Source organism: Oryctolagus cuniculus, chromosome 14 (genome assembly GCF_051225735.1).
Source record: "Oryctolagus cuniculus isolate XC-2025 breed Fujian yellow rabbit chromosome 14, ASM5122573v1, whole genome shotgun sequence".
In the NCBI taxonomy this organism is placed as follows: domain Eukaryota; kingdom Metazoa; phylum Chordata; class Mammalia; order Lagomorpha; family Leporidae; genus Oryctolagus; species Oryctolagus cuniculus.
In genome coordinates this window covers 25,787,874-25,859,962 of record NC_142880.1, presented here as the reverse complement: position 1 = coordinate 25,859,962, position 72,089 = coordinate 25,787,874, and the positions used below count along the sequence as shown (strand labels likewise).

The following is a 72,089-nucleotide window of genomic DNA, read 5'->3' as shown; positions in this document are numbered from 1 at the left end:
TCTGCTGTGGCCCGGGAGGGCAGTGGAGGATGGCCCAAGTGCTTGGGCTTCTGCACCTGCATGGGAGACCAGGAGAAGCACCTGGCTCCTGGCTTCGGATTGGCGCAGCGCTGGCCGTTGCAGCCATTGAGGAGGGAACCAATGGAAAAAAGGATGACCTTTCTCCCTGTCTCTCTCTTTCACTGTCCACTCTGCCTGTCCAAAAAAAAATTCACTTGACAGGCAGAGTGGGAGCTGGCATGGTGGTATAGCAGGTAAAGCTACTGCTGTGACACCAGCATCCCATATGGGCGCTGGTTTGTTTACTGGATATTCCACTGCTAATCCAGCCCCCTATCAATGGCCTGCAAAAAGCAGAGGAAGATGACCCAAGCATTTGCACTTCTGTCACCCAGGAGGGAGACCCAGATGAAGCTCCTGGCTCCTGACTTCAGCCTGGCCCAGTGAGGGCTGTGGCAGCCATTTGGTAAATGAACCAGTGAATGGTTCTCTCTCTCTCTCTCTCTCCCTCCCTCCTCCCTCCTTCCATCTCTCTCTCTCTCTCTCTGTGTGTGTGTGTGTCTATATGTAACTCTGACTTTCACACTAAATGAATAAATCGTTAAAGAAGAAGAAAGGCAGAGTGACAGAGAGAAAGATTGGTCTTTCATTCACTGGTTAATGCCTCTAATGTCCACCACCCACAGCCTGGGCTAGGCGAGGCCACAGCCAGGATCCAGGAACACCGTCTGGTTCCACAAGATAACCCCTAGCCCAGAGTAAGTTCACTATGATACAAGTCAGTATTCCCTCTCAGAGACTCCCAGAGCACCTCAGTGCTTCTGAGACGTCCTGAGAGAAAGAATCATGTTCAACTGTTCTAGGTCATTACTGTTGATGTTAATGGCGCCTATCTACTGCTCTGAGAATAAATGTTATAAAGATGTGTTTTATAAAACATCATCCAAGAAAATGAAAGGGAGGGAGAGACAGTAAACCTACCTGGAGACTGTGTTGGGGGTTCCAGAATTTAACCAAGAAATATTTGGCCCTATCCCAGTATCTGAATGGCATGCATTTGAGCAACTAAACTTTAGATATAAACATAAAATACTAATAATAATGTCTAAAAGCTTCTAACTCCATTAGTCATTATTTACAAATATCATACCCTCTTCTGATTCTATTAACTGAATTAGCATATTTCATTACTTACTTCTGCCTATTCCATGTTGGGTATTTAAACATTTTATTCAACTCCAAATCTTAGGAGCAAGGTTTATCCTATGAATTTTAAGCTAAATAACCAAAAGAAACAAGAAAATAAATGAAAAGATTTTGTAACCTTTCACCTCCCAGAGTCCAAAAATATGTTTAAACCCTGCCCTGTTCTCATTTTTCCTGCAGCTGGATCACAGCTCTGAAAATCTCTATCAAAAAATGGGTTCCTTTGCAGCAAGCTATTCAAGATTTCATGAATCGACCTCTGGAGGAGACCAGAATGTGAAAACAAATCCCCATCCTTTAGACGAAGGACGCCCAACATCATCACCAGCTTGCATGAAGAAGAAAAATGGTTGTCGCTATATGTCTTTTCAAAGGAATGCCCCTCCAATATCCTAAATTTTGTGATAAAATTGAATATGGTTTTGTTATAGAATCCTTTATTTATTTATTTATTTATTTATTTTTAACTTTTATTTAATGAATATAAATTTCCAAAGTACAGCTTATAGATTACAATGGCTTCCCCCCCCCATAACTTCCCTCCCACCCGCCACCCTCCCCTCTCCTACTCCCTCTCCCCTTCCATTCACATTAAGATTCTGAATATGGTTTTTTGACCAAAGCACTAATACCTAATGTGACTTTCTGGCGCTCAGTGTATATCACCATTAATACTCTACATTTTTCTCGCTTACAGCCTACATATGTTAGCATCAAAATACAATATACGCTAAACTTTCATCATTGGAGGCATAAATATAATAAAAGTTGATTTATTTTATCTTTTACATTCTTTGCTACTTGCTCCATTCTCTGTTCTGGCTCTAGGCTTCCTGGGATGCCTCTGGGTCATGATGCAGAAAGCTGATATTGGGAAAACTAAGCTCCTGGAAACAAAGTAGCTTAAATGATGAGTAAGTAATTCACCAAAGAAGGTCATCTTTCTTAAGGCATTTTACAATACATGGCCCAAGTGCTTCCTAGGACTTCCAAGATGAAAGAAAAGAATAACAACTATAGTCAGACATAAAATATAAAATAAAATTTCTTTAAAAATGACTGAATTTTGGAAAGAAAACTCAATGACATGAGTCTGAGCCACCACCAGGATTGCTGTAACACTGCAAACAAAAACCTATCAAGAATGCACGAGTCTTGTTCCTGAAAGTCAAATCCGGAGACTTCATTTCTCAGTGGGGCAATCTGTATGTGTATCCAAGATATTGGGATGCATTGGAAGTCTCAGGCCTTCACTAATGGAACACGGATCGCAGATTTCAAGTTCAGCTGTGAGATTCAAGTGTTCCTCAGCAACTTACCAAAAAAACCAAAAAGATGAAATCTCGACTTTCCATAAAATAATAGTATTGTAGAGCTCCCCAGAACCTTACAGCTCAAGCCCTGTGCTGTGCAGACAAGGCTGAGGGAGGCATTGCCTGTTGAGTGTGACATCAGTTTGTATGGCAGGGCTGGAGCTGAGGCCAGGTTTTCATCTCTGCGCCCAGCATTCTCTCAGTCCTCCTCCTCTCCCCATACTGTGCCCCAGAAAATGTGACCTGGTTTCCCAGAGATGATGAAACCATGCTCTATGCATAGTAGCGGAATTCTTCTACTGTTTTGTGAGAACTGACACACATCATGTGTCAGCTCCAGCAATACGTCCTGCTTACATTTCTACAATCTCATGGAAGGATTTCATGTCCATTCAAATCATGTCCATGTCCAGGGAATTTTAAACATGAAAAAAAAAAAACAAAATTAATGTCATATTCCTATGCTCTTCACCTCGGCCTCACCAAATAGCCTGTGAAGTTCTCCAAAAGATGGCTACAACCTGCAGCTGTCTCTCACCATAACTCAGATGAAGGAGCTGGTGAGTATGGGAAGCTGTGCTCCTCAATTTGTGGCTTAAGAAAAGCTGCCCAAGTGAACTCACACCAAAAAAGACATGCTGTCCTATTCTGACCAAGTTCATACCATCATCAGAACATATTCAATTAACAGTAACAGACAGCTCTCTGTTCTGAAAGGGTCCCTTTGTTCTCCCAGAACTTGCCATGATCATAATGAGGTCTTTCAGGAGGGGCATCATCAGTAATGTCATGAAGGAATCCTGGGGCTCGCACATCTGCTCCCCGTGGGGAGGCGCCCTGCCTCTCTGGAGCCTCGCCATCGAAAGCACAAGCTGTGCTGTTACCAGGCAGCCAGCTATGACCACAGCCACTGGGAACCTGGCACGGCGCTCTCCCTTGAAGGAGACAAACAAAAACAGCTACCTTGGGAAAATGTGAATGCGATTTTCCCTGAACCAAGCATTGACATAAATCTCTTGAAAGGAAAAGATATCAGCATTCAAGGCTCAGAGTCATTCCCCAAAAACTACTATTCTTATTTCTGGAAGATTCTAGAAATCGAAACAATCCTGGACAGGAAGCAGACATTTTTGTAGGGGGTGGGTATTTTTATGTGAAGAGGGTTCTTAACTTTTACATGATTTTCAAAGAGTCTTGACCCAAAAAGAAATATTTAGTTCTAAGATTATTTTCCAAGATCTACAAGGTTTCCATCTCCAGCAGATAAAATAAGGAGAGAGAACTGCCAGCCCAGCCTCTGACTATGCATTTTTGGGTTAACTTTTTGGCAAAGCAAAGAGAGCTCCCTAGTAGCCAATTAGCTGATAAAATGTTCTTTGAGCACCTACTTGGGGCCAGACTCACTGGTTACTACCAGCTTACTACCATTAAAGTAAAGGGAAAGAATTGTTCGGATCGTCTATTCCACAGCTAGAGGATCTGAGTTCAGATTCTAGCTCTGTCACTTCCTTGCTGTGGCACTGGGCAGACGACCTCTCTTTGCTTCAGTTTTGTCATCCATAAATGGGGGAAATTATAGCACTTACCTCATATGTGTATGACAATTAAATGAATGGGTTATGAAAAGCATCGACTACGCTGCACCCCCAGTGAACTCTCGATATAATTATCAATATCGTCAGCAAGGATTTGTCTCCTCTTACGCAGACTTCTCATCACTGAGGCTGGTTTGAAAGGAAAACATTTTGTCTCCTTCACCTCCCACACTGCAGGTGGGACGATGGGGGAAGATCTACTGAGGTTTCCATCTTGTGTGGGCCTAGTGTACTTCCAGGCTTTCTGAATCAGATACTGCATACTTTTGCCTATTTAAAATCCCAAAGACTAGCCTACTGTTGCCGAAATTCTTCTAGCCCAACTCCAGGGTAAACTTGGGTGATTTTCCACCAGCTTCCTTAGAAGCATCATCCTAAGCCCAAAATGTGCTCAGCAGGTCCCAGCAGGGCCTCAACAGTGCTGCTCTAACTCCAGTCTCTGTTCTGCTTCAGTCTGTTGATTTAATGTGCACGCTCCAAGGAAAATCCTCAGACTGTTCTGTACTTGGGTTTTCCAGCAGAATTATATTAGTGAAGATAAATTCAGAAATATGAAAGCGCACAATGATTCATCCCCCTAAGAAGAGAACACCAAAAGTAATCAATTTCCTTATTTGTCTCACCCACGGAGCCTGAGAAATTGTCTAGCTGATCCCTTGCCTCCAAATTACCACCCAGCCTTCCTCCTGGGTTTGGAACAGTCTTTTCCCCACAGCTTTTGGGGAAAAATCCTTTTCCACAGAAGCCTGGCTAACAGAATTGTCTTTCCCACCTGAGCTGTCTAGAACCATGCAAAATCCATTTGGTAACATGTCTGTGGTGGAATGCGAAAGCTAATGAAATAAAGCATTTTTTTTTTTTAAAGTAGCCACTCTAACCCAAAACTTTGCATGTTATATATGCCAAGTTTATGCACCCACATGTTGGGTTAATAAACATCCTTTCATATGTTTCCAAATCTGCCTTTTTAGAATGGACCCTAGACAGAGGCAGACAACTTTCACTTTAGTGATTCTTCACACCCTATTAGCTCCAAGCAGATGAATAGCCAGGATGCATAAAGAAGGTTTTGAATGTACTGGTGGGTTATTTTGGCAGCCTTTTGAAGCAGAATGGGGAGGGCTTCACATCTGTAATGAGCGTTTGATGTCTTCAGGGAGGTAGAACTGTGTCTATCTAGCTAACTGCATGCCCTGAAGCTAGCACAATGCCCAGCATACACTAGGCACTCCGCAGTCATTGAAGTAAAAGCATAAATAAATGAATTCCAGTTACTGATCAGATCACAGGTGAAATGGCAATCTGCCAATTTTAAGTTTAGATTCCAAATTATATGCAAACTTTGAAGATTGCAGATCATATAAAAGAAAAAAAAAGTCTGTGTGTATCTATTGCTGCAAATATTGTTTGTAAAAGTCTGTTTTATACCTTTGTCAAACCAATAATTAAGAATGTTATACTACCATAGTTTTAATGACCTGTGATTACTGTAAAATTTACTGTTTATGGGTGGAATGGTCACTTTTCCATTCAATTATTGTTTATAGCCATTGTCTGTTCACACTAGGGTCTTTTTTGCTATTACTTGTCAAACTTCTTATTCTGTGAAATGTTAAGTGTCTTTATTGTAATGTAATTTAATATGTTATCTCAAAAACTGAAAAAGAAGCAGAAAGAAACAGAGAAGGAAGGAGGGTCAAGGAAAAGAGGGGGAGGGAGGGGGAGGAAGGTAATATCATTATGTTCTTAGAATTGTGTCTACAAATCACATTGAATATGTTAAGAAGTAATTAAAAATTAAAATAAAAAACTTGTGGGGAGACAAGAATAAATGTGTTCTAACTATGAGGGAAAGGTAACATCATCTCGGGGGCAGCATGAGCAGGGATTGAAAAAGAAGAAACCCAAAGGATCTTCTCTCCGCTCTGCTACTCTGGGTACAGCTACTTCATTCTTTTGACTCCCTGAAACATAACTTTAGTTGACATGGAATGTGAGTGCCTGAATTGTGAGCCTTATAGCCTATATATATCATAGTCTCTTATCAGCACCCACACATGAAGATTGCTTAGCTTGCATGTTCATAAAATCTATGTCCAGAGATGGGTAGCAAAGCCTTTGCAGCAATGATGCTCTGGGACGAATATGAGGGTACTTATATTGGTATGGCTAACCTCTCTGCATACCATCCATAATAGCAAAGGCCTACATAGTCACACGGATAGGAGAATCAAGGGGAGTTCTCTTCTTACCAAAGAGGAGAGATACAGAGCTTCACAGTGCAGGGACACTTGCTCCCTCACAGAGGTAAATGCTGCTTCTGGTTCATTCTGAATGCTTAAAAAATGAAGTTTGTTGCCTTGGAGAGTGGGACCCAGCATGATATCTGGGCAGCTGCTGCTCAGGCTGAGCTGCTATTATTTGTCATCAAAGAGTCTTCAGTGATTTGGGTGACCATATAATTTAGCTTCTAAATTAAGAAATTTTTAGAGAATCTACTTTTAATAGTTACACTAAGTCAATTAATGTTAGTAAGGAATGTCCCTGGCAAAGTGGGCAGTATGTCACCTTATGAGTAACACACACACTGGTGTTCTCTGTTTCCTACTCCACAGGAAGGAACTTGGTTATAACTGACAGCTTAAGTTCATGTTTCTCAGGTCCATTTCCCTATGAGAGAATAAGTTCTCCCTTTCAATCCCATTTCCAACAGAGATACCAACTACTTGTGACCAAGGAGGTGAAGTACGTTAGCGGGAACAGAATCCAGGAACTCCGCAGCCCTAACTGCTTGGAATAGAGTGGAGGGGGAAACGTTTTATACCCAACAACTGGAGTCTTGAGGAAGCCCACTGACGGGACTTCATCCTACTTACATAAGCTTCATGGTGGCGAGCGGTCCTAGGAGCCAAAGAATCCCCATCAAAACAACTATAATTGAATGAGTTAGACCATCACAGTTCTGCCCACCGTTATTAAGCTGTAGCCCATGACGTAAGTTCCAGCTCTGACATTAAAGGCTGTGTTTAGAGTTTGCAACATTCCGTCTCCTCACCTCTATTTTTAATTTAATTTTTATTTTAGCTGATATGCAAAAATTATACATATTTATGGGGTACCTACAATGTGTTTCATTTGTAATACATATATTGTGTAATGTTCAAATCAGAGTAAACATATCTATCTCTTCAGGCCTTCACCATTTCTCTATGACTTTTAAGAGTCTTTCTTCTAGCTTTTCTAAATAGAAAAAATACACACTATTGTCACCCATAGCCAGTGTGCAAAAGAACACCAGCACCTCTTTCTCCTGACTATAACTTAGCACCTGTTCATTAACATTTCTCATCTCTACTCCCAGCTTTATTTTTATACTAAGTAGACCCAACCCCAAAGTAGATTTCAAAACTAAAACTGACTTAAGCAACAGTTATAAAAAACTAATATTTTTCCTGAGCTCATAAGAATAGCAGAATCAACTACCACACACTTTTAAAAGGTTCCTGTGTTCAACAATAAACCACAGGGTAGTTTAAGATTACGAGGAATGATAGTTTTTGGTGACTAAAATTACAAATATATACCAAGAGAAGGTGGATGTTGTTCAAATCATGCTGGATTCAGAGGCTGACTTTTTATAGAGCCCCTCTATCATGTTGATTTAGCAGCAATGCAATGAAATGTTGCATTGTGAACAAGTGTGAGACAGAAACTCTCCCGAGGAAATGCCATTGAAACATACTAAAATCTTGATTTTTGCTAAAATCACCCCCTAAGACATTCCAACTGATTATACATATTTGACTCATCTTCATCAGTTTCTCAACTTGTAGACATAAATAAAATGCTTTGCTTGGTGAATCTGTTTCAATTATAGTTATGTAATTACACTGTAATTATGAATTTTTAAAATGATCCATGTTGTATTTTTCTATATTATAAAATAAAAAAAATTGTTCTTGGGATCTTAATTTTTTAATATGAAGATTTATTTATTTAATTATTTGGAAGATTTACAGAGAGAGAGGAAGAGATCTTCCATCTACTGGTTCACTCCCCAGATGGCCACAGTGGCCAGGGCTGGGCCAGGCAAAGTCAGAGCCAGGAGCTTCATCTGGGTCTGCCACGTGAATGGCAGGGGCCCAAGCACTTGGGCCATCTGCTGCTGCTTTTCCCAGGCCTTTATCAGGGAGCTGGATCAAAGTGGAGTAGCTGGGACACGAACTGGCACTCATATGGGATACCAGGATCGCACAGCAGCTTTACCCGCTATATGACAACACCAGCCCTGGCTTTATTCTTTTCTTTGCAGTGACAAAAGAGAATCTGAACCTCTGATTTTGTTCTACTCTTACAGACCTTTTTATTCTAGCTTCTTTCACCTTCCTCTGGAGTGTTAATTGCACGTGAAACCTGACACTTAATGGACCAATGTATTTCCTTCAGTATTATTGTATCTATGAATTAGTATTGTATACTATGAATTAGTTAAATATAGAGTTAAAAATACACTGATATTGTTTCCATTCACTGCCTTCTTATTCTCATGAGAGCATCTTCTCTATCTCTTGAAAGAAATTTATGTATGTGTTTGTCATCTTTAATTTTTCAAAAATTTTTTTAGGAATTCCCAAGCCCTGAATTAATTCAGGCTTTTAAGGATTCCATGGCAGGATTTTCAGCGAACAAAAAAGTACCCCTGAAATGCAGTAGTAATAATGGAGATTTGCTTTCCACTAAAGTCCTGAAAAGAGAAGAATCATTAAAAATTAGAGGTTCCCATTTTTCCCTACAGCATCTTTTTGTTTGTTTGTTTGTGTGTTTGTTTATACATGTGGCATTTTTACTTTGGGAACTGTTTAGACCTGGTTCTGGAATCATGAGTTCATCAGTTCAGCTAAAGAAGATAACAGGTGCTAATCAGCGCACGGCAGAGAGGTAAAATCTTCAGCTTTTACTGGGAAAGAACAAATGTTTCATGTAAAATAAGATCACTGCTCCATCACACCCTGCTTCAAAGTATAAATGCTTCAGAACCCTAGTAAAGTTAATGCAGTCACCTGACAAAGCTGGGACTTTGTTTTTCATGCACATTGGTAAAAACAGCAATAGGCTATCACCTTATTGATAATTATCAAATTTGCCAGGAAAAACCTAGGAGCACAGCATCAACACAGTTAGTCAAAAGATCAAATATAGTTGATAAAATGTATTCAGGGGCAGACATTTAGCCTAGTGGTGAAGATCCCAGTTAAGACAACCTCATCCTGTATCAGAGCACCGTGATTTGCTACCCAGCTCCAGCTTCCTGCTCATGCAGACCCTGAGGGCGTGGTGATGGCTCCCTGCCACCCATGTGAGACCTGGATTGTAATCCTATCTCCTAACCTTGGCCTGGCCCAGTCCTGACCACTGTGGACATTTGGGGAATGAACCAGAGAATGGGAGCTTCCTGTCACTCTGTCTCTCTCCATCTCTCTCTTCCTGCCTCTGGAATATAAACTTATCAATTAATTGATTGATTCAAGTGTCTGGCCTCTCTGATCATTTCTTCATTCTCACCAAATGCTAGGAGCTGGAGGACAGTTACCTTGTACTAAAGGTCTCTGTCCCCACCGAGGAGCTCACTTTGCAGTGAGGAAGTCCAACAATAAACTAGCAATACAATAAATAAACAATTATAGAAGCACAGAAGGAGATGAGTGTAAAGAAGAAAACAAGCATTCAACTCTGAGAGAATAATAATGTTGCTACTCAGGGCAAAAATGGTCTCCATATTAAACTGAAACAAGAAGAAAAGAAACCTCTTTGGTAACAGGTAGATTGCTGTTGAGGCAAGGAAAACATAATCAGAAGGAAGATTGTGGGTGCAGAAGAGTTTGAGTCAAGAAGCAGGAGCTTCAGGAAGCTGGACTGGCAAATACATTGATCTGGCTCACAGAGAGGTGGTAAAGAATACCTGGGAAGCCTGGACTTCCATTACCATTGAGCTGATCTGGGAAAAGGTGCACGATTGGATTGATAGATCCTTATAAAGGCAAGCATTGTTCTGTCATCGAGCTCTTAATATTTGTACATGGTATATGGCAATTCCTAAATGAACTGACTAGCTATTACAATATTGCTGCTCAAATTTACCAAGATGTATTTTGTCATTATTTTTCACTAATTAGAACAGATGAAAAATGAAATATAAATTTGCACAATATAATCTTTTTTAAAAAAATTTGTTCAAAAGGCAGAATTACAGAGAGAAAGGGAAATGACAGAGAGGGACACTGTCCATCCACTGGTTACTCCAAAAACAGCCACAATAGCCAGGAGCCTGTGGCTTCCTCTGGGTCTCCCATGTGGGTGAAAGGCCCAAGCACTTGGGCCATCCTGCGCTGCTTTCCCAGGCACATCTGGATCAGAAGTGGCGTGAACAGCTGTGTCTTGAACCAGCACCCAAATGAAATGTTGGTGTGGCAGGTGGCAGCTTAAGCTGATACACCACAACATTGGTCCCCACAGTATATTCTTGACATTAACAAATCCCTGTAACTATTGGTAATGCCAACATTCAGTGAGAGAAGACCCAAGTGCTAAAAGAGTTTGATTCCTCACCATTCCTTAGATTTTACCATTAATAAATAACAGCCTTGGGATGGTTTTAGGTTTTGAGAGTATTACATGTTAAATCACTTTTTCTTGACTCTGCAACTCAGAGCCAATGGTAATGGGTCTTTTCATAGATTAAACATCTTCATGATTGAGCTAGCTTTGCTCTCTTCCCAAAACCTTCACTTGTACCCCTAAAACACACTTTTCTCAAAATATTAGTCCTTTTGTGTTTTTTTTTAATTCTCTTCCAACACAAAAGTAATTCAAAGCACAAATCCTAAAACCGTGCATCAATTGTGTGAGACATAAGAAAATCCCATATGCTCTTTTGTCATATAGTGAAATTCTTGCCTTGTTCTAAAGCAGAGACATAAAAAATGAAAACTGACTTGCTGAGTTCATAAAGAAAAAAACTATGATGAAAAATAGAAGTGAACATCTCACCTTGACAGTAAAGAGCCAGGAGAATCCAATTATCTTAAAAATAAGCCCTACCAAAGGATCACCAATATGACCCAGAATTGCCTGGTTATTAATAGGTATGGCTGTGATAGAACAGAAAAGGAAAGGCCCAGTGTAACCAATTAATTTGGAGTTTTGACCCTCCTTTTTAAAAAACAGTGAACTAACTGATTTTTTAACTCTCATCTCGAAGATAAGTAAACTGAAGTCTATTGGAATCTGAAAGATCTAGTGCTCTGGAAAGTTAGCCTGGAATTAGAGATACCAGCTCCAATATAGTATAGAAATAGTGATCTGAGTGGCAAAGATTTACTTAGAAAACCCAATAGCATACCAGAAATGCCAGTGGAAGTAGAAAGTGGGTGAAAGAAATGATGGGGACCCAAAGGCACCCCCTTAGATTTCTTCTAAGAAACTGAACTCACTTTATTGACACAGACCCAAAGGCTGAACTTTGGTGGACTGAGATAAGGTTTTCAGATGTTAACTTTCCTTAAAGTCCAAAGCCCACTGACCATTGCTTCTAGAGCTTTTCATAATGGCACTAAATGAGTACAAGAAAGAACTCAAAATTTTGGATAGGAGAGATTCTCCTGCAATGACAAACACGGTGTGCATGCTTAGAATGTGAATGACAGCAGATACTGCAAATTCAGGCAGCATAGCTGGAGACTGTGATAAATAATAAACATTGACTCCTTGTAGACATTGACCTTCTGTTCCATGAAGGAAGAGCAAAGAACCATGAGTGATAACCTGAGCAAATCCAGGCCCCTCTCAGTCAAGAATCTGAAAGTCTTGCCATTTCACCATTGTAAGAGAAATGGAAAAGAAATATTTTCCGCCACATCAAAATCTGATCCAACAAAGTATATCTTTGGGTGAAATAACATACCCAGGGTAGATGGTACTAAGATCTGTATGCTACACATTTCAGTGTGCACAAATATGGTTAAATCATCTAAAAACGCTTAGGGCAGAGCAGAAGGCATTGTAGTTCCCCCAGCTTCCTGCTACATGTCCACATTACTGAAGAAGGGTGGTGAACAGACCCATTCCCCTCCATGGACCTCTGCTATGACAGTGATAGAAGACAATAGGTACCTGAAGACACATGGACAGCACATTCGGAGCCAGAGTATGCAGCTGTCCATCTAGTTGTGACAGCCTTATTCAGTAAGGTGCCCTCTAGAAACAGATGGCTATAGAGCACTTGAAATGTGGCTAGCGACATGTTTCCAGTGCAAAATATACACTAGATTTAGAAGACTTGGTACCACAAAAATATGCACACTAATCATTTTTATGCCCACTACATATTAAAATGATAAAATATTGAATATGTTCAGTGTAATTATGTTATTGAAAGTTATTTTATTTGTATGTTTTATTTTATTATTATTTATTTTACTATTTATTTATTATTTATTTTATTATTATTTATTTAGATAGCTTTTTAATCTACTTAATAGAAAAAAATTTTAAATTACAGTGTGGCTCACAATCTGTTTCTATAGGGCGAGATGGAGCCAACAGCAATGGAGTCTTAGCTGGAGGTTGATCACTGCTGCATGATGGGAGGTAACCCAGAAAATGAGATGATCTGTGATTCTACAAAACTTAAACCAGAGGGCACGTGAAATGTTCTATTCATACTGGAAACTAGTAGGGCTTTGACGAGGACAAGAGGAAGTAAGTTTACAGAATTGTGCAACTATAAAAGGACTTTAGAAAGTTCACGGAAAATGGAATTAAAAATGTTTATTTTGGTGCAAAATGTTCTGAGATCCATGCATTGTTTTTTCATGATACGCATTTTCCATGAATTGTTGAAGTACTGTCATAGATCAGGTTCAGATAGGTGTGCTAAGGAGCATGTAATGAGAGAAATATATTAACTCAGTTGCTAAAACTACAGCAAGACATCTTCCAGAATGCACTTGCAAACTTACTATAGGCATGCATACATTACAATGACCTTTGGCATTCCTTGCCCTACCATAAAGCTAGAAAGCTTTGGGTTCTAAATGTAATCTGTGGTTCTATTGATCGGGTGCACAAATACAAGACTTGAATTGGAACTAAGTAGGAAATTGGAAGAGTAGAAGCATTTATAATGCAAAATAGGTCTGACACCAATGTCTGTGGAGGTAACTTCAACTGGGCAGAGAGCTCTCCGTGGGCAGCCAGGGCAGCAGCTCCTTAGCGGTGGAGCTTTGCCATAAAGATTTGGGACTCACTGTTGGAAGCTCAGTCTCATATTTGTCTCTTCAGCTATAAACTGTACATAAAAGTGACACCAGTCTCTCAGGTCTTCATAAACAGTAATGAACTGATATATAACAGGCTTGGCACAAGGATTTTCACCTAAGAACCACTGTTAGCTATTATTTAAATTTTCATATTAGCTATTGGGATTTGATCAGGGTTGACCATAGAGGGAATTCGTATAGAAAGTAAGATCTTAGCCTGAGATAAAACTGATTAAATTTTCTTCTCATCAATACCCAAGAAAAGTCCCTTAACCTGCATTATCTTCCATAAATTCTTGAGGGATGGTACCTGCAACAGGTAAGAGTTAGAGTATATGGAACAGGGCCGGTGCTGTGGCTCACTAGGCTAATCCTCCGCCTTGCGGCGCCGGCACACCGGGTTCTAGTCCCGGTCGGGGCACCAGATTCTGTCCCAGTTGTCCCTCTTCCAGGCCAGCTCTCTGCTGTGGCCCGGGAGTGCAGTGGAGGATGGCCCAGGTCCTTGGGCCCTGCACCCCATGGGAGACCAGGAGAAGCACCTGGTCCTGCCTTCGGATCAGTGTGGTGCGCAGCCACAGCGCGCCGGCTGCGGTGGCCATTGGAGGGTGAACCAACGGCAAAGGAAGACCTTCCTCTCTGTCTCTTTCTCTCTCTCACTGTCCACTCTGCCTGTCAAAAAAAAAGAAAAAAAAAAGAGTATATGGAACAGAAAAGAATTTATCATGGAGTGATATTCCAGGAAGCTAATTGCCTGGGACTGTTCAGGAAAAAGTGTGCAGATGGAGGGGCCATAAATAGAACCAACTCATTCAAAATAGCAAAAAACAAACACAAATCCTTTTGCTGTTTAGTTCTCATATTAATGGAAAATACAAATGAAAGGTGAACTAAGTTATTTTCCAAGACTTTCTTGCTAACTTAATCACCAGGGTTTACCACCAATTAATTCTATAGTTGCCCACTGAGATTTCCATGTGCCAGGCATTGACCTGGGCACTTGAAGATAAAGTGTCAGGATGCAAATCAGGGGGCTGGCACTGCGGCACAGCAGGTTGGGCCGCTTCCTGTGGCACTGGCATCCCATATGGGTGCCGGCTCTAGTCCTGACTGCTTCACTTCCGATCCAGCTCCCTGGAAAGAAAGAGAGAGAGAGGGAAGGAAAAAAGGAAGAAAGAGAGGAAGGAAGGAAGGAAGGAAGGAAGGAAGGAAGGAAGGAAGGAAGGAAGGAAATTAGTAACCCACAGTTTCAATGGTGAAGGGTGATTGGAGCCACAATCAGAAAGGAGCAGAGTTTGGGTGGAAAATAATCAACTTTGAGAGACAGTTCTCAGATTGAGTAAGGACGAATGGAATAACATTTCCCATAAATTTTTATTCCCTATTTTAAATCCCACTCTGGTTCAGCCTTCTCCCATATTCTCCTTTGCCCAAGAAAGGATCAATCATCAGTCTAGAAGGAGTGCTATGAGCTTCCTGGCAAATATCAGTAATTTTTAAAAAAGATTTATTTATTTAATTGGAAAGTCCGAGTTACACACAGAGAGAAAGAGAGGCAGAGAGAGAGAGAGGACTTCCATCCGCTGGCTCACTCCCCAATGGCCACAATGAACGGAGCTGCTCCGATCCAAAGCCAGGAGCCAGGAGCTTCCTTCCAGGTCTCCCATGCGGGTGCAGGGGCCCAAGGACTTGGACCATCTTCTACTGCTTTCCCAGGCCATAGCAGAGAGCTGGATCGGAAAAGGAGCAGCCAGGTTTTGAATGAGCACCCATATGGGATGCCAGCACTGCAGGCGGCGGCTTTACTCACTATGAGACAGCACCAGCCCCAATATCAGTAATTTTTTTTTTTTTTTTGACAGGCAGAGACAGAGAGAGAGAGAGACAGAGAGAAAGGTCTTCCTTTTCCATTGGTTCACCCTCCAAGTGGCAGCTATGGCCCGGTGTGCTGCGGCTGGCGCACTGCGCCGATCCGAAACCAGGAGCCAGGTGCTTCTTCCTGGTTTCCCGTGAGGGTGCAGGGCCCAAGCACCTGGGCCATCCTCCACTGCACTCCTAGGCCACAGCAGAGAGCTGGACTGGAAGAGGAACAACCGGGACAGAATCCGGTGCCCCAACTGGGGCTAGAACCTGGGGTACCAGCGCCGCGGGTGGAGGATTAGCCTAATGAGCCGTGGCACCGGCCCAATATCAGTAATTTTTAAAATCATCTCAAATTTACATAAAAGTATGAGAAATTTAATTCTGAATCATTTGAGAATAAGTTGCCAACATGAGGTGCCATTACACACAAGTGCATTAGTATGTATTTCCTACCAACAAGGATAGTCTGCTATGCAACCACAATGCAATCATTAAAATCAAGAGGTTAAAATGGATTTTACCAACAATCTGGCTTCAGATGCCACTCACCAATTATCTCAATTATGTGCTTTATTGGATTCACTTCAGAATCACACATGGCATTTAGCTGTCATATCTCTTTTGTCTTCTTTCATTTGCAACAGGTTCTTTCACTTTCATGAACTGGGCACTTTTGAGGACTGTAGATCAGTTATGTTGTCATCTTAAACTCAATTTTGGTTACCAGATACTTAATTTTGACCAGCTTTAAAAATAGCAGACATGAAGTTATATTCCTCTCTGCTTGTGGCAAACAATCTATATTTGCCCCAGTGTTCAATTTGAATATTCCATTGTAGGGGCCTTGACCAGTTTCATGCAGTTACTTCTGATCCCCTTGTAACTAAAATGTAGTCTGTGCAGGTGTTTTTTTTTTTTTTAAGCTAAGCTAATATCTCATCCTTCATTGAATTTTTTATTTGTTCATTTAATAGTTTATGTGAGTACAAATTAGTAGTTTCTGATTTTATTTGGTAGATTATAAGACATCATTATCATTTCTTATTCTGATGCTCCAATTATCTCCTATTTGACCAGTGGGCTGTCTTTCAAATTGGCTTCTTTCTCTGTTCCGCTTATCCACACCATACCAAAATAGTTCACAGGAAAAATGAAAGTTGTGCAAGCAAGAAATTACAACCGCATTTGCTACATTGCTTAGTAATAATGTAATTTACCGAATCATAATAATGCAAACATTGACTCTTACATGAAACAAAAATTGCTATATAACTGTATTGGAGAAGGAATGAAAAGAAAGGAGGTGTAAGATGGTTCAATACATTTGGCTCTCTGTATCCAAGGGTCCCACATTTGCAGATTCAACCAACTATAGAACTGAAATATTTTTAAAGTGTGCATCTGAACTGAACATGTAGAGACTGTTTTTCCCTTTAATTACTTTCTAAGCAATATTAACTATTATTTACGTGTCATTGACATTGTATTAAGTGCAATAAGGAATCTAGAGATGATTTAAAGTGCATGGGAGGATGCCTATAGGTTAGACACAAACACCATGCATGCTCGAACATCAGCAAATGTTGATATTCTCAGGGGGGTTCAGAATCAACCTTCTGCAGATACAGTGAGATTACTGTACTCATCTGCTAATATCAAGATGTCAGTATTTAGTATCTTGGGGGTAAGTGCTTGGCACAGCAGATAAGACACTCATAGAAACACCTGCATATCATACTGGAGTGCCTGGGTTCAAGTCCTGGCTTTCTCTGATTCCAGATTCCTGCAAACGCACAGCTTGGGAGGCAGTAGGTGATGGCTCAAGAACCAGAGTCCCTGCCGCCCACCCGGGAGTTCCAGACTGATTCCTGGGCTCTGGGCTTCAGCCTGGCCCAGCCTCAGAAGCTGTGGGCATATGGGCAATAAGTCAGCAGATGAAAGAGCTCCCTCTGTCTCTCTGCCTTTCACATAAACAAAAATTTCAAAAATATATTCTAAAGATTTAATGTCAAATTGGTAATTCAAGAAATAACGTTGTAGAACCCTTCACATTGCCACATTGTCCCCACTGTCTCCTTTCTGAACTCACTGTCTGCTCCCCACCTCCCTAACTGAGCAACCACCTGGTCTCTTGCCTTTTGCCAAGCTCGCCCACTGGCTGGAGTTCAGATGAAATGCAATGTCTGTGTGGCCCGCAGACCCCACAAGCTAAGCCAAGTCCCGCCAGGTCAGCCTACCCCTCCTGGACCTCAGTGGGACGCAACACCGCAGGGCAGGGCTCAGTTTTCCTGGGTGGCCACCAGGGAGCTGGATGCTGAGTTGCTGAAGTACAGAACAGCCTGATCCCCACGGAGCGAACAGATTAATTCTCTTCCCTTCTCTCATCCACCAAGTTTGCAGGTGTGGGGCTACTCATCACCGCCCTTCGGAGAAGTCAGTTTGTTAATTGCTAAAGGTGCACCACGGTAACTATGGCAACACCATAGTAACATGTTATATGGCATAGCTTTGAAGATTGTGGTGCCTCATTTCCCTTATTCCTCAGTTCTTTGAGTGCACATCACTCAAATAAGTCGTCAACACGTTAACCCTTGGGAAGCAGGCCTTCCGCCTAGCAGTTACCACAACCTCAGCCCGTGTCAGTGCTGGAGTTTAATGCCTGTCTGAAAGCCCTGACTCTAGCTTCCTGCCAATGCAGACTCAGGGAGGCAGCATCGATGGGTGAAGCAGTTGGGTTTCTGTCACCCACGTGGGCATTCTGGATTGCGTTCCTGACTCCCTGCTTTGGTCCTGGCCCGTCTGGGGAGTGAACCGGCAGATGGAAGCTTGCTCTTTCTCTCTCTCTTTCTCTCAAATAAATAAAATTTTCTGAAAAAAAAATTCCTAACCCTTAAATTAATCTGTCTTTAGAGGATGTAGGCTAAAAGGGTGTGTTATCTTAAGTTATAGAGAAATGGCTGTCTCCAGGGAGTGAGATTAGCCTTCCGGGGTGGGGGCGGGGAGAGTGTGACAGAAGAGTATTCACTTCCTTTATAAGACTTAGGACTTCTCAAACTATTGCCATTCATTACTTTCATAAAATAGAAATTTATTTAAAAAGTTATATAGTATGCCTGCCACTAAGTGCATTTTAGATTGCTCAGGTGCCTTTTGTGTCTTCCTAACCATTCCAAGAAATAACAATTATTTTAGTAACACTACGGTAATATGTGGTGTACCCGTCTGCATTCACATACACTTTATAGATTTTTCTAAAACAAACCTTTTATGAAAAGTAAAGGAAGACGTCACGTTGAGATCGATAGCTCCTTGCATCCTGCTTTAAGTGTTATATCTTGAAGTAGCAGCAAGTGCTTTATGGCAGAATCACGATAAGTCAATCTATAGACTTACCCTAATGAATTATAGAGGAATAGGAGGGAGCTAAAAAAGGAAACCATTTTATTTTTAACATCGAGTGTCTTCTGAAAAATGGAACTGAGGGTAGAATTAATGATTTAATTAAACCACTTAATGTTTTATTAAAGTCGATATGGCCTAGAGTTCCTGTGCAACCATCAACTTATCCATAAAACCTCAGATTTGTTTTCAGCAAAGAATTCATATTTATGATTCGATGTGCTTGTATTACAGAGCCTGGAATTATGTTCAGGAATCACATACAGCCTGTATTCTAAAACCTTTCCACTAGAGGAGTACAAAATTCTACTGAAAAAAGAAAATCAGGTCAGGTTCTGAAACTGATTTATTCAGCTCGGTTACTACTCTCCGAGAGGAGCTCTATTTCTGCTCCCCTCAGCAGAATTTCTGTTCCGCTTAAAGGCAAAGGCAGGACTCAAGGTCACCAGCGTCAAACCCACTTGAGGTCGGTGCCTTCGGCAGGAGGCACTGATACACCCAAGGTGATTTTCTCACTAGAGCTTCTGAGACCCTTCCTATTCTTTGGAGTATGTTTTCTCTCATCTTTAACTCCCCCCCACTGCCACTGCCCCCATTCTGTATCCAATATAAATTTGTCTGTTTCTCCCTGAAAGTAAATAGTCAAATAAGAGGAGAGGAAAGAAAGAAGGGGAGGCCTGCAAGATCATTGACAAGGCTACCCGGTTTGCATTGGGAGCACTGGGAGGAGTGGCAAGCGTCCTAATAGAGACAGCAAGAATGAAGACACGCAAAACCAGTGAATACAATGCAACGCAGTGTGAATGTGCACCTCTCGTTTGGCCTAGTGCACATCGGTTCATTTATAAGACCTGGGACGGTGTGAGACCACAGATCAGTAATCAGTTACGCGGGCTAAGGCTCCATGCCCTTGCCAGTCCTATTAATGGCTTTGCTTTGGTCTGTGTATTGCTAGGGGGAGCTTTCCAGACAAAATCTGCCTTCAAACAGAAAGGAGAATCTGTCGCTGTGTTGCTGACCTCCATGTTCAACATCAAAGCCTCTGGTGGCGGGTCGTGTTTCCACACTCGCCCAGGGCCAGGGTCTTCTCTGGTCACTCATCTGACGGAGAACACAGACACACGGAGGAATGTTGTATTCCAATGTGTGACCCACACGCTTCAGGGCAACCAAACATCACAGGCACCTTTTCTCTACATGGAACATAACTTTTCTTCAGTTCCAATGAAAATTTTAAAACTCCACAGGTTTCAAATGAATGGTGTTACAAGACAATGGCCACTTGGTTTGAAAATTTTATGTCAGGGCTGGCGTTGTGGTGCAGCGAGTTAAGCTGCTGCCTTGCTATGCTTGTATTCCATATAAGAACGCTGGTTTAAGTCCTGGCTGCTCCGCTTCTGATCCAGCTCCCTGCGTATGCACAAGGGAAACCAGCCGAGAATGACCCAAGAGCTTAGGCCCCTGCCACCGACGTGGGAGACTTGGATGGAATTCCAGGAACCTGGCTTCAGCCTGGCCCAGCCCTGGCTGTTGTGGCCATCTAGGGAGTGAACCAGTAGCTGTAAGATTCTTTCTCTCTCCCACTCTCTCTTTGTCTCTCTCAGTCACTCTGCCTTTCAAATAAATCTTTAAAAGTAAATAAAAAATAAAAAGATTTTTGATGTAATTGACTATTGGCATACCTTGAGATATACATCCTCACACGAATGTCTACTTTTCACTGTTCCACATACTCTGTTTCCTTATAATCTCTTTGCTCATAGTCTCCTACACCATTTGTCTCTTAATTCTCTGCCCCAAAGGTTTCCATAACCTTATTCTTGCCCTGATTGCTGAACTATGGGGTGGATTTTTTTCTTATTCTTTCCTTCCTTTGTCTTTTTAAAATGTGTTTATTTCAGGGGCAGACAGGCAGAGACAGAGAGCTAGACACAGACCAAAATGCTTCCATTTGCTGGTTCAGTTGCCAATTGCCTACAAAAGTCAGGGCTGGGCTGAAGCTGAAGCTGGGAGCCCGAACTCAATCCAGGTTTGGTGATAAGGACCCAATCACTTTAACCATCCTCTGTTGTTCCGAGTCTGTGTTAGCCAGACTTTTTCATAAAGCACTTCACCCATGAACTTCTTGAAGAATCCTAATATGTGTGTATTTCAAAATGCACCAAAATTAACTTACCTTTTAATTTCATTTTCCACAAACTTTTTCATAGCTACCAATTTCTTTCTCTTTTAAAATTTATTTTATTTATTTGAAAGACAGAATTAGAGAGAGAAAGAGATCTTCCATCCCCTGGTTCACTCCCCAAATGGCCACAACAGCTGGGGCTGGGCTGAGCTGAAGCCAAGAGTCTGGAGCTCCATCTGAGTCTCCTGTTACTATAAAAACATGTAGAACCTCAGGTTAAAGTTCTGGACACCTGGCTTGAAGCCAAGGTACATGTGAAATGGTCCTGCATTCTGAAATGCTCTCAATTTTTTCCTTTTTTTTCAATAGAACAGATCCATCAGTTTTATAAAGATGTATTCATTCATTTGAAAGATAGAGAGAGAGAGAGAGAGGGAGAGAGAGAGAGAGATCTTCTCTCTACTGGCTCACTCCCCAAATTCCCTCTTGGCTGGGGCTGGTCTTGGCCAAAGCTAGGAGTCTGGAACTCTGTCCAGGTCTCTCACATGGGTGGCAGGGGTCCAAGCACTTGGTTCATCTTCTGCTGCCTTCTCAGGTGCATAGCAGGGAGCTGGACCAGAAGCGGAACAACCAGGACTTGAACAGCAGTTCACATGGGATGCAGGCATTATGAGCGGTGCCTTAACCCGATGATTCCTTCCACAAACTTTTTGAAATGCAAATAAACACAGTTTCAGTGGATGATCTTTTTCCATAGAACATGGATGCAATTTAGACTTATTATTTTTAAGGAAAGAAGGAGGGATGAGACGGAAGAGAAGAAGGGAAGTGCTAAAGTTTCCTTTGACAAACACCCATCTTGTTCCCCATTTCTTGTCTTTATTCGGTCCCACAGGCAACTCCCCCACACCAGGCAACCAGCAGCATGAAATGCATAATATTTTTCCAAACTTTTTATACTTACATATGTATCCAGAAATAACACACTGTACATATCCTTCTGTCACTTACTCTTTTATTCAGCGTTAAGGTTTTGAGCTCTGTCCCTGTTGACTTTTATGGATCTAGGGCACTGTCAGCTGATGTTTCTCAAAAATGCCCCCACTGCTGGCTAAGGCAGCAGCACTATTTGCTAAGGCTATGGGAACAAGTGCACCACTCCCATTTACAGTAAGTACCCTCATCCACTGTCACTAAGAAATGGAGGTGGGGCTGAGTGTTTGATGTGGCAAATAGGATGTTACTTAGGACACCCACATCCCATATTGAAGGCTTGGGTTTGAGTGCCAACTCCACTTCAGATTCCAGCTTCTTGCTAATGTATACCTTAGGAGGTGGCAGGTTATAGTTCAAGTACCTGGGTCTCCAGCACTTGCATGAGAGACTCAGATTAAGTTCTTAGCTACCAGCTTCAGTCTGGGCTATATCCGGTTCCTTTAGGAATTTGGGGAGTGTACCTGTAAGTGGAAGATCTCTCTCTCTCTCTTTCTCTCTCTCTCTCTCCTTCCCTCCTCCTTTCTCTTTCTCTCCTCTCCCTTTGAAATATCAAGATAAACAAGTAATATTTAAGTTAAGGTATAACTTTGGCAAATTAATAGAAGGATAACTTTATAGTAAATTTCATATTTAAAACCAAAATGAAGGCCCGGTGCTGTGGTGCAGGAGGTTAATCCTCCGCCTGCGGCGCCAGAATCCCATATGGGCACCAGTTCTAGTCCTGGCTGCTGTTCTCTGCTGATGGCCTGGGAAAGCAGTAGAAGATGGCCCAAGTCCTTGGGCACCTGCACCCACGTGGGAGACCCGGAAGAAGCTCCTGGCTCCTGGTTTCGGATCCTCCCAGCTCCAGCCATGTAGGCCATTTGGGTAGTGAACCAGCAGATGGAAGACCTTTCTCTCTGTCTCTCCCTCTCACTGTCTGTAACTCTACCTGTCAAATAAATAAAAATTTTCAAAAAAAAAAAACCTTAAAAATAAATAAAATAAACCCAAATGAAACAGAATACTCTCCTTTGTAAAATTTAAATAATTTTATGCTTGAGAAAAGCTTGTCCCCATCTGGCTAAATGAAGGTGCTATGAAAGTTCAATCCAAGAATACTCCTCGGCTTTGAATCCATTGTCTTTTCTTGTGGTTGAAAATCAGACACATTTTTCCCCAAAAGCTCTTGCCAATGTGTGGTTTCTTCTACAGGAGTTAAGTAAATGTCAACAGGCAGGCCAGCACCCTTAATAATATTTCCATCACTCAGCTGATCTATTTTGGGTGACGGTTTGCATATAAAGGTTCACTCACTCTTCTTGACACATTTCCAGAAAACATGCACATAAGACTCCTACTCTTCAAAGATTTTTCCTCTGCCGATGATCAGCACGTAGCACCTCTTATGCAGCCTTCGATTGCTCAGGTGCTGTTTTTGGACAGCATCCACTTAGCTCTCTGTGTGCATTATTTCTTTAAGTGTGAAGTCTGCACCCCACAGTTCCACCTCAAGTTTTTTTTTTTTTTTAAGTCAAAAAGGAAACATCATATTTAATTCAAAGGGGAAAAAAAACCCAGACATTGTCTACATGAATACAACGGAGCAAACCAACCCCAGAAAGAGTTCTACATCTCGGTGACCACACTGAGGGCAGGGCTGGGGAAAAACGAAACCGCCATGTAGCTTAAGATGCTCTAAGTTACTTGCAAATCAACTCATTTCAGGAGTGGAAGAATCATTGGGTCATCAAATTGTATGCAAATTCTCCCGTGAACGTGCTGTCCCTGTAAAGAGACAATTGTACAAAGTCTGCTATTTCTACATGGAATCAACTCTACTTCAGCTGACTCCCAGGGGAGAGGCAGCCAGCAGGACACTGTCTCCCTGGACAAAGAACATCGAGATGTTCTGTTTCGTGGATTTATATATCTCTTCGTATGTTTCTTCATCAATTTCTAAGGTAGTCACTGTTTCTCCCACATCTCCCAGTATCATATTTAAATGCTGATCATAGCATACAACCTGCCTCGAAGCTCTCAGTCGTTTCTCATTTTCACGTGAATTCATTTATCCAGGCTGAGCCTGAGATCCAGCGGCTCTTCTACAGCGTTCCTAGTTTGTTGCTAGTCCACGTCATCCACCTTGTTTCAAACCCTGCGCCGCTTCTCGCCTCTCGCGAGAGCAGGAGAATGCCTCCGGTCTTGGGGAACCGGGAAGAAGCAATGCCCACCTCAAGTTTTAATAAAAGTTCCTAGAAAAGCTGCACGTGTGACAAGAGTATGTGTGCACCAGTAGGATGGTGGCGCTCTTGATGCACACGCCAACCCCAGAGCCAGGTCCCTGTGCTACATCCACCCTTTCCCATCAAGCCTTCCGCTCTGCTGCTGGTTCTGGGGCTTTAGCCAGCACACTCAAGGCTCCCTTTCCTGTTCTCCACTTGCGAACTCCCGCAGTCTCAGTCAGAGAACAAGCTATTTGTGTTGATAAATGCAGGTAAGGGTGCCGTGTGGTATCATTTTGGGAACCATAAAACCTCTTCTGTACACCCCAGTGGAAAGTCACTGGGCCTTGAGCTATCAGTAGGAGAAACACTGTCTGATGAGAGCAAAGGAAACACAGGGCAAGCAAATCCACCAACTCGGAAAGCCACCATCCCTGCACGGCAAACACTCTGGTCCATTTCTCCCGATCTTTCCCGTCTTTCTGATACCTGTTTTGCTACTTCTAAATACTTCTCTGTCTCTTCTTCAACGTGGACTTGAGTGACCCCAGGGTTAAGGACTACAGGTATTAAAAGGAGAGTTACCACTTGTGCATGCCGCCAAAAACCAGCTGGCTGCAGAATTCACACTGGAGACAAAGTAACATGACATTCTGAGTTGGAACGTCACTTGCTCTGTGTTTTGTTTTGCTTTGTTTTTCAGTTCTGGCAGTAATTTGTTGCTAAAAGTAGGTGACAACTGAGATTATACCTGAACAGATTCACCTTAAGCCCTTGAATGACTCATTTTGTTTCTACTACTTGTAGAACAAGAATAAAAAGATAGCACTTTCTTAATTATCTGGATGTACGTTATTCTTCCACAAAGTTATAATTTAAGCTAATTTTCCTTTAACGAGCTTCCAAAGGAAATCCCCCCCAGTCAGCAGTTGGCTCAAATTGAGAAACCACAAACTTATTTTAATATCAGCCTAAGCAAAACACATAGCAGAGGATAAGGGAGTGGTTAACACTGCCCAGTGTATTCTCGAATCAAAGCTACGGCATTTGAGGGCTTAGAAACTTAATTTTCGATCACTGTGCTTTTATTATACTCTGTCTAGGTAACTAATTGGATCTGACTGCTTGTCCTCAGATGTTCTAGAATGACTGTTTTTAGTGTCAAGAACGAAAAGATGTGTGTCGGTAGAATCTTGCAGCGTAGAATCCTGCCTCTGTGTCCAGAGAACAAGTTGTCACATATTTTCAATGAATAATGCAACAGATCCTAGGGTTTGTCACTTTCAAACACAGTATCGCCTGAAACACAGTATCGCCTGTAACCGGCCACCCTTGCCCATCCTCCTTCCCTGCCAGCAATTCTTTAATGGAAGCCCAAATCCTTCTTACTCTTCCTGTCAGTGCTGCGATCCAGGTTTCTGTTTCTATGCCATCAGCAGTCGCCCCCACTGTCACCTTAGCCCAACCCTTATTTGAATGCTGAAAAGTCTTCCATTTAAAATGCCCCGTATGGGGGGCTCCTGTATTGTAGCATAGCCTGTGAAGCTGCACCCCACAGGAATACTGCTTCCAATCCAGCTCCCTGCTAATGTGCTTGGGAAAGCAGCAGAAAATAGCCCAAGTGCTTGGGACCTTGAACCCATTTGGGAGACCTGGATGAAGCCTCAGGCTCCTGGCTTCAGCCTAAGCTGTTGCAGCCATTTAGGGAGTGAACCAGCAGGTGCAAGGTCTCTCTTTCTCTCTGCTGTCCCCCTCTCTCTGTAACTCCCCCTTTCAAGTAAATAAGTTCCCTTGATCATCTCAGCACCTTACAAAATCTCTGTTCCCCAGCAGTGGTAGGCAGCTCCCAAAGATGGCATTGCCAGATATTTGTGATACGTTATATCATGCAAGAGAGACTTTGCATCCATAATTAAGGCTACAGCTCTTAAAATAGGGCGATTATCCTGGAATATTCTGCTAGGCCCAATGTAATCACATGAGCCTTACAAGAGATTTCTCTCCAGCTAGAGGCAGAAGCAGCATACCAGAAGGGACTGTCAGAGAGATTCAAAACATGGAAAAGTCTACATTCACCCTGGATGGCTCAAAGATGGAGGGAAGGTGACAAGGATTCTAAGCTGCCCTGAGGAACCGAAAGAGGGAACCAGTTGTCAACAAGCAAGGAAATAGACCTCAGCCATGGGACCACAAGAAACGGGTCCTTCCAAAAACTGGAATGGGTGTGGGAGCAGGCTCCTCTCTAAGGCCTCCAACGAAGAGCACAGCCAATGGACCTTTTACCATCAACCATGTAAGACCGAAGTCCGAGGAACCGGAACGTTGAGTCACAGAACTACAAGATAATACAGCTTTGTGTGCTGTTGTAAGCTGCTGTGTGCATGGTCATTTGTTACTGCAGAAATAGAAAACTATTGCACCAACAAATCCATCCAAACTCTCCTTTTCAGGATCCATCAACCAATCCCACTAATTTCCATCTGCTTACAGACATAGGCTTTCAATGTCTGTTTGGCCAGGCTCAGTTTTGTACACAGAGCTTATATTCCTTGGAGGAGAAAAAAAAATGACTAGAGAAGTAAGAAAATAATATAAATTCAGAAATGCAAGATAGAGAAAGCAAGATGTGCTGTCCAGCTGCTGAAAGCATGGTCAATAAAGCACCCCAGCTGCCGGTTCTTCCAGCACCTACTTTGGCCACAAAGAGCTGCCTTTCCCAAGATCATGACTTTCCTGAAGAAATCTGCACCTGGTGACTGACTGGGGAAGAGGAGACAGGGAGACCTAGTCACTGGCTCAGCATGCAACAGTCTTTGCTGCAGAGCTCCCCAAAGGGATGCCTGAGGCTTTGTCCAACCCACTTTACAGTTTCACTTCTTCCTCTGCCAAATTCTACCTCCATTCCCATTTTCCTTTACCAAGTTAGTTTCTATGTTACCTTTTCGTTGCTACAAACAAAATACCTGAGATGAACTTCTTGGGAAGGGAAAAGGTTTATTTCTGCTTACTGTTTTGGAGTTTCACAGTATAAGATCAGGTGGCTCCATTAGTCTGGCATCTGTTGAGGGCAGAGCACATACAGAAGGAGGATCACATGGTGTCCCTGGAAGCACAGAGGGAGCACACTCTGCTGCTATAACCTGCTGTCAAGAACTACCTGCCAAGAGTAAGCTCACAGTAACCTGAACACCTTCAACAAAGGCCACCTCCCAGACACCGTAATTGTATCAACCCTCTACCCTGAAGCTGTCAACCATTACTACTGATCCATTAGCCATTAACACAAGACATCGAGGGTTAAGTGTCTGCATGGTTTGGGGAGCTAAATCCTGTTCAAACTGCCAAGTCCTGACTTTGGACTGGCCCAGCCCTGGCTGTTGTGGGCATTTAGGAATAAAATAGCAAGTGGAAGCGCTCTCTCTCTCTCTTTCTCTCTCTCTCCCCCTCTCCTCCCAACCCACTCCCTCCCTCTCTGCCTGCTCCCCCCTCTGTTTTTCAAATAAATAAATAAACACAATTTTAAAAAGAAAATAAGGCAGGTTAAGGAGAGTGTCTGGGATAGCAACACAGAGGAAGGCAATAACATAAAAATCCTCCTGTAATAAAGACTCAAAAAATAAGTTTTAAAAATTATTTTTAAGCTTGTATGAAACTAGGAAATACCTTGGAATTCAATAAACAAAGGTAAAATTGAAAACAAAATAGTAACAGTGTAAGCTAACATTGGATGGGAAGTAGTTGGACTTTCACATAGAATTTGACAAGAGCTCTGATTTTAATGCATACACAGGGATAGGAGAAAAGACCATAGGCCCATGTGAAGCAGAAATTGGCTTTGCAACTCTTACCCAAACCTGTGACTCTAGGGGAATTACACCTTTAATAGATGGATCTCAAGCTATCTGCCAACAAAAACTACCCAGAAGCTTAGTTCTGCTATGAATAAGAAAAATAAATACCTCATATGCCCAAGATTGTATCACACATGAGGTATGAGTTCCACTTGGGTGGTTTAAGAATTCCCAAGCAGAGAATGAAGGTATGTCCTGGGCACGAAACATCTCTGGGTGGCAGCAAACCAGTCTGTTCTAGATTGCGACAGAAAGAAACAGCACCAGCAGGTGAGAACACAATCAAAGGATCACAAGACACACATCAGGGAACTGACTGGGATGAGGGTCAGGCAGACAGCATCTCATAAAACAAGCATAATTAAAATAAAATAATTAAAGTAAAATAGGAGATAAACATATTGAAACTACAATATCAAGACACTGAAACAAGAATACTAAACAAATTTGAAAAACAAATATTACTCCTGAAAACAAAAACATTTAATGATTGAAAGTAAAAATTCAATGGTTAGGTTAAACAGCAGGTCAAACAAAGCTGAAGAAAGAATTAGCAAAATAGAAAATGCCTCTAAGAACATTCATCCAAAGCAGTATAGGACATGGAAGAGCCAGGAAGAGCTGCATTCAAGAGAATCTGTTGAGGGATGAGGGTTAACTGACAATCACAAGCACTGAAACTTCGGACTGGCCAGTGCATTTATCTGAGCTCTAGTTTCAGGAACACTAGACCTAGGCTATTCCTGTCCAACAGGAAATTCTACAAAATTCAAGAACTGTGTTACAGTCTAAGGTCTTTCCTACCAGGTCCTTCCTTCCTTTTCTCATTGCCGGTCCTGCAGGATGGCCTGAAGTCTCCCTCCTTTTGTGCCTTTCGTTTCTCTAATAAATCTGCAAATCTAATCCTGCCTTGGCTTCCTCCTCTTAGAGAGGACGGAGGCACACAAAAACGGAACTGCATTCACATTTTATATGGGATGGGATCATCCGAATCAGGGCACTTAATAGCTATTTTACTCTATAAGGGCCAAGAAGTGGCCATAGTTTGATTAGATTTATTTTTCCCTAAGAATGCCTGTTAAGATTTTAAAGAAAAATCCTCAAAGATTATAAATGGAATGAAATTTTTGGAAACCTAAAAGAAAAATGAATACAGGAAATGTTATTCATTAAATAGAAATATAAAGAAGAAAACTCAAAGCAACAAAAATATGAGATAAGTAAAAAGCACAATTTATGATGGGAGAAAGGGTCAAGAAAAACAATAATCAAATCAAGATCTGTATTCAAGTTGAGACTCTTGTATTCATGTGGGTTATTAAAATTGAACTTACATGCTGGAATAAGGAAAGCATTAACCTTGAAGTTACCCAAAAACTAAAATTCTATGGAAAGTTAGTCTAAGAAAAGATTGCCTAAAATTGGAGTGAATTTTTAATATAAGAAAGAGCATTTTAAAAATGTTTAAGTATTCAACAGGGAAAAACAAAGGCATTTGATAATGATAAAAGGAATTCACTATAAGTACAATAACCCTGAATCTGTAAGCACCTAACAACATGCTTTGAAAATGCATAAGCAGACTAGTGCCACGGCTCACTAGGCTAATCCTCTGCCTGCGGCGCCGGCACACCGGGTTCTAGTCCCGGTTGGGGCGACGGATTCTGTCCCGGTTGCTCCTCTTCCAGTGCAGCTTTCTGCTGTGGCCAGGGAGTGCAGTGGAGGATGGCCCAAGTCCTTGGGCCCTGCACCTGTGTAGGAGACCAGGGGGAGGCACCTGGCTCCTGGCTTCGGATGGGCGCAGCACGCTGGCCGTAGCAGCCATTTAGGGAGTGAACCAACAGAAGGAAGACCTTTCTCTCTGTCTCTCTCTCTCTCACTGTCTAACTCTGCCTGTCCAAAAAAAAAAAAAAAAAAAAAGTATCCCTGTATGTAATATTCAGAACCAATTATTAGAGTATATCTATTCTTTGTAATTAGATGTAAAACATTTACAAAAATTAATCAAATTAGATACAACTGAGCAAGACACAACAATGACAATGAGCAATGACACAATGCAGACCCGTTCTCTAACCAGAATAAAGACCAATTAGAAGCCAGCAGCAAAACATCCCCCAAATCTCATACATTTGAGAATGTTGAAATACAAATTTAAACATTTTGTGGTTCAAAGATTAAATAGTAACAGAAATTATTTTAAAAATTAGAATTCAACAACAGTGGGTCACAGTTGATGTCATACTTGACAAGAATTCACAGTCTCACATTCTTGTGCTGCAGGAAATTTGTTAAATAAAATGACAAGCATTCAATCCAAGAGGTCAGTGTAAAATTTAAAAAGTAAGCCCAAACAAAGTAAAACTAACTGAGAAAGAAGAGTAAATGTGTGGAAAGGAGTGGATATTTTAGACATAATGGTAATAAATAGTCTCTCTAAGGAGATGACATTTGGACAAATACAAACTTTTTTTTTAAAGTAGCAGCATACACATTTCACTTTCTGCTCTGCTATGGAAGGAGACAGGAAATTTGCCTTCCAGTCTACAGTTCGCAGCAGGTGTATATACAGAGTGGAAAATCATGCATCTCTTGGTTCACGCATCTTCCCTAAGGGATAAAGTCATCGCTACTGCAAGTGTTGTAAGAATAGATCTCCTGGGGAGAGGGTGATGACAGAGTGTGGGAAGGGAACTCGTTCTCTGAAAACTGGAGAAGCTCTTAGTTCCGTCACCCAGTGGCCCCAGTGAAAATTGGCATCTGCCCCATGTATTCCCGGCCACGCAACCCCGCACCTTTGCGATAAAAGATTCCCCCTGCCTACTCCCTACAGATACGACCACCCTTCCTGGCTCCAACACCACCAACTCGTGGCCAGTCAGAGGCTTGCGCTTCGCCTCCTAAGGTAGCTTGTGCTCATGGCTTTTGCCCTTCCCACCCTGTCCATCACCCCATCAGGTTAAGCTGACTGCTAACTCACTTTCTCCGGAAGAGGTTACCCCGTCCTTTACAACAGCACCCCTGTCACAACGCAGCTCATCCATCATCACTGAGAATTTTACTCCCCTCTATTTTGATCCAATTTCCCACACCTGAGTCTGCAGAAAATCCACCTGGGGCCTCCTTATTACATCTCTCTACTGCTCTAACTAGCACTTATCATCTGATTATTCTCTTACTTCCTTCCTTGACTTTATTTACTTGATTTTTATGCCTCCTCCCAACCCTACAAAATTATTATCTCCATGAGAGCGGGACCTTCTGTATCTTGTTCGCTACAATAAGCCCCTCTCCTGATGCTGCCAGGCACATTGAAGGAACTTCACAAATATTTGTGAAAAGATTAATTCCCATAATGAACGAGTTTTTTCCATATATGACCAGGGAATCTTCTTTCCATATGAGGCAAGAGGGAGGATCATTAGCACCAGAGCCGCTCCTTGGCACAATTCTGCCATTTTAGCGTGGAAGTGACTGTCGAGATAATGGTATGCAGTTCTCTCTTGTCCATCTTTCTCTGCCACATGAGAATTACGCTCCCGATATGCTGGCCTCGTGCCCAGATTCAACGGACTATACTACATCGATTTTAGCTGGGGCAAGATGCCAGCCAAGGACCATTTGGGAAGAATTTCCCACAGTAGGCAGAACGTGACACTTCATATGCAAGCTTAAGCTGCTCTCGTCAGCAAGTGATGCTAGGCAGGCTCCTTTAGAGCCTGCACTGTGAAGCGGTACACCTGGGCGTTCTGGAACATGACAGCAGACGAACTGTCTCCTGTTTAAACCCCACCTCATGCAAGCCTGGGAAATCCACTCACACAGCAAGCAACTTCCCGGATCTTGTTAATTGCAGACAGTTTGTGGCTCCTAGTTAATCCTCGCCTCCTTGAAAGACTTTCTCTCTGTCGTTCACTGACATCAAAGTTGCCTAAAAGCTCAGTAATCAGCAATACCCAGGTCAATGTTATTCACATTAGCCTTGATTTTTCAGCAAAACTGTGTTGAGCCAAAAAATAAAATGTTAATTGAGAAGAAAATGGCCATAGAATAAAAGTGTTACTTTAATTAACAAACAATTTCCTGGTCAAGTATTCAAACTATTCAGCTTTTTTTTTTTTTTGAGATTTATTTTATTTATTTGAAAAGAAGAGCTATAGCAAGAGAGGGGAAGAAACAGAGAAAGGCAGACAGACAGACAGACAGACACAGAGAGAGAGAGAGAGAGAAAGATCTTCCACCTGCTGATCCACTCCTCAAATGGCCACAATGGCCAGAGCTCAGCCAGGCTAAAGCCAGGAGCCAGGAGCCAGGTTCTTCATCCGGGTCTCCCACGAGGAGGCAAGGGTCCAAGCACTTGATCTGTCCTTCTCTGCTTTTCCCAGCGCATTAGCAGGCAGCTGAACCAGAAGTGAAGCAGCTGGAACTTGCACTGGTGCAGATATAGGATGCTGATATTGCAGGTGGCAGCTTAACCAGCTGCACTACAGCGCCAGCCCCACACCAGTCAACTTTCACTGAGTCCTGTAAGACCAGTTAGTAAGGTCTGATGGGCTGCACTGACAGACTCTCTGACCCATCTCACATTTTGCTTGTTCCAGAGAGAACAATCTTTCTAGATTTCCTTGCTATTTGTTTTCTCTTGACTCCCACTAATTTTATGAGCTTATTTGTTTCCCCAATAAAACACAGGCTGCTTACAGATGAGAACCATGTCTTGTTTTCTCATTGTGTCCCCAGAGTTCAGTGCATTGTCTGGAATAGAATGAGTGCTAAATATATGGATTCCATTGAATAGATGAACCAATATAGATAGATGCACACAAGGAATAATGAATGAACCACTGTGAACATTATAGCTTATCCCTCAATTCAGACACTGCTCAACCCAAGACTTCTGATACAGCTACGTAGGGGCTGTCTCCTTAGACATGGCAGTTCTCCAGCTGAATGTCCTATAATTCCATCTAAATCTGACCTTGTCTACCAGGTGATCATGTCAGAGCCTACAGGCCCAGGGCTCAGTTCCACAAGGTGGCCCCATGCCAGAGGCCACACACAAATCTCAGGTTGTGACCTGTACTTCTGGTCAACTGGCTATAAACCAGAGGTTCCCACAGCCTTCTCTTGGGTTGGATTAATTTGTTAGAATGGCTCACAGAACTCTGGGAAATGCTTTATTTATGTTGAGTAGTTTATTAATAAAGGGTCTAATACAGAACACAGATGTATAGCCAGATGAAGAGACCCCCGGAATGATCTGGAAGGGTGCTGAGTGCAGGAGCTTCTGTCCCCCTGGAGTTAGGTGATGGTGCCCGCAGCTCACAATGTGTTTGTCAACCCAACCTGGAAGTTCTCCTAACCCCATCACTCAGGCACTTTTATGGATACTTCAGCACAGAGGCATGCTAGCGTCTTCACTATTTCCAGCTTGGTGTGGTCTTTCTAGTGAGCAATCCTGTCCAGAAGTCCCTGGGACAATAGACACTCCTATCATCCAGAAAATTCCAGTAGTATTAGGAGCTCTGTGTCAGCAACCAGGGCAGAGGCCAAAGATTAGAACAAGAGATTCTTTTTAAAGATTTTTATTTATTTATTTGAAAGTCAGAGTTACACAGAGAGAGAGAGAGAGAGAGAGGTAGAGACAGAGAGAGAGAGAGGTCTTCCATCCACTGGTTCACTCCCCAGATAGCCAAAACAGCCAGAGCTGTGCAGATCTGAAACCAGGAGCCAGGAGCTTCTTCCGGGTCTCCTACATGGGTGCAGGGGCCCAAGGACTTGGGCCATCCTCCAGTGCCTTCCCAGGCCACAGCAGAGAGCTGGATTGGAAGTGGAGCAGCCGGGTCTCAAACCGGTGCCCATGTGGGATGCCGGTGCCTCAGGCCAGGGCTTGAACCCGCTGTGCCACAGTGTCAACCCCAGAACAAGAGCTTTTATTGGTACCTTATTGCTCAGGAAATTACAAGAGTTTTAAAAGATCTGTGTCAGGAACTGGGAGCAGGCATCTATCGTCTATCATTTCTTGTCTTTCTGGTCACGCTCAGAGCTTCCACTTATACTGCAGGAGACATTCAGCCCAGGCTCAGGAACAGCCCAAGGGAGATTGTATCCTCACAGAAATATTCCACTAATGAAAGTTGAGAGTCATTGAGTGGATAGATACCAGCTTCCTGCCCTTCCGACAGACGAGTATCAGAAGTGTTCTGTACTTGCTTGTTCAAGTCTCAGCAGAGTCCATCCCCTGTTGCCCACAGCCACGCTCGTGCTACCATGGCCTTGTGCTGACTTTGACTGCTCTCTCCTGCACACCTGCTTCCTGGGATCATCACACATGCCAACTACCTGCTCCCAAGTCCTTGTGCCTAGCTTTATGTTCCTGAAATTCAAAGTATCATAATGGGTTTATGTGGGACTCTCGATTTGAGAAGAATGGCCAAGATCCTAAATGACCTAGGACATGATGACAGTCTCAGAAACCATACATGAGAATACATCACACCACGTAGGATCCACCACTGAGCAACATAATGGAAGGGAAAGTACTCAATCTAGTTCTAGAACATAGAAAGTGCCTATCAATTGACTCCTTCAGTCTTTCCCGTCTACTTTTCATTCTCTCTGCATTTTCTTTCTCTATAGTCTGTGTAGGAACTCAAAGACATCAGTTTCCAAGCTACACCCACCAATTTTGCTGCTCAAAAGGCCCCACACTGATCATCCTTTCTGGACGTTAAGGTGCCTTCATAAAAATCCAGTTGTATGCCCTAGGAAGGAACCTTTATTTTCCTGAAACCAAAAAAGAAAACTGAAGGCCAGAATTCAAGTAAGGTCCATTGATGTATTACAGCTCTCCAGAGACAGACCAGTAGGAGGCAGAGAGAGGTAAGGAAGGAGGAGGGGACTTACTGAGGGGATTGACTCACTATTATAGCGTTTGAGAAGTCACACAACAGGCTGTGTACAAGCTGGAAACACTGGGATGCTGGTAGTGCAGCTTAGTCCAAGCCCAAAAGCCTCACAGCCAAAGAAGTGACTGTCTAACTTAGTCCAAGGCTAAAGGCCTGAGAACCCCAGGAGGCCCACTGGCGTAAGTCCTGCCGTCCAATTGCCAGAGAGCCTACGCTTCCAATAATGAGAATAAGGGTGTCCCAGAAGAGGAGGAAGGTGAGGGAGAATTTACCTCTCCTCTACCTTTCTGTTCCATCCAGATCCCCAGAGGGTGGGATGGTGCCTATCCATGTCTAAGGCCAACTCCCCCACTGAGGCCATGGACTTGTGTGTCAATCTCCTTTGCACACGCCCTCACAGACACATCCAGAAATAATATTTTATCAGCTCTCTAGGTATTCCTTCATCCATGCAACTTGACAACTAACACTAACCGTAACTCTCTCAGGGGGTGTCTCTCCAAGAAGGCAGACGTGAGACCACAGGGTACCAAAGGATTGTCCAAAATGAGGAGAAGAAGAGCAGAGCAGAGGGTCCATTTACTTCTTTTTGTACCCAGGAACAACCTCACTACTGAATGCACAGGCCTGTGGCAGAAGTTCTGGTGGTGCTGCCTGAGCTGGGGAAACTGCCCTTACTGATGACGTCAGGCTTGTGAGGAGAGCTGCTCTGTGTGTCAGGGCTCAGTCCCCACTACCACACACACACACACGCACTTCCTTACGTCAAAGAAGGTAATGCAGTTCAGACAACTGAGAGGACTCGGTGAAGTGTCAGTCCAGACGAGAGGGACACCAATCCACGCTCAACACCCCGTAGCACTGCCAGTGTTGTTTCAGTTGTGCCGACATTAAATCATTTCCGCTGGATACCTAATCAAATCATTGTATTTCCTTTATGTCACTCCTACCTCCAAAAGGAACTTAAGCTAGTTGTAATGCAAGAGGCCTCATGACACTTAATCAAGAATAAAGTCCCAAGAGTTATGGGAGAACTGTAAAACAGCACAGCCAAGGGGATCTATAATGATTGAACAAAAGTTGTGAGTCTCTTGGAAGCCAAAGCAAAAAGGAGCTATGGTGAAAGTGTATGACCTTCACTATACATTTAATTTTTTTGTGATTTTTTAAAAATCTATTTAAAAGCAGAGACAGAATGAGAGAGAGATAGCAGCTCCCATCTGCTGGTTCAGTGCCCAGATGTCTCCATTGACTGAAGCTGGGGTGGAGGTCAGGAGTTGGAACTCAAGAATTCTCCCATGTGGATGGCAGGACTCCAGTTCCTAGAGCCATCACTACCACCTCCCAGAATCCAGACTTAAAGTTCCCCCTTTTATTGACTGATGCTCCTGAGTCAGTTTTCCTTTTCTTATAAATATAACATTTATTAACTGATAAAATTCCAGTGAAAGTGTGGGGAGCTTCCTTAGGGTGACACCCTGGTATCTCCCTCACTCAGTCCTCATTAGGAAGCAGAAGGCTCCACTGGAAAGTCTGGGAGGAGAAACTGAGCATGCCCCGTCCAGCCCTTCTTAGTTCTTCCAGAGAGTCCACAGTGAGTGCCGCTGAGGAGACCTGGGTTTCTGGCTCTCTGTCATTGACTGTTTCTTAATCCTTGCAATTCAGTGTCAGCAAGTTCATGACTGCCGTGTGAGTGCTCTTGTCCCACTGTCTGCATAACCAACCCAGTCCTGACCACTGAGACTGACTCCTCTCTCTCTCTCTCTCTCTCTCTCTCTCTCCACCTTCCCCTTAGTGGGTTCAGACCTAGATGGGAAGAAAGTGTGGTGTGTATTAGGTATCATCAAATCCCAACAGAAATCAGGGGTCATTTTAATAACCTAAAATAATTTTCACTATGAATTGAAAACTTCTGAGATGACTGAACATGGATAGGAGAGTACACCTAATATGTTCACAGACTGATCCTAAATCCAGTGGTTAGTGGTTAGATGAGAGATTTACTCCAAGTGTAGGCTAATCCACTTCTGTGAGCTGCGATGGTCATCGTAGCTCACTTTTTCCTCCGTTCACTGCTCATCATAAAGAGGGCTTGAGAACTCAGATTTGATAGAACGTGCTCTCAGAATTGTAACTATGCCTGCTAAAGGGACAAATGCTGAGTTGTCATGTGCTTGTGGGATGTGTTTACAGATTCTGATAAATTCTAAGTGTGATGGGCTTCTGTGTAAATGTCTCAGAAGGACCCTTTCTCTAAAAACTAGCACTCTTGAGGAGACTCTGTATTGAAGATCAGAAGAAGTAATGATTAATAAAAGTTGGAATGGCTGATGTTTAGTGCAAAAAACACAAGTTATATCCTAGCTTTGGTGTTTATATCTTGCACTTTTACGGAGAATACTAAGTGGTAAATGAACACCGATGGTTGATGAGGCAGGCGCTGGCATGCCCGCATCCCATAGTGGAGTGCCTGGTTTGACTCCCAGCTCCCCTCCTAATTCCAACTCCCTTCTAATGTACGACCTCGGGGGCAGCAGGTGACAGTTTAAGTGGTTGAGTCCCTGTCATCCACACGAGAGATCTGAATGTTGTCACAGCTCCGCATCCTGTTTTTCTGGGCCATGTCTCAGCTTATTGCAGGCATGTGGGCAGTAAACTAGCTAATGGGAGCTCTCTGTCTCTCTTTCTTGTCTTCTGATCCCTCTCTCTACTTCTCAAATAAAATAAATCATTAAAATAAATTGAAATGAGACAATATATATATGTACACACACATTATCAGTTTACTAAATGGATAAAATCAGGAACCATATGACAAATACTGAAGTATAGTCTGTACTGTCATTCACTGTTGCCTATTCACAGCTTAGCTGTTTGACCTACAAAATTAAATGTTTATGTAGTTTCCAGGACAGTCTCATATGCACAAGATTATAAACCTGAATCTACAAGATAAGTAAAGACATTTCAACTTCTCCAAGATTACATTTTCACTTTAGTGATTTCACCCAAAGATAGAAATCAGTCTTGGGGTCTCAGTCATTATGTATAACAGATGAGAAAGATTTTGGAATGGAGTGACCTTAACTCAAGTCCAAGATGGACCCTTGTTTCCCAATTAGCACCACAGTCCTCTGAAATGCCAACAACGCCTTTCATAAAATATTTTTTAAAAATCTCCAATTTCACTGTCTCTTCTATACAGAGCTAGAGAACCTTGCACTTATTCAAGCATCCAAGCTTAAAGTGAGCAAACATCACAAATCCTGCAAACATATTGTGTCTTAGGAAAGAAATCACAGCATGTGCATAGCTCTGATACCACATTTGCAATTCTTAACTACTTTTTCAAGCACCTTACTTCTGCAAAAAGAAAAAATCATCCAAGTCTAAGAATTAGTGGTGAGTAAACTTGGCAACATTTGAATTTTTCCCATGTCCATTTATAACACCATATTTTAAACAAATTCAACTTAAAACAAAAACTCTGAGTATACCTTGGACAGGAATTGTCTACAGTGATAGCAAAAGCAAATGGCAGCCTCACCACACTCTCCATCAATGTACTCAAAGCCCCCAACTAGCATACCAACTAAGGAATTATATTGGGTTTGCTATGCGAATGAAGCTTTAAGACAAGTCCCATATTTTCATGAGCATTAAAGTCATCCCTAATAAGTATGCAATCTGGGTGAAAACCAGTTGTTCTTCTATGCAAACATGACATCGAAACCAGCTCTTCCTTCCAGTCAGACTGTTATCCTAAGCCTGCATACATGGATACTTTGAGTGCACCCGTATTAATCATTTGATTCTTTACATTTTCTAAATAACCATGTATAATTAAATAAGTTTAATAACCATGACCACAAGCATAACCTAATAACAGTAACTATAAAGAAAAATAATAACTACATGGGTAACCATATTTAGCCAATGATAGATGTTATAGCATTATTTTTAGTATTTTATTTCTTATTAGATTAACATGACATTCTCCAAGAAGCTCCTTAACTTTCTCAGAACTGTTATTTGAATTAAAATATGGAAATAATCCTATTGTCAAAATCAGCAATTCAATATGAACAGATTTGATGTAGGATTCAAATTCATTTGGCCAAGTAGACTTTCTCGTCAGTTAAATGTGCGTTTTAATCAATTCCAGGATGCACGTTTTTGCAGCTTCAGCATTGGTTTCCTACTCCAGCAAAAACATAAAAGAAAAAACATACGGAGGATTTTCATCTGTGTTGGGTGCTGTGCCAACCTCAACACCCAGTGAGGATTACACTTTGCTTCTGTATTCCCATTTGCAAGTGCAAGGCCTAAGGATCAGAGCTACTTAATAGCTTGCTCAAGATCACAATGACACAGGCAGACACGGAGAATAGAGGCTGAAAATCATTTGTTAATACTTGCTGTGGCAGATACAGAAGAGAGTTAATTGGATCAAACTATAACACACACATACTCTCCCTCCCTTACTTCCTCTCTGTCTCTCTCTCATCTCCTGCCTTCATCTTATTGGAATGCATGGAGAATACTAGTGTTTTAACCAGTGTGTGGTATACCTTATTAGACGATACTTAGGGAGTGAACTTGAAAACTTTCTTTGAAATCAGGAGTTAGATGTCACTGACACTAACAAAAGTTCATTGCCAACTAGAGAAAAATAAGATCAAAGGATGTAACAGACATGCAGAAATGGCATGACTATAACCTTTGGTAGAGAACGGAAGAGCCCTGGGCTAACAGCAGGAACAGAAGTTGGTGTGTGGACAGCAGTAAATTGGGAGCAAAGGAGCCATGTCTTGTCAGATGCTTTTTTCGTTCATGCTTGTTAAGGGGTTTCAAACAATCAAGAAAGGAGAGTAGACATGAAAACAAGCTCTTCTCTGTATTCTTCAAGAGTGCACAAGTAGCACAACTCAGAACACAGTGGCTAAAGTGGCATCTGGGTTTGAGAAATAAAAATAAGCTTGCTTAATTTGGTCACTATTTCCAGGAACACCTGCTACAGGAGCCAAACATCCATTCATTATCAAGGATAACAATTTGCCTGGTGATCACCTCTCTTCAAGGGAATCCAAGGGGCTCTGTGAGTAGCATTTGTGAGCAAAGCCAGGAAGTCCTTCCAGTCTTCACCGACCTTCTTATCCAAAGTCAGTGCCAACAGAGCGCAAAGGACTTGCCCTTGCTCTTTGAGTCTGCCCACAAATTAATTATCTGGAGCAGCCAAAGCACTGCAGTGGCCTGAAGACAAGAGTAAATAAAACAAAAGTTTCTTTGGGGAGTGGGGAAGGTTGAAGAAATGCAAAATTCTCATTGCTCAAGGCTGAAACATTCACAACAAAAGGGAATACACGCACGCACACGCACACGCACACGCACACACTCACACACATGCTTGATGCCAGGAGCGCTGCTTCCCCAGAGCGGCTGTAAACAAGCTGTATCTGGGAGGTTAATGTTCCCCAGCCTCTACAGCCACGCCTGCCCATCTCTTCTCACCCAGGAGTTTAATTTTAGCTCTGTATTAATTATGCATCACAATTGCACATAGACATCGGTACACACACTGGTCCTGGTCACGCTGCTGTTGTGGACTTGCTCGGGAATTTATTCAGGTCGCCTCTGAGCCTATGGGATGGGATGTGGCTGTCTCACACTTGAGATTCTCCAGAGACAGCTGCCCAGACCCAGCTTCCTCCAAAATGGAAAGTCTTTGCCAAGGTCTTCCACAGGGATGGTATTTCTGTAAGATGTCACATGGCACCAACAAGAAAAAAGAGATAACACTGTGTATCTGGAAACAAAAATCACAATTTTATGACAATGCATCTTAGGTAAAGGTGGCTTGAAGTGCTTGTAGAATCATATGAGGACCTTCAAAAAGTTCATGGGAAATAGAATCATCAGTTAAGATGCCCTTGTCCCAAAGTGGAGCCTTTGGCTCCTGACTCCAGCTTCCTGCTAATACAAGTCTTAGAAGGCAGCAGTGATGGCTCCGTAACTGGATTCCTGTCACCTCCCCCATGTGGGAGACCTGGATTGAGTTCCTGACTCCTGGCCTCTGCTCAGCTCAGCCCTGGCTGTTGTGGGCCTCTGGGGAGTGAACCAGCAAATGGGAGCTCTGTTTTTATAGGTCCATCTCTCTGCCTATCTCTCAAATAAGTAAATAATTTAAATATAATTTTTATTTTAGTGCAAAAAGATTGTGAAATCAATGCATATGAAGGATCTTCAAAAAGTTCACGGAGGGACCAGAGTCCAGAGTTTTGGCGAAGCAGTTAAGGCTGCTGTCTGCAACAACAGCATCCCATTTGCATGCTTAATTGTGTCCTCTCTGCTCCACTTCCCATTAGCCCCCTGCTAATGGCCTAGGAAAAGCACCAGAAGATGGCCCGAGTGTTTGTGCCTCTGCTATCCACATGGGAGACCTGGATGAAGTTTCAGGGTCCTGACTTCAGCCTGGCCCAGCCCTGGCCACTGTGGCCATCTGGGGAGTGAACCAGCAGATGGACGATGGCTCTCTCTCCCCCGACTCCGTCACTCTGACTTTCAAGTAAATAAATTAATCTTCAGAAAAAAAGTTCATGAAAAATGCATGTTATGAAAAACTGTCCATGAATTTCAGAGATTTTTTCCCTCCAAAATAAACTCATCTATTAATTCATTTTTTCCCATGGACTTTTGGAAGTACCCGCCTTTAGGTGACCAAGTCCCACCAAGGCCATCCCATTCACAAACACAGTTTGGAGGCTACACAGGAAACAGCCGTGGAAGGCTTTTCCAGTTGTCATTGCAGTTCTGGCGATTGCAAGATGGCTGGGGACAAAGGCTCAGCAGAAATCTCTCAGTGTTCCCCTCAAGCCCAGCTGCTCGCCCTTGACATCTGAAAACTGGCACGTCAGTGAGCTCTCAGCCTCTGAGAGCGACGCATGAAATGCGGGACCAGAAGCATCTATTTATTAAGCTCAGTCACTAAATTAATCTTTCCCTCCAGCCAGCTATGAAGTGGAGCTAATGAGGATGGAGCAGAAGCCGAGCTGGGACATATTTAGCTGCAGGCTGCACCTCCAGGCCTCATTCCCTGGCAAAAGAATCAGGACGGATACCTCCTGCCATCAAAAGGGCACGAGGCAGACCCCAGGGGCAGAGAAGGCAGGCAGCTCGTCCTCCGCCCCCCTCTCTGCTTTATCTCCTGCATGCTGAAAGCCTGGTAATGTGACCACTGCCGCCCGAGCCTCCCAGGACTGCAGCCTTCTCGCAGCAGGTGCACTTCTTCATCTGTGCCCTGATCACAAACGCGGGTACTTCAAAAAGTTAGTTGAAAAACAAAAGATAAGTTTACTTTGGTGCAAAAAGTGTTGAGATCCAGGTATATGAGGGGCCTTCAAACACTTACTGAAATGTATATTATGAAAAATTGTATGTGGATTTTCAAAATGTTTTTCCATCAAAATAAACTCATGTTTTAATTTTACTTTCCAAGAAATTTTGAAGTCTCTTTGTCTTCTTCTTTTTTTTTTCAAAGGTTTTATTTATTTATTTGAGAGGTAGAGTTACAGACAGTGAAAGGGAGAGACAGAGAGAAAGGTCTTCCATCTGCTGGTTCACTCCTCAAATGGATGCAACGGCTGGAGCTGCGTCGATCTGAAGCCAGGAGCCAGGTGCTTCTTCCGGGTCTCCCATGCAGGTGCAGAGCCCAAGGACTTGGGTCATCTTCTACTGCTTTCCCAGGCCACAGCAGAGAGCTAAATTGGAAGAGGAGCAGCCGGGACTAGAACCGGCGCCCATATGAGATGCTGGTGCCACAGGGGGAGGATCACCCTACTGTGCCATGGCACCGGCTCTGTCTCCTGTTTGTTTTTGTTTTTTTTTTTTAAGATTTATTTTATTTATCTGAAAGAGTTACAGCAAGAGTTGAAGAGAGAGAGAGAGGTCTTCCATCCACTGGTTCACTCCCCAGATGTCTGCAACGGCCGGAGCTGAGCTTATCTGAAGCTAGGGGCCAGGAGCTTTTTCAGGGTCTCTCATGTGGGTGCCAGGGGCCCAAGCACTTGGGTCATCCTCCGCTGCTTTCCCCGGCTCATTAGCAGAAAGCTGGATCAGAAGTGGAACGGCCAGGACCGGTGCCCATATGGGATCCCGGTGTTTCAGACCGGGGCTTTAACCCACTAACCCACTGTGCCTCAGTGCCATCCCCCTTTATCTTTTAAAAAATATTTATTTTATTTATTTGAAAGGCAGTGTTATAGAGAGAAAGGAAGAGGAAGTGAAAGAGGAAGAGGGAGAGGGAAAGGGAGGGGGAGGGGGAGGGAGAGGGAGATGGGGAGAGAGAGAGAGAGAGATTCCATCCACTGGTTCATTACCCAAATGGCCACGACAGCCCAGAGTTAGGCCAGGCTGAAGCCAAGAACATGGAACTCCATCCAGTTCTCCTACATGAAAGACTGGGCTCCAAATACTTGGGCCATGTTTTGCTGCTTTCCCTGGCGCGTCAGTAAGGAGATGGATCAGAAGTGGAATGGCCAGAACTCAAACTAGTACTCATACGGGACACAGGCCATAGCAGGCAGCAGTTGAACCTGCTGCGCTGCAAAGCCGGCCCCTCCCCTGGTCTTTACTGAGCCCCTGCCTGCACCTCTGTGCCCTGTGCCAAGTGCTGAAGATATGGCTGGAAATCTCTATTCTGAGAGACCTCAGAGGACAGTGGAGTTAAACAGGCAAGGGCACATATTCCTTCAGGTTGTTGTAAACTCTGTGATGGCAATTGTGACATGGGTGAGGAACCCAGAGAGGGTTGTCACTGCAGCGGAGCCCTGCCAAGCATCCAGGCGCAGAACCAAGGATGTGAAGGCAGAGAGACACGCAGAGTTCAGTCCCTCCCAGCTTGATAGGTGTGCTTGAGTTCCGTCTCCCCAGCATCCCAAGGGGGAGGATTTATTATTGAGGACACAGCTGTAGAACGGATTCAACTTGTTTGGACACTAAAAACCCCAGGCAGACCCCATGGCTTTGTAGCAAGACATACAGCATCCAATGGCTTTGTCATGTTGGACGTATTATTTCACTTCTTATTTTTTATTTCATTTTTTATTTTTATTTTTATTTTTTGACAGGCAGAGTGGACAGTGAGAGAGAGAGAGACAGAGAGAAAGGTCCTCCTTTGCCGTTGGTTCACCCTCCAATGGCCGCCATCGGCTCGCTGCGGCCGGCGCATTGCGCTGACCCGATGGCAGGAGCCAGGTACTTATCCTGGTCTCCCATGGAGTGCAAGGCCCAAGAACTTGGGCCATCCTCCTCTGCACTCCCTGGCCACAGCAGAGAGCTGGCCTGGAAGAGGGGCAACCGGGACAGAATCCGGCGCCCCAACCGGGACTAGAACCCCGTGCGCCGGCGCTGCAAGGCGGAGGATTAGCCTATTGAGCAGCAGCGCCAGCCATCTTATTTCACTTCTACCAGCCTCAATTTTCTCCCAGGAGGAAAAATAGGTTGTTGTAAGGATTAAAAGACAGAGCATCTGAAAGGTACCTAGCATGACTCAAGAACACTTAATCAGAGTCATAATAGCTGTGTCTGTGCTGGGTACGAAGTTAACCCAATTACAACATTTATCTCACCCAACGACATAGACACCAGTATTGACACAGCTTTAAAGATGAGGAAACAGTAGGTGAGAGGCCCCCAGTAAATGGCTCCATTTGTACCATCAGTCAGTGAGAGAGCTGGTATTTGATCCAGGTTTAGATCCAAAGCCAAGCTATAACTCGCTTCCCTAGCGCAGCCTCCACATTCAGCAAGCTACTGACTCCAAGCCCAGTTCCACCTCTTCAGGTAGCATCAGAAGCCATCCACCTTAACATCCCGCTGCCCTTCCAACGTTCTTTGGAGGAGTCAGGAAGGAAAGGGGCCGCTCTCCCATTTCCATGGCATCTTTCTGGCTTCTTCTCTGTCAACCTGGCACAACCTTAGCATCCTTCGCTTGGTTGTATTTAGTAAGCCAGAGTGAGCATGGCTGGGGTGAGATTCAGACCGGTCTGTGCAGTACGTGGCTTATCACACACAAACACATGGTGACAGATTAAGTCCCATGATAGAAGCAGCCTGTGAGCTGCATGCCACTTTGTCACTTATCTGCTGTCTCCATAAAAATGGTGCAAACTTTGTCTGACAAATCAGCAAAGTGCAAACTAGCCCAAGTTCAATGAGACGCTCCACAAAAACGATCCTTCTTATTACATATTCCTTTGAGAATTTATCAAGAACACCACATAGAAGGTTGATATGTAAATCAGGCATCTGCATACAAACAAAAAGGGGGACTGAACCAAGAATCAGTAATTTTAATAATGGTACAACTGTCATGTGGCTATTCCAGGAGAACCGCAGGAATACAAAGAAGTATATGAAAAGATTAGGAAATTATAATTTTTCTCCTCCACAAACATTTATTCAGTGCATATTATATGCCCAGCACTGCTGTAGGCACTAGCAATCTGATAGTAAACAAAACAAATCAAACTACATAAGATGAAAACAACAACAATGACAACAGTAAATGACCACCCTAACATGATGACTGATAAGGCAAATATTGAATAATTGCAAATATTGATCATATTTGCTTTCTTAGCTTTGGAGTTTTGACTCCTATTTAATTGTGAATATATGACAGCATGCCCCTTTAACTGGTTACCTATCAAGTAAACCTTACCTATCCCCAGTTTCCTAAGAGCTCTTTTTGATAAGAGAAGCAGGAAATAGAAGGAACATACAAGGTGAAAGCCTGGGCCAGGTGGGGCTGTGGGCAGGGCTGTGGGTGGGGCCAAGGGAGAATGGGACTCGCACAACTTTGCCTCCCAGAGACACTGGCAACCCAAAATGAATTTCACGATTAGCATTCTAAGTGAACCACCTGCTACTGCTTTCAAAAAATAATCGCATAACACATTTCAAAGTCAGATAGAAGCAATGTGTATGCTCTGAATGACTATTCCTTCCATTAGCATGGATAACCAAGAGTTTACTGTGTGTGTTCAATCAAAGCTAGCCCCAAGCGAGTCCTAAAATACAGCAATTACATGCTTTCCTCCCACTCCTGCCCAGCATAATGGATCCTGAAGGAGAAAGGGTGTTCAAACAGGCTGAAGCATAATTCTCAGTGCGTGGGTAAATCTGAAAGACCACAGCATTTTAAAATAGCTAGGAGAAAGGAGCAGGGGTGTGTCCTTCCTTGAAAGAGGAAAGACCATGAGGCCAGAGTGACAACATGAAATCCGATTGGTTACTCTTCACTTCTAAAAGAAGATTCCAGGGGATTGAGAGCATAGGCCAACCGAAAGCAGTCCTTAGCCGAGTAGGCTTCTGAAAGCTACCTAGCAATGAAAGGAGAGGGAGAGAGAGAGAGAGAGGAGAGAGGAGAGAGAGAGAGAGGCCATGCTCTAAGGATTGTCAGATCTCTCTGAGAAAACATGGCACCATTATGCTTGCACTTTCAAAAGTGGCCCTCCTCTTATCCTCGTTTCAAAAGAAGTCCCCTCTATTCTCCTTCTCATTAAAACAGCCTCTCCAGGAAAATGCTGAGACCACACAAAGCAGGACATTCATCACTAGGGCAACGCGCGCACCCCGGAAAGCTGGTGAGCACAAAGGGCTCGCCGGGGGCTTTGCAGGGAAGCGAGTCCTGTCCGCCACAGCTCGGATTTAACCGGAGACGCCGAGAGGAGGCGAGGTTTATTTTTTGTTTGTTTGTACTAGAGGTACTTATGAAGAAAGATATCATCCTTTCAATTCAATTTCGCTTTTTAGAGCATATAATTCCTTGAGTGGCATTAAGCTCCAAACTTTCCCTTACCAGAACTCTACCACCAGCTACCTTCCACCCCACTGCATGGCATTCATTTATAACATGCAAATTCAATGTGGCCAATTGTCTCCAAGGATGGCCTCCAGACCCAGACTGTCCGATCATTCAGATGTGCATCTTCCCAGCTCTTCCCCGACCTCCTCACCCTTGCCTTCTACCCATCCTCCCTTTCAAAGACCACACACACACACACACACACACTCACACACACTCACACACCCCACGTAGGGCTGGCAGCAACCTACCCACCAACGTTCAAATACTATGTGTGAAAGAATGGCCGAACATGACTGCACCTGCATTCACACATATAATGGAATGTGCTGTAAGCCATTTTGGCCTGATAGATTCTTTTTAAGGGCTTTGAGATAGTAAAGGTTTAAAAAAAATCTCCATGCCACAGAGGCAAGGGGCAGACAGTCCCCCAGCAAAACCATGGCAACGTCACTCTCGGTTTGCGGGCACACCTGACCAGCCCTGCTTCACCCCTGGGCAGGCTCACGGATCTCATTCTTTTCCTGAGATGGAATAAAACCATGACATTTGGCCACAGCGGATGGTAATGTTGTGCCTAGCTTTACTTTAATTTGCTGTTGACAAAGCTTTTTCTCAGTCACTTTTCAGAGAACTACCATCTCCTGAGAAATCATCTTTAGCATATTAGAATCTCAAGCATAAGTTCCATTGTGGACACCTGAGGCGATTTTCTCAGATATAGGACAGACTTCAGCTGGAGTGTGAAATTGGATCTTTTGTTTGTTTGTTTGTTTTCTTTCATGTATTCCAAGGAGTGGGGTGAATTTATTTTGCATTTCTGTTTCATAAACTGTTCTTTCATTTTGTCTTAAAATCTATACAAGCGACCTAAAAAGGAAACTTAAAAAGAAACTCAGTTGAAATACTAACTCTTTCATATTTACCAAAAGAATTAGAGAGTTCAGAAAAATAAACATGTACAGTTATTTATATCCAGAAAGAGTATCAAGTTCTGAATCAAGTTCAGGTTGTAATAAGATATACACTCTGTTGCTGTGATGTTCACTCTTCGGTAAAAATAAATCATGCAAAGTACTTACCCATCTGGAAAAAGGAGGTGAGCATCTCAAAACAGGCACTGCTTTGTAGGGGGATACCCACATAAACAAGAGCTCTTTGAAAGTCATCAGTAATTTACAAGAGCCTCAAACCAGTTCTGAGACCAAACTGCTTGAAAACCCTGTTTTAGCACATTGGACAGAAAATGCGGAAATAGAGATGGAGAGCAGAGAAAACGCCTTCAGGTTTGGCTATGAAGAAATAGAATCAGCATAACTGTCCATCAATGGATGAGTCGACAAAGAAAATGTGTCTATGAGTGCACGTGTGTGTGTATTTGTGTGTGTGTGTATGATAGAATACTATTCAGCCATAAAAAGGATGAAGTCCTGTCATTCGTGACAACATGGCTGGACCTGAAAGTCACTACGTTAAGTGATATAAACTAGGCACAGAATGTCTAACACTGTATGATATCATCTCTCCAGATGTGGAATCTAAAGAAGCTGATCTCACAGAAGTCAAGTGAGAATGGTGATTAACCAGAGAGAAGGGAGGAGACTGGGAGGGAAAATACGGGTCAGCAGGTACTAAGTAACAGTTCTGGTATTCTGTTGCCTAGTAGGGTGACTCTAGATAACAACAACGTACAGTATATTTCAAAGAAAAAAGAGGAAAGGATTGTTAATATTTTCACCATAAAGAAATGATAAATGAGAAGAAAAGCATGCTTTATACTGATTTTAACATGACATGATGTATGCCTGTATTGAAATATGGCATGTGCCAATTAAAATTATTTTATGGGCCAATTAGGATCTAGAATTTTTAGAAAGAAACTTGTCTATGAAAAATAAAAGCATAGGGTTGTTATTAGAGAGAACTTTGGGTCAAGGCACCTGCGTGTGTGTATGCAAGCACAGGTATGTGTGTATCTGTAAGACAAATATTACTCAATTTGAGTATATTTGAATACTAAGAATAAGAATCCATTAAACAGAGATGTTGCACAGGCAGCGGTAGGGGAGGAGCAGAGAGAATAAAATATCTCACAACGAGAAGAGGGCTTAGTCTCAGATGAGAGAAGAGGCAGCTCAGTCACTGTAATGATAGAAAACCAGGAAAGGATGGATTCTGATGTCAGCTGAGGAAGCTGTCATCTTATGACTGCAATATACTCAAGAGTTGGGAAGTAAAGAGGTTGGGAGCAGCGAGGATTGGGGAATTGGAGAGATGTGGAGAATATTTTAATGAATTGCTTTGGGGAGAGATACATAATGATGGAAACCTCATAGGACTGACAGGAACCACTGAAAATCCTGTTGACTCAAGTGAAAAACCATAAATTTTTAGCAAAACAAATCACTGGATTAGCATTTTTGTACTATATTGTGAAATATAATATATATATAGAAATATCAAAATGTGTTTATAATTAAAGGAATATTTATGAAGTTTATCAAGACCTTTACTCTTACATTAGCAAGTAAAGGACCGTAGATGCTTTCACTGAGTATCCATTCATTGTATGACATTGTTATCATGTATTCTCTTAATACTATGTTTTAACTGCTCAATACACTCTTCTTATTTTTATCTAGGAAGTGTTCATTTGTATTTACCCACATATGTATTGTTTTCTTTGTTCTCTATTCCTTTCACTTGAGGCTTTTCATATATACTCACTCTTTTCTAGAATGTTCTTTTATGAGAGTATGCTGGTAGAAAACACACTCTCCATTCATCTGAGCATGATCTTATCCCACTTTTATCTTTAAAAACTTTTTTTCTGGATATAGAACTCTAACATTGTAGTTTTTTCTCAAAAATTTGGAGATACCATCCCAACAATGTTGTAGAAATGTCATCAGTCACCCTAACTGTTGCTCCTCTGAACGTACTCTGACATTTTTCTATGGTTATTTTGAAATTTTTCTTATTTTCTTTGTTGTTACGCAGTTTTATTGTGAGGTGTCTGGATATGAAGTTCATATTTATTCTGCTTAATGTTTGATTTTTTTAAATATTTGAGTTAATATATTTGACCAGTTCTGCACATTTCTCAAAAACTTCTTAAGTATTGCTTTTATCCACATTCTCTCTCTCTCTTTCCCTCTCCCGTACCTTCCTCCACTCCAAGACTTTTAGCTCTCATTTTGCTACTTTCTCCCTTTTGTTTCTCCATGACTCATTCCATACTTCTTCTTTTCATCTATACTTCCATTCATCTTCCCATTAGGTAAGTTGCTGTTAAATCAGTCATTAGGCTAATTTGGGTATCCTTTAATGTCTACATATTTTACTTGGCCCTTTTTCAAATTTGTTAGGTCAAGTTTTTGAATTTCCTGAATTTGCCACTTCTTTCTTTACAAAAAGCAAGCATAAATATTTCTGATTGGTGTCCAGTGATTTCAATATGTGATGTCTTTACAGCTCTGTTTCTTCTGTTATTCCTAATGTCTTCTCCTCATGAATTTCTGTTGCCTGGGTACTTGACATTATTTTTCATACTATATACTTTTCACTTTCCCTGAAAAAATGTATAGGGATTCCCGCAGGCTGGAATAAAGTTCCCTTCCTCCAAAATGAAAATGAATTTACTTCTGCCTGCAAACCAGCAGCTCTAGAACTCCAGAATCATGCCGGAACAAATTCTTGGCTTCGGGTTCACCTAGACCCTCAAAAATACATAAACTCTGTTTGAACGTCTGCAAAAGCCTAGCACTCATTTTCCCTTGTTTGATTTCCCCTTCTCTATATCGTTCCAAAACAACCCTTCCAGCAAGTTCTCTCTGATTCACCTTTTCCTTGACAACCTAGTACTTTGGGATTACAGTTTAATAGGAGATTAGTCTCTTATTAGATTTCCTACTGGAATTGGCTCTGGGCCTTCAGTTATGATCCTGTACCCTTTGAGGCCACCAAAACCAAAGTAATTTTCCCCACATTAGAAAAATGCCTTCTGGGCCAGGTTTCTTCTCTGAGTTTCCATTTTCCCTTAAATCTTTGTCTGTAATTGCTCAATACATGTTAATCTCTCAATGTTTTAAAGAAGATATTTTACCATTATAGTCAGCATTTCTAGCTATTTTCAGCAAGAGATTTGCCCATAATCTAGTTAACCTTTACCAAAGTGGAAATCATGACATTTCTTCAGGAACACTCATCAGCCCAGGTATGCATGTGAAGAAAACAGATGTATCATTTCATGCAATACTAGGGTTTTGCCAAGTAAAAGTGACAGAAAGAGGAAGGATGTAATTAGTAAAGCAAACTTTGAAGTCTTGAATCATAAAACATGAGATGGATGAGGGAGAGAATAAACATAAGAAATGTTTGAAACCCTGCAAGTAGAAGGTAAGTAAATGAGTGTCTGGATGAAGTCGAAGAACTTATCAGTTGGGAATAGTACAGTGAGTGGCCTACACAGACAGGAAGTTGTGATCAAATATAGGAATTTCTAGCTGTACGACTCTCAGGGTGAAGTTTGTTATGACTGTGGAAGTGGATAGTTGTAGTACAGTGGTTGAGAAGGTTATTTAGAAGATGAAGAGGTCAAAATTCTGATTTTGAAGTCTGCCCAAGATGAAGTCAGAATTAGAAGTAGAATGAAAGACCATAGACAGCACCAAGTAAATTGGGAATGAGTATTACAGGGATGGCAGATTTCATAGTGCAATAAAAGGAGGTATACCAGCTGGCACCTGCCTCAAAGGGGCAAGCAAATTTGCATGAAAAGGCAAGAATATCTGAAAAAATAGGAATATCTAAAAAAAAGTGATAATTCTGAAGAATGTTGGAAGCAGAATTGTGACAAAGCATACTTGAAAAGCAATCAAGCAAGGATTCTAGAAATGAAAGGGTTCTCAGCTTTTGTCCTATGTCTGTGAATCCCAACAAGACTCTCGTCAAGGTTCAAATCAAAAGCAAGAAGAGCTTCCAAGAAATGATAGGCAACTTAACATCAAAGAATTGGCTTTACTAATGGTCCAAATAGATGTTCAATATTCTCCAGTACTCATGGATCTTTGGCATAGCTGGTACAGAACAATTCTCTGGTGGTGTGGTGTGCTATACATCTTAAATGTCAAATAAAAATGGCCAAATAGGGGCCAACTCTATGGCACAGCAGGTAAAGTCGCCACCTGCAGTGCTGGCATCCCATATGGGTGCTGGTTCGAGACCTGGATACTCCACTTCTGACCCAGCTCTCTGCTGTGCCCTGGGAAAACAGAAGATGGCCTAAGTCCTTGGGTCCTTGCAGCCACGTGGGAAAGCCAGAAGAAGTTCCTGGCTCCTGGCTTTGGATCAGCACAGCTCTGGTCATTGCAGCCAACTGGGGAGTGAAACCAATGGTTCAAAAACTTCTCTCTCTCTCTGCCTCTCCTTCTCTCTCTGTGTAACTCTGACTTTCAAATAAATAAATAAATCTTTAAAAACAATGGCCAAAGAATTTCCACAGAAAATGTTCAAGAAACCTGAGCACACCACTTGAAACAACAGAATACTCATCAAAGAGGATAAAATAGTGGAATCGGGCCTACCGGAGCTTTATATACCAGAATTAGTATCATAAAATTAAAAGTAAGTATGCTTGATGTGTTTAAAGAAACACAAAAGAAGAGATGCAAAAATGTGAATAAAATAAACAGGCAGATTTGAAAAAGAACCAAATAGAACTTCTAGATCTGAAAATATATTATACAATTTCTGAAATTTTAAATTCAGTTATAGATTTATCAGTTGATTAGACACCCTGAGAAATTAGTGAATCAAAAATAGATCTGGAATATAGAAGTATCCTACTATTTCTATATTTCTGTGTATTTCTCCTTTTTTAAGATTGATTTATTTATTTGAAAGAATGAGAGAGAGAGAGAGAGAGAGAGAGAGAGAGAGAGAGAGATCTTCCATACTTTGGAGCCAGGAGCTTTATCTTGGTCCCCGACATGGGTGACAGAGGCCCAAGTACTTGGGTCACAGTCTGCTGTCTTCCCAGACACATTAGCAGAGAGCAGGATTGGAAGTGCAGCAGCTGGGACAAGAATGAGGACCCACATGGGACACCGGGTTTGGAAACAGCGACTTGATTCTATTTTCTGTGAACTTTTTGAAGTACCCTTATATATTGAGTCTTGCTTTTTTATTCATTCAGCTACTTTATGACTTTTGATTGGAGAACTTATTCCATTTTCATTCAAGGTAATTATTAATAGATAAGGACATATTATTATTGCTTTTTAAATTGTTTACAGACGGCCGGCGCCGCGGCTCACTAGGCTAATCCTCCGCCTAGCGGCGCCGGCACACCAGGTTCTAGTCCCGGTTGGGGCGCCGGATTCTGTCCCGGTTGCCCCTCTTCCAGGCCAGCCCTCTGCTGTGGCCAGGGAGTGCAGTGGAGGATGGCCCAGGTGCTTGGGCCCTGCACCCCATGGGAGACCAGGAAAAGCACCTGGCTCCTGGCTCCTGCCATCGGATCAGCGCGGTGCGCCGGCCGCAGCGCGCCGGCCGCGGCGGCCATTGGAGGGTGAACCAACGGCAAAGGAAAACCTTTCTCTCTGTCTCTCTCTCACTGTCCACTCTGCCTGTCAAAAAAAAAAAAATTGTTTACAGACTGTTTTGTAGCTCCTTTGTTCCTTTCAACAAAGCATAGGTCATCTAGACATAAAATCAATGAGAAAACACTGAACTTGAGCTATCTTAGACCAGTGGACCCAACAGAACACAGAACATTTCATCCAATAGTGGCAGAATGTACATTATTCTCACGAATGTCTGGAACATTCTCCAGTATACAGCAATTTTTAGCAAATTTAAGAATGAACTATCAAGGATCTTTTCCAAGCACAATGATATGAAACTAAAAATCAATAACATGGGCTGCTGCTGTGGCACAGTGGGTTAAGCTGCCATCTGCAGTGCCAGCTGCTCCACTTCCAATCAAGCTCCTTGCTAATGTGCCTGGAAAGCAGCAGAGGATGACCCAAGTGATTGGGCCCTGCACCCATGTGGGAGATCTAGAGGACACTTCTGGCTCCTGTCCTGACCGTTGCAGCCATTTGGGAATAAACCAATAGATATAATATCTCTCTGTGTAATTCAGCCTTTCAAATAAATAAATAAAATCTTTTTAGAAACTCAATAACATGAGGAAGAACAGAGCATTCACAAATATGTGGAAATTAACAACCATTGGATCAAAATGTAAGGAAAAAATAAATTGCAAAAGTATCTTGAGTTAAAAGAAAATAGAAATACAATATATCAAAACTTATGAGATGCAGCAAAGGCAGTTATAAGAGGGAAGTTTATAACAATAAATACCTACATAAAGGAAAAAGAAAGCTCTCAGATAAACAACATAACCACACATCTCAAGGAACTAGAAAAAGAATAAACTAAGCCCACAGTTAGTAGAAAAGGGAAATAGCTAAGATCAGAGCAGAAATAAATAGTGATTAGGAAAACAATAAAAAGATCATTTAAAATAAGAGACAATTTAGAAAAGATAAATAAAATTGACAAATCTAGACTATGGAAAAAAGAAGACCCAAATAAATTGTCAGAAATGAGACAGGAAACATTACAACTGACATCACATACATCCAAACAATCATGAAATTACTATGAAAAAAGCACACATAAAGTTGTATAATCTAGAGGAAATTATTAAAGTTCTAGAAATACACACTTTAACAAGACTGGCTTGTGGGGCTGGCACTGTGGGGCAGCATGTGAAGCCACCCACCTGCAACACCAGCATCCCATATGACAGCCGATTCGGATCCTGGCTGCTCTGCTTCCAACCCAGCTCCCTACTTATGTGCCTGGGAAAACGGTAGAAGAGGCCCACATACTGGGGCCTCTGCCACCCACGTGGAACACCAGGATGCCGCCCCAGGCTTCTGGCTTTGGCCTGGTGGAGCCCTAGCTGGTACAGCCATCCGGGGAGTGAACCAGCGGTTGGAAGATCTCTTTCTCCCCTCTACTCCATGGAACTCTGCCTTTCAAATAAATAAAATAAATCTTCAAAAAAAAAAAAAAAGATTGACTCATGAAAAAATAAAAAGTGTTAACAAACAAGTAAAAAGATTGAATTAGAAAAGAGATCTGTAGAAAGACCCAGGATGTAGCACTAAGGTCCTAAGGAAAGGAGAGCAGAAGCAGAGAAGAAGTGGGGGAGAGACAGTATTCAAGGAGTTTATGGCTAGTGACTGACGAACACAACAAATCCCAGAAAAAATAAGGTTTTAAATTTCACCTAAATCATTTTAGCAATCGTATCGAACACCAGGACCAAGAGAAGAGGTGAAGAGCACATTACTTACAAGGAACTACAGCAGGGATTACAAACATTTTCCATGCGGAGACAAACAGTAAATTTCCATGCCTTTGCAGTTCTTGCAATCTCCTTAACACCCATTCAACTTCATTGTTTTACTGCAAAAGCATCCCTAGATGATACATACATAAATGACCAATTAAACTTTATAACAACAAGCAGGCAGCTGGGGTTTTTTTGTTTATGAATCTGCTAATCCCTGAACTACACAATGACCTTGACGTCACAACAGCAGCAAATGCAGTGAAAGAATGGTAAGACCTGAAATACCTCTTATTCCCTCCACAAGACCCTCATTGCCCACTCTGCCTAACCAAGCCAGCTTAGCCGGAGAAATTGGAGCTAAGAAAGACAGGGTCTGTCTCTCTGAACCTGAAACTGCAAGGCAAGTCTACTTAATACCTGAGCTTCAGAGGTTATCAGATCTCACCCATCAGAAAACTACTTCCTGAGGCCCGCACTGTGGCGCAGCGGTTAACGCCCCAGCCTGCAGCACCAGCACCCCATATGGGCACTGGTTCAAATCCCAGCTGATCCAGCTTCTTGCTAGTGTGCCTGGGAGAGTAGTGGAAGATGGACCAAGTCCTTGGGCTTCTGCACCCATGTAGGAGATCTGAAGGAAGCTCCTGGTTCCTGGCTTCAGACTGGTCCAGCTCCAGCTGTTACAGCCATTTGGAGGGTGAAACAGTGGATAGATTCTCTCTCTCTCTCTCTCTCTCCCTCTCTCTTTTTCTCTCACTCCCTCTCTTTTTCTCTCTCTCCCTCTCTCTCTCCGCCTCTGCCTCTCCTTCTCTGTAACTCCACCTTTCAAGTAAAATAAATAAATCTTAAAAAACAAAAAACTACTTCCTACTTCAAAATATCCAAACTAAAACTCACCCAATATAATCTATGTAAACAAAATCTTTAACCAAGGAGCTCACAGGCAGGATCTAGAATCTGATTTTTTTTTTTTTTAGATTTATTTATTTGAAAGGCAGAGCTATAGAGAAGCAGAAGCAGAGAGAGAGAGAGAGAGAGAGAGAGAGAGAGAGAGAGAGAGAGAGAAGTCCTCCATCCACTGGTTCACTCCCCAGTTGGCTGCAATGGCTAGAGCTGGGCCAATCCGAAGCCAGGAGCCAGGAGCTTACTCCGGGTCTCTTTGTAGGTGCAGGGCCCAAGGACCTGGGCTGTCCTCCACTGCCTTCCAGGCCACAGCAGAGAGCAGGATTGGAAGTGGAGCAGCCGGGTCTTGAACCGGTGCCCATATGGGGTGCCAGCACTGCAGGCGGCTGCTTTACCCACTATGCCACAGCACCGGCCCCTAGAATCTGCTTTTAATCTCTCCAACCTCCACATTCCCCACCTCCTATCCCAAGGCCAAAGATGGCATTGTCCACAACAGATAAGATGGACCCATCATTTTCATGGTAGTTACCAAAATTCCATGCAAGAAATTCATAGCCTATCAGTTTATGGATGAAGGATCACGACACAGACTCCTGGGAAAACCCCAAAACGTAAGGACAGGAAGGTAAATATGCCTCCAGGAATGCAACTGTGGATACTCCGTGAAATGACCAAGTGAGAAAAAAACCTGTTTCCAAGGCTGCCCTTTCACGTTACTGCTTAAAAACAAAGCCAACGCACAACAACAAAGACCTCAAGCAAAACTGTGTCCTGCTCCAGAGGAAGAACAAAAGGCAATGTTGTAAACACCAACACACCCTGACAGGCATGGTCAGGCAGGGTTCCCAGAAGTTTAGGTTAGCATTAATCACTGCTCCTAATTGCTGTCAGTTAACTCTCCCAAGCCCCCGCCAGGCTCCCAGGAAACGCAATCTTCCCTTACAATGCATTTTCTGTTTTGCCAGGAACAGAATCTGTGGCTGTGGTGTCCTTTTACAGAAACACTGATCGAATTACCTTAAGACCTTCTTGTGTGCGCTGGGTTACTGGGCAGGGTTCCAAAAGCTAATACTTACATGATCTTCAAATAGAACACCTTACTTCCCAACACCGCACGGAAGTAGATGTTTCTCAGTCATTTCAAAGTCGGCCACTGACAAAGGCCCAGTTCACTCGCCATCCCACATTTTGGCCACTGGGTTACATGGGCCACACCTAACCTCATAACCTCTACAGCTACTCCAGTAAAGTCTCTTCATTGCTGACACATCCAGTGGTCTCCACTGGCCGTACAAACTGACCACGTGCTTTTTTAACCTACTCATGGCACAATTCAGTTTCCTTTCGTAACCTTGTAAGTCTCTGATTTCTATTCCATTCCATCTATTCATTTAAGAAACTGCTGCCTGTTTTATTATTTAAGTGCTGGGTGGGCGGGAGCTCACATCATTTTCTACCACAATTTCTTGCAATGTTTTGTAGCACCCTTGGAAGTTCATTTTTTCTAACAGCATCAGGAAAAACTATCACTTAAAATAAGAATATGAGTGAAGGCCACAGCAAGTGTGTAGTTTATTGTCCTTATTTTACAGTTTGAGGAATGAAGGCAAACCGGTTGATGATTTGTTCAACATTGATCAACAATGTCAGAACTGAAGGCAGTATTCCTAGTGGTTTTCCTACCATAACACTCCCATCATAAAATCTGACCTTTTTATGTGCCATATGACTTCAGGATTCTCAGAACTTCTCCTTTTCCTACAAACTGCTCATTGCATGTTTGGCCTGTATCTTTAGAGAAAAAAAAAAGTATATCTTTTTTTAAAAAAAAAAATATATAGGACTAACAGAAGGTGACAATTGAATATTCATCATGTCAACTTGACTTTCATTTGACCTTGAGTGTCACTGTTACTTAATGTGAAGATATCAAGATGATGGCACAGCAGATGCTGCCAAATGAAAAATTTGCTGCAATGAGCTTTTTATGAAATATTGAGGCTAAGCAGGGAACCAGCTCCTCTGACAAAAATACTCTCAGTCACTCCCTTCACTAAATCGCAGCGTGCAGGCTGCCAGCACTCGGAGCTGCCGTCGCCAGCGATGGCACTGTGAATCTGCTGGGCTGGCAAGCACCCAAGACCCAGAGATGACCCCTTGTATTGCAGATTGTGCGATCATCTGCATCCCCATAGGTTCACAATGAAAGCAAAGGTTTGGTTTTGGGTGGTTTTGTTTTTTTTTTAATTGCACAATATATAAGACACTTGTGTATATGAAGTTAAAAAAAATCCCACCCTGAACAGGAGAGAAGATGGTATACTTTTTTAAAAAAGCAGATGGGGAAAGTGGCTTTTTAAAAAGATTTATGTATTTATTTTGAAAGTCAGAATTATAGAGAGGGAGAGAGAGAGAGAGAGAGAGAGGGAGAGACTCCAATCTTCTATTTGCTCTTTCGCTCTCAGATGGCCACAATGACCAGCCCTGGGCCAGGCCAAAGTTAGAGAACCAGGAGCTTCATCGTGGGTCTCCCATGTGGGTGGCAGAGACCCAAATCTTGGGCCATCTTCTGCTGCTTTCCCCAAGCCATTAGCAGGGAGCTGGATTGGAAGTGGAGCAACCTGGACACCAACCGGAACCCACATAAGATGCTGACAGGGCAGGCGGGGGTTTTCCCTGCTAGACCACAACACTGGGCCCTAGAGTTGCATACTGCCTGTCTCAGCAGCATGGCACTCACATTTGGAAGTGCCCTGCATGCTCTCTCCTCTCTCTTCAGAGCCTCCAGTGACTACCCAGTGTCTAAGAATAAAGCTCCTAGCATAGGACTTAACGCCTTTCTCCACCTGGCTTCCACTGGGCTCCATGCTGACTGGTTGCCATTCTTAGCACCCAGCTTCCTCTCAGGTAAAAAAATATAATCTTGCACACTTGGACAAGAAAGCAGTTTATTTGTCAGTTGACACCTTTCAAGTTTTACTCAGTGAGGTTAAGCTAGCTTACATGCACAGAGAGAAAAGTAGGTGGTAACCAGAGCTTCTGTATGAGGGACAAGCAGACTGTGCTTCACACATGGAATATGGTGGTAAAGACTCCCTGGGGTTCTTTCAGCTCTAGCTGTGACATCTGGCTTGGCCATGCTACCAGCAGACCTTAAAAGTTCCTGGAAAATGGAATTAAGGGAGTTTATTTTGGTGCAAGAAGAATTGGAAATCCATGCACATGAGGAGTCTTCAAAAAGTTCATGAAAAATGTGCACTATGAATAAGCCGTGCACGATTTCACAACTCTTTGCACCAACATAAACATGCTTTGATTCCATCTTCCACAAACGTTTTGAAGTGCCCTTGTACAGCACATGACATTCACTGACTGCACTGCAGAGGGACTCCAAGGCAGGCTGCTCTCCGCAGGCTTAGCAGATGAGGGCGATGCTGCATTCCCCCATAGGTGCAGAATGCCAAAGTGGCATGGAGCAGCGGCAGGGCTGGAAGGAGGCAGGCGGCCCCGCTACAGTTCAAGAACACTCCCTGACAACACCCTGGTAACGTTTTGTTCCGCTGATTGCAACAGTCCCACTGTTCTATTCCTGGCACAATGTTCCAGGCTGGCCAGGATTCATTTTCCCCTATTCAGCTCAAATTGTAGTCATACAATAAAATGCACACTGACAAGCTTTCCTGTGGCTTCAGGTACATTCAGCCTGGCAGGCTATGGGTTGCTACATTTCTAGGTCCAATGGTTAAATGAAGGCAACTGTTGCATCCAGACTCCAGTGGCAAAGCACACAGATGCTGACTAGTATTCGTCATTCAGGAGACAGGTAAGGGTTATTTGATTCATTTATCCAGTCAACTCCCTTTGAGTCCCTACTACATCCCAGGCATTATGTTCAGCTCTGGTTGATACATGTATAAATAAGACATATTTAGCCTGCAGGAGCCTATGGGTGAAGAAGAGAGACAAGCACACAGGTTACACTTATGCTGAGTACAAGATTAGAGATGAAACAGCTGGGAAGATTTTCGCAAGGACGTGATGCCCGGGAAAACAGAGGGTGGGTTAAGAGAGGAGCATTCCAAGCATAGAAAGAAAGAAAAGCAAAGTACAGGGTCTGAAGCAGAATGCTGTGTGCATGACGCCTGCTGCTATTAGAACCAGGGTGAGAATGCCCGGCAGGAATGGGCAGTGGGCAGCTGAGCAGAGGCCAGATCAAGGCAGGCTTGTGCTAAGCAGCTTTGTTCTGCGTCCATTCGAGAGTACTGAGGGCTCGGTGCAAGGGAGAGATATAGCCAGCTTCCACACTGGCAACCGTTTTGGAAGAGGGGGGCTTAGGAAACCAAACTAAAAGGGACAAGAAGAGTTAAGAGTGTATTCCAGAAGCCAAGGTCAATAGCAATGAGGGAATATTTCTTTACACCCCTTGCCCCAGAAAACTGACCACCAAGTCTAGAAACCCCAGGCATCACAGTTTGTGTATAGTGCACAATCAACATTCACCCAGCTGTGGCAAATCCACTGTGGGCTGTTGCAAAGTGTGCCACACAGAACCTTGGAGAGTCCTCCCATGGCAGAAGGCAGCCGGGGAGGAAAAGGACAGAAGCATCATCCACACCCCTGCTCTCTCTGCCTCTCCCCGCCCTCCCCCCCAGGACTTCAGTGTGCTCCCTGATCCTATTTCCTCAATGCCCAGATCAACCTAGACCTGGCTATGACTGGGGACTGGCCCACTTCTCTGGCCTGTAGTGACCCTGCCACATCCATGTCCATTGCCCACTGTCCTTGCCTCTACTCACTCCTGAGGACTTCTCTATTATCTTTATGGTCATGGTCATGGTCATGGTCATTTCTGCCCACGTTCCCAAAAAACTTGTTTTCCTGTTCTCGAAGTCAGTACTCTGAAAGCTCAAATTCAAGGCCATAGTAGGCTTAATGGAGTAGACAGTAAATTCTGGGTCAATGCACAAAGAAATGCATTGTCTCCTTCCTTCTAGGAAGAAAATATTCAGGCATTTCAGCGTCTCAAGGAGTGCACCTTTCCACTAATGAGCCTTAACAGACGTCCACACAGGTTCCTCATAGTCCTTCTAAGACACGATCATCATCTCTTTGTACCCACAGAGTGGTGTTGTTCAAACTTGCCAAGCGGCCGGCGCTGCAGCTCAATAGGCTAATCCTCCGCCTGTGGCGCCGGCACACCGGGTTCTAGTCCCAGTCGGGGTGCCGGATTCTGTCCCGGCTGCTCCTCTTCCAGTCCAGCTCTCTGCTGTGGCCCGGAAGTGCAGTGGAGGATGGCCCGAGTCCTTGGGCCCTGCACCCGCATGGGAGACCAGGAGGAAGCTGATCCTGGCTTCGGATCAGCGCTGTGTGCCGCCACAGTGCACCAGCCACAGTGGCCACTGGGAGGTGAACCAACAGAAAAGGAAGACCTTCCTCTCTGTCTCTCTCTCTCACTGTCCACTCTGCCTATCAAAACAAGCAAACAACTCTCCAAGCAACAACACTTAGTCTATGGTTAACCCTCATTCTGCAAAGGGGAGCCGGCATCAAGAATTTCAGCTGCTAAGCTGGATATTGCCAGGGAGAATTCTTTCTGGGCTACAGACTGTCCCTTGCTGTCACACGGCAGCACCCTCACCCTTGCCTGGAGAGGATAGAAACTCTTTTCTCCTGCCTATCTTGGAAAGGAAACGAGAAAGAAGACAGCTGTCTGCACACCCCTGTCTTCTTGCAGCTCTCCTCTCCATTCTCAGCCTTAAAGAGAGCCAAGAGAACAGGGATCTACACACCGCCTCTTTCCCATTCCCCGCTCTAAGATCTCAGCACTGCTTTCTAGATAGCAGCGTGAGTCGGTGCTGGCTGAAACAGGCTGTCTCCACTTGCCCAGTTCCATCGCAGTGTCACATCACATGCTACCCGCTGCTGGCTTTCCTGCTTCTCCCCGCAAGACTAGGACCATCTTGAAGAGACTTTGATGCTTCCCCCATGTCCTCAGGCAAAATAGTGCATCTGAGAGTCTAAATCTGTTCAATTTTACTAAATACACGGCTGCTGCCTCTGATTGTACAAGCAAATGACCACCCCATTAGGCCCACAACACGTCCCAGGCATTCTGTATATCCTATGTATTATATCCTATTCTATACTCCTATCTACTATATTCTATTCATGTATATCCTATGGGATATACATGACCTTGAGGCTGCATCTCTATTGAACCTGAGAACACCTGGGCTTTAGGACTAAAATTTCTTTTTGTAGAAGAACATAAACCTAGGAAGTTGTCCCTGATTCTTATTTGTAAAAAAAAAAAAAAAAAAAGCTTTAATCAAATGAACAGAAAATTCGGCACAGCTACATCTCAGTGAGATCAAGGAAGCGTGCGCTCTACGGCAGGAAGTGAGCATTCACTTGAGAGGAGGCATCCATGTGATTTCCAGTGACATGGGCTGGGCTGCTGGCAGCTTGCGCTCTCTCCTCCCTCCTCTGTACTGACCTCCCCTCTCACCACCAGCCCTGCTGAGGGGCTCCTGCACTGTAAATATAGGGAGTTTTTTCAGAGCTCACAATGGTCAGGTCTGGAATGAGGCCATGTATCTGGACCTGAAACTACAGACACTACTATCCCAGCTGTGGCTGGTCAGATTCCCATCATGTCTGAAGTGCACAATTAGCACTCAAGGTATGAGTTAGACAACAAACAGCACCAATTTAAGTCCAGCATAGGTGAGATCAACTTCCAGCTTGGCAGAGTAAGGAGCTCTGCCAACCTGCTCCCCAGTGAAACTGGGGGAAATTATTTTAAAAATACAATAAAATCTCAGGAAGTGGTCCTAGGAGAAAACAGCAAATGAAAATGCATCTGGAACCAGTGCCGTGGCTCACTTGGTTAATCCTCCACCTGTGGCGCCAGCATCCCATCTGGGCGCGGGTTCTAGTTCCTGTTGCCCCTCTTCCAGTCCAGCTCTCTGCTGTGGCCTGGGAAGGCAGTGGAGGATGGCCCAGGTGCTTGGGCCCTGCACCCGCATGGGAGACCAGGAGGAAGCACCTGGCTCCTGGCTTTGGATCCGCCCAGTTCTGGCCGTGGCAGCCATTTGGAGGGTGAACCAATGGAGGGAAGACCTTTCTCTCTGTCTCTCTCTCACTGTCTATAACTCTACCTGACAAATAAATTTAAGAAAAAAAAATGCATCTGGGCAACAAAAGACATGAAAATAAAGAGGTAGTTGAGAACTAAGATGGTGGCTGTGGAAGACTCTCTGGCGATGGCCTCCCCATAGAGATACCAATTTGAACAGCTAATTGATAACATGAAAGTTATCTTCATGAGCGCTGTGGAAGCCGGGTGAGAGACCGGAGTGCCTCATTGTGCTATAATAAGAAAAATCCCATTGAAGAAACCAGGAAGAGAGTTGCCTGCATCAACCCTCCCCAGCTTTAAGCATGGTGTGGAAGAAGATGCTTCCCACTTGGCAGAAAGGAACCTGAATCCCAGTACCAGATATACTGAAAAATTTCAGTTATACTGGGTCCCCATGGCCCATACTTGTAGACTGAGTATTTGTAGCCTCCATTGCCAGGAGACCTTTGTCATAAATTCCAACCATCAGCCGAGCAAGGAACTCCAGCCATGCAGAGAGACCATGCCTTGGAGTGCAAGTCCCAGTCCAGCTGACCTGAGACCCAGTACCTGATAAAGCTCAGAGGCCTTTGTCCTCAACCCAGGGCTCACAGCCTTGGGCTCCACACTTGCCCTGCACAGAGGAGACCTGTGTTCTGGTGGAAAACAGTCATTCTGGCAGGTGTCACTGCTGGACTCGGGTAGAGCTAGTGCACAATCCAGGGACTCTGTGAGGCCTGATGAGTGTGGGACCTAGGTGTGACCTGCGTGGGGCAGTCTGGGTGATCAGGGGGCTGCCTTTATCGCCCTCCTCCAACCTTGGGCAGACAGCAAGTAGCCATAGGACTGTGTCTTTCGAGTCAGTGCGGGGCTGGTAAAGCTCAATACTGGGAAGAGCCTGATGGTTTCCATTCCCAGGCGGGTGTTCATGGACAGAGTCTCTGGACTTGTCCCACTATTAGGCAAAGACCTGTGTCCTGCTGACACTGACTTGTTCTCCATGCATCACCATCAGCGTCATGTGGGCCTGATACGCGCCCCCAATACTATACAGGGGCTGGTGACTATGAGATCCAGGTATAAGCCACCTACTGCCTGACTTTAGCTGAGGGGTTGCCTCTCTCACCCTTCCTAAAACCTCTGGCAGAGAGCAAGGAGCTGCAGGGCTGTTTAGAGACTCAGTGCCAGGCAGATAAAACCCAGCATTGAGCAGATCTTAATAGTCCCTATCCCCAGGCCAGAGCCTGCAGAAAGAGCCTCTGGATCTATTTCAATACAAAGTAGAGATTTGTGGCTCCAGTTGGATGGTCTTACACCCTAACCAGCATCACCAATGGCCAGTAGGTGTGCCATCAGGCTATGAACCCTCTTCAGGTTCAGAAAGATCATGGCAAGGTGAGTTTTTGGCCCTATCCCGGGATGCACTGGTCTTGGTGGGATGTAGCCTCTGGGTATTATCCAACATTATGGCATTGGTAGACATGCACAAGGGGACTTTACTTACCACAGGCCCAGACAGTACACTGTAGGGACAGACTAAACCTTTTTTGATGCTTCCCCCAGTTCATACTGAATAACACATCAACTGCAGATTTGGGACTATTTGAATCTGGAGAGGATTGTAGGACTGGATCAGCAAAATCACATGAACAGTAGACCTGGGGCAAACCTTTACTGAAGGTGCTATGTAGTGCCCAAACAGTAGAAGTATCCACAGCTGCAGAGGAAACAGATGGCTTAGAATTCCTAGGACAGCCACAGACAGCCAGATTACTATAATCTTCAATGCAGGTGTCATGCACCAAATGTCAAGGATTTCCAGGGAATCATGACTTCACCTAAAAAGCAAAATAAGGTGCCATAAACCAATCAGCTGGGAGTTGAAGTTTCCACATGGAGATTTCAAAATAGCCATTTTAAGGACACAATCAAATTCAAGAGAACACAGAGAAACAATTTAATACTCTGACAGATTTAATAATTTAAAAATGAAACAGAAATTCTTCCACTGAAAAGTGAGGTAAAGTTAAAAACACAATAGAATGCATCAATAACAGAATAGATACAACAGAAGAAAAAATCAGTGAGCTCTAAGAATATTTGAAAATACACACTTGAAGGAGAAAAAAATAATCAAGAAGAATGAAAAAAAGTTTAAGGGCAGTATGCAAAGAACAAATACCTGAGTTGTTGGGTTTCAAGAGGGACTTGAGAATGCCAAAGGGCTAGAAAACATACTCAAGGGGACAACAGAAAACTTCTGAAATCTAGAGGAAGACACAACTACCCAGGGTCAGAAAGGTCAAAGATGATCAGTCAGATTCAATCCAACCAAATCTAGTACAGCACATATTACAGTCAGTGCCTCCCAGGTGAAAGGTAATGAGAGGATTCTCAAAGCTGCAAGAGAAGACACAAATAACGTATAAGAAGCTCCCAGCTCACCTGACTGCAGACTTCCCAGCAGACACCTTGCATGCATGGGAGAAATGAGATGATACTTTTACAGCACTGAAGAAAAACATTGCCAGCTGAGAGTATTGTACTCAAATATGAGGAAGAAATAAAGGCATCCTCAAACAGAAGCTGAGGGAATTTTTCACAATCAAATCTATGTTACAAGAAATGCTAAAGGGAGTTTTTCAAGCTGAAAGAGACTCTAACAAGTAAGAAGAAAGTATCAGAAGGTAGAAAACTCATTGGCAAGAGCAACTATACGAATTCAAAATATTAAAATATTGTAAACATGATATGTAAACTATTTATGTCTTTGGTATGAAGCCTAAAAAATTAGAGTTACTATGTTAAAATGTGAAGAAACAGGTAATATAGAAAAAGGTTAAATGTGACATAAAAAATTCAAAATGTGGGGAGGAATGGAACATACATATAGAGTTCTTTGTTCATATTTCTTACTTCTTTATTTTTGTCTCTTTCCCCATCTTTATAATCAATGCTGAATTGTTATAATTTAAAGACAGTTTATTCCAGCCAAAAGAAGTTTTTTGTAAGCCTTATGGTAACCACAAAGCAAAAACCTATAATAGATTTAACAAGAATAATAAGCAAAAATAATAAGTACACCAGTAGAGGAAACCACTTAACCACAAATGAATATTATAAGAGAGGGAGAAAGAAAACACAATGAGAATATTAAAAAAGGTCAACATGGTGGTAGGAAGACCTTACCTATCAATAATTACCTGCATTGAATGCCTGCATCAAAAGGACAGGAATACCTCAAATAAACAACTTACTACTGCTCTTAGGAAACCAGAAAAATAAAAACAAAAAAAATAAATAAAAAGATCAAATCCAAATTTAGTAGAAGTAAAGACATAGTAGAGACAAAAAATCCAAAAATCAATTAAAATAACATTAGTTCTGTGGAAAGATAAAATTGATTAGCAGCTAGACTAAGAAAAAAGAGAATGTATGAGTACATGGAATGAGAGCTGAAAATGGGGACATTATGACTGACATTACAGAAACTCAGATTATTTGTGATTACTATGAGGAACTATGTGTCAATACATTCAATAACCTAGAAGAAATAGACAAATTCTTGACATATACACTTTACCAAGACTGAATGATGAGAAAATAAAATATCTAAACAGACCAATAACTAATAGAGTGTTTGAATCAGTAGTATCTCCCACCAAAAAAAAAAAAACCCTCTGTGAACACTGCTGAATTATACCAAACATTTAAAGAAGAATTAACACCAATATTTATCAATTATTAAAAAAAACAGTAGGGAATTCTTCCAAATTTGTTCGATGAGACCAGAATTATATTGATACCAAAACCAGACAAGGACACAGCAGCAAAAACAAAAAGATGTTGCATGTCAATATCCTTGCTGAACTTCCTCAGCCTCCTGCAAATGTGTACCCTGGGAAACAGCAGGTGATGGATCAAGCACTTTGGCCCCTACCACCTATGTGGGGGCTCCAGTTTCCTAGCTTTGGCCTGGTGCAGCCTCGGCTATTGTGGGTATTTAAAAATTAAACCAGTAAGTGAAGGATCTGTGTGCGTGTGTGTGTGTGTGTGTGTGTGTATCTCTGCATGTGTACCTCTGCTTTTCAAATAAAGTGAAAATAAAATAATTGTTTTTAAAATGAAAAATTCACTAGAAGAACTTGAAATAAATTTGGACTGGCAGAAGAAAGATTAGTGAGCATGAATACAAAAGGAAAAAAAGAATGAAGAAAAATGAGTAGAAACTCCATAAACAAGAGTGTAAATTTGTTAAGTTAACAACAGGAGTCACTGTGCACTTACTCCTCATGTAGGATCTCTGTCCTTAATGTGTTGTACATTGTGAATTAATGTTATAACTAGTACTCAAACAGTATTTTACACTTTGTGTTTCTGTGCAAACTGTTGAAATCTTTACTTAATATATGCTAAATTGATCTTCTGTATAGAAAGATAATTGAAAATGAATCTTGATGTGAATGGAAGGAGAGAGGGAGTGGGAGAGGGGAGGGTTGTGGGTGGGAGGGAAGTTATGGGGGGGGGAAGCCATTGTAATCCATAAACTATACTTTGGAAATTTATATCCATTAAATAAAAGTTTAAAAAAAATGAGTAGAAACTCAGAGAAATACCAGGACACCAATGAAAGCACTATTACAAGCATGCTGGGAGTATTAGAAGAGGATAAACAGGAAAAACATCCAAGTAAATAATGACTGAAAACTTCCCAAATTTATTGAATACAATAGCTTGCACATCCAGGAAATTCAATAAACTCCAAGTAAGATAGCCACAAACAGACACACAATAGTGAAAAATCTGAAAGACAAAGACAAGAAGAAAATTTTGAAAGCAGCAAGAGAACATGATTTTCCAATATAAGGGAATCCCAGTAAGACAAACAGCTGACTTCTCAAAAGAAACAGTGGACTGCAAGAGGCAGTGGGACAATGTATCCAAAGTACCTAAAGAAACTCAACCAAGCCTATGAGTATATCCAGCAAATCTATTTTTTTTTAACTGAAAGTGAAATGAAGTATTTGGCAGAAAAACAAAACTAAAAATTTATTGCTAGCTACACTTTTACAATAAATGAAAAAGAACTCATTCAGACTGAAAGCAAGTGAACCTGACCCTGGTTAGTTATTAAAATTCACAGAGCATTGGTAAAGATAGTTATGTAATCATGGAAAATAATGCAAATTCATATTTTATCCTTTTTCTAACAACTGATTTTTAAAGATTCATTTAATTTTTTGAAAGAGTTACAGAGAGAGAGGGAGAGACAGAGAGAGATATTTTCTATCCACTGGTTCACTCCCCAGATGGCCACAATGGCTAGAGCTGGGCCAGGCTGAAGCAAGGAGCCTCATCCAGGTGTCCTTCGTGGGTACAGAGGTCCCACTGATTTCCCAGATGCATTAGCAGGAAGCTAGACTGGAAATGGAGCAGCTAAGACTCAAACCAATACTTGTGTGGGATGCAGGCAGCATTTTAACCTGCTACGCACACATTGGCCCCTAATAACTGATGTTTAAAGCAATTATAGAAAGAAATGTGTATATAATATAATTTGGAGTCTGTAACATAAAATGTAATATATGTACTAAATGTTTGCAATAACAGCAGAAAAGAGGTGGGATGGAACAAAACTGTATTTGGCTTAGGAAACAACAAGGTTATAAAGTAATAATTATAGGGGACCAGTGCTGTAGCATAGCAGGTAAATCTGCCGCCTGCAGTGCTGGCATCCAGTATGAACACTGGTTCAAGTTCCAGCTACTCCACTTCCAATCCTGCTCACTGCTGTGGCCTGGGAAAGCAGTAGAAGATGGCCCAAGTCCTTGGGCCCCTGCACTTACATGGGAAACCTGGAAGAAGCTCCTGGCTTCTGACTTCAGATAGACCCAGCTCTGCCATTGCAGCCATTTGAGGAGTGAACCAGCAGATGGAAGACCTCCCTCTCCCTCTCCCTCTCCCTCTCCCTCCCTCTCTCTCTCTCTCTGGCTCTGCCCCTCTGTATCTCTGCCTTTTAGATAAATACATAAGTCTTTGAAACAAATAATTATAACTACATTTGTATGTATAGCTATAATATGCACGGCAATAATACATGAACAGGAGAAAGGGAGAAGAGCTGCAGAGGAGTAATATTTTCATGTTATTGAAATTAAGTTAGTGTAAATCTAAAGCTGAGTCTGCTCATTTAAGATATATATTGTATTATGGGCTGAGTGTCTGTGTCTCCCCCAAATTCACAGATTGGGATCCTAATTCCCAATGTGATGGTATTGATAGAGAAAGGGGACAGTTAGCTGAGGTCTAAGGCATATAGCCAGGGACAAAGGACTCAAGTGACTGAAGTCTGACATGCAGAGGAAGTCTCAAGTCTGACATACACAGGAAAGTGCAAATCTAAGGTATGTAAGGCATGCCTGGAGCAAAATGCCTCACTACTCAAAAATAAGATAGAGAAACTTAAGACAAAACAGGATGCCATTACAGCTGGACCCACCCAGCTCCATATACCGACTCCCCAGCAACAAGAAGGCCATCCGTGATGAGCTGACATATTTGCAAAACCCTGTACAAACTTCCTCACAGCCCAGAGGGTATAAACCCCAAGGCAACTTCCCCACACAGGCCTTTGCTTCTGCACCCCACTTGGTGCTGCTGGGAGCTTTCTCTTTTTGCTTTTGCTTTCTTTTTCATATTTGCTTTCTCTTTTTGCTTAAAAAACCTTTTATCCTGCTCACCCTCCATTGTCTATGTTCCTCATTCTCCTTGGTCACAACATGGTCAGGACATGAACCTGATAGGCATGAATTACAGACTCTTACAATATAATTAGGAGGTGAGTCTTCAGGGAAGCCATTAAGGCATAGAGTTGGGCTTCATAATTGGGTTAGTGCCCTTATAAAGAGACTCCAGGCCAGTGCCGCGGCTCACTAGGCTAATCTTCCACTTGCGGCGCTGGCATCCCGGGTTCTAGTCCCAGTTGGGACACCGGATTCTTTCCCGGTTGCTCCTCTTCCAGTCCAGCTCTCTGCTGTGGCCCTGGAAGGCAGTGGAGGATGGCCCAGGTCCTTGGGCCCTGCACCCGTGTGGGAGACCAGGAGGAAGCGCCTGGCTCCTGGCTTCAGATCGGTGCAGCGTGCCAGCCGTGGTGGCCATTTGGAGGGTGAACCAACAGAAGGAAGACCTTTCTCTCTGTCTCTCTCTCTCTCACTGTCTAACTCTGCCTGTCAATAAATAAATAAATAAATAAGTAGAGTATTCTCTTGGATTGTCAATTAAAAAAAGAGAGAGAGAGAGAGAGAGAGACTCCAGACAGCTTTCTACCCTTCCACCATGTGAGGATTCAGCAAAAATATGGCTGCCTATGAAACAGGAAGTAGGACCTCACCAAATATGGAATTTGCAATGCACTTTGCTTTGAGACTTCCCAACTCCCAGAACTGTGAAAAAGAAATGCTTTTTGTTTGTTTGTTAAGTTATCCAGTCTATGGTATTTTTTATAGCAGTTCAAACTACGTCATAGTAAACCCTGAAACAGTCACCAAAAGAACTCAAAATATATAGGTGAGAGAATTGTTAAAATGCTAAAAATCTAGTATAATGTCACATAGAGTGTTTCTCAAAATCAATGAGCTATTGGGCATCATCTCCCAGAAACACTGTGGAAAATTTTTACCAAGTGCAGTGGTCTTGAGAAATGAGCAGAAATTTAGACCTGGTGGCAGTATGGAATAGGTAGCGAAGAAACAGGAAACACAGGTGTACACGCTGGCCAGATCTGCTTGCCAAGAGGATGAATGGAGTGCTTGTTAAGACATTGCCCTGTCATGTGCTCAGAATAGTATCCTATTGAAGTGTAACAAAGAGAAACTCAGAGACACAGATGCAACTGAAGTTCTCGAACTTTGGCATGAACCACGATCACCTGGAAGGCTTGGCCAAATGCATTGCTGAGTCTACCCCCAGAGAGTTTTAGTCAGTAAGTCCGGAGCAGGACCCAACAATTTACATTTTAATAAGTTCCTAGGTAATATTGATGGAGCTAGTGCAGGGACTACAATTTGTGAGCCTCTGGCTGCCTTCATCCACAGAGCCCATACGGACTGAATGCAATAACAGTTGGTGTAGAACCTAGGTTGTAGTCTACAATTCAGAAACAGACTTCCAGATGAGTTGGTGGGATGTGCACTCTAGCAGAAAAATGCACCAGATGTAGGGAACATCTAGTTGTTTTTCTATCAACTCATGCTTCTTCTGGTAAACATACTTCAATTTTTATCTGGCTAACACTTTACTCCACTTATTGATTGATTGATTGAATGGAGAGGCAGAGAGACAGACAGATAAATAAAGCTCCCACCTATGAGTTTACTTCCCAAGTTTATGTAGTGGCCAGGGTAGCGCTGGGCTGGACCAAAGACAGCAATAGTAATTTAGTCCAGGTCTCCCAAAAGGGAGACAGAGACCCAACACTTTAAGTCATCCTGACTGTGTCCCAAGGTCTACATTAGTAGGAAGCTGAACTTGGGAGTAGAGATTTGAACCCAGGCATTCTGATGTGGGATGCAAGCCTCTTAACCACTAGACCAAATGCCTGCCTCCTGCCCTCACTTTTCATCCCTGTGCTTTACAGGGATTTCTGCTTAACGGATGAGAGCTTGACGTTCTCCTGGCCACAGTGACCGGTTCAGAGATGGATAGCTAACACTAATAAGATACAGTCAGACTTTTTCTGAGACATGAGAGAAAGAGGAAGAGAGGGATATGTGCAGAGAGAATTCTCCAAGGTTGTCAGCAATCAATAGGGGGACGCAGGAGAGAGAGACAGAGAAATTCTCATTTCAGTCCAGCATCAAATGCACCCAAAATTTGTGTTAATCCGTTAGTCAATTAAATGTCTTATATTTTGAGCCAGTTGCATTTTTTAACAAGGTTCTATTCTAGCAATGTAGTGACCGTGTGACTAGTCAAAGCAGAACGAGTTATGCAGCATAATGAGAGTGTGAGTGGGCATTTTTGGAACCTCAGCATCATTCTATATCCTGTTAGGGCAAAG

At 42.8% G+C, this 72,089-nt stretch overlaps 1 protein-coding gene and 1 pseudogene across 1 annotated transcript in view; one reads left to right on the top strand and one right to left on the bottom strand.

Moving 5' to 3' along the window:
• The window catches only part of LOC100359138 (interactor protein for cytohesin exchange factors 1), an 18,869-nt gene extending 16,875 nt beyond the window's left edge, over nucleotides 1-1,994 (top strand). The window contains exon 5 of the mRNA XM_051853594.3: nucleotides 1,387-1,994. Within this exon, the coding sequence (XP_051709554.3) occupies nucleotides 1,387-1,486 (100 nt within the window). The 3' untranslated portion in view covers nucleotides 1,487-1,994. The remainder of the gene's footprint in view (nucleotides 1-1,386) is intronic.
• Nucleotides 1,995-23,633: 21,639 nt separating this feature from the next.
• Nucleotides 23,634-30,910, bottom strand: LOC108177247 (U6 snRNA-associated Sm-like protein LSm3 pseudogene; annotated as a pseudogene).
• Nucleotides 30,911-72,089: the final 41,179 nt, after the last annotated feature.